Source organism: Glycine max, chromosome 14 (genome assembly GCF_000004515.6).
Source record: "Glycine max cultivar Williams 82 chromosome 14, Glycine_max_v4.0, whole genome shotgun sequence".
NCBI lineage: Eukaryota > Viridiplantae > Streptophyta > Magnoliopsida > Fabales > Fabaceae > Glycine > Glycine max.
In genome coordinates, this window is record NC_038250.2 from 27,762,314 (window position 1) to 27,834,402 (window position 72,089).

The window sequence follows — 72,089 nt, forward strand, 5'->3', positions numbered from 1 at the left end:
TAAAAAATTTGAAGTTTGAAATCGCTGGTGCTGACAGCTTGAACATATGAACTTGTAAAAATTACTGGGAATTGGTCACTGCGAATTTTGAGCTGAAATTTTTACTGAATTTTCTAGACATCTGGAAACAAATTAGGAAAAATCACACAAGTTGGCAGAAAAATCAGTATCCAGGAAAAAAGAGTGAAAGGGAAGTGTGCTTATTGTTTTGGCTCAAAATTTGTTCTATAATTTGTGCCTATTTTATACCAATATTAGTTCTGAAATTTAAATTGAAAATTATTGTGAAAACAACTGTCAAAACTAGAGGTTTGTTGAGTCTTTTTTTTTTTTGTTTTTTTACTCTACTCTAGAGTCATTCTAAGTTTCTCTTTGAGTCCTAGCTTGCTTCTATGTCCTTTTCATTGCTTTAATTGTTGAATAATACTTTAAAATTTGTCTTGTTAAAACTCTATTGGTTTAGCTTTCATTTCAATTTTTTGGTCTTTGGTTATATCTTGTTTCTTTGTTTCCTTGTTTGTGAGTTTCCATATAGGGAATTGGAAATGAGGATTGGTGTCATCCATTGAAGAATTTCAGTCAAGAAGCGAGGGGTCAATCACCTTAAGAGCTATTGGACTAAGAAGCACTGAAAATTGAGTGAAACACCAAAGAGACAATAGCCACCAAAATTGAGGACCTTTTTCTAATTGGAAATTTATTTGTAATTGGACATTTGTACGTTTACCTACATTACTTTCAAATTTTGTAACAAAAAGGCCTTTCATTGGAAGTAAATTGGGAGCCTCCAATAGGTCACCCTACTTCCATTTGTGTGTAATAATTTTAGGCAATTTTCCCTTAGGATAGTCAGTGCTTTGTTGGGAACATTAAATGAGGTCATCCAAACACTCTTAGGATCCTCCTAATTTACATCTCTTGCACTTTAATTTCTTGCTTATTTACATAGCTTGTTTTCTTTACTAGTCGCGCCTAGTTTATCTTGTTAGTGCATAATACTTTCTTCTTGCTTATCACGCTTATCTTGAGTTCTTTTAAACACTAGCTTTTAGCTTTTGAAAACCCTCAACAAGAAAGAATCACAACTTAGGAACCAACATGAGTCATCATTCATCTAGTGTTAATGGTGAGGGTACTAGTCATAAGGACCCTCTATCTAGATTCTTAGATGAGTTGAGTTCCCTCAAGTTATGGAAAGAAAAACTAGAAAGAAAAGAAAAAGGAAAAGAGAGGGTAGAAATAAATCAAGATGAGAGGGAACAAATAAGGGAAGAAGAAAGAAGGAAAATACTAAAAGAGTTAAGAAAAGAAAAACATGCCTCCTATAATAGTCATGACTCTTGCAAGAGCCTAAGTGAAGAACTTCGTGACTATTATGAAGGAAGGCATAGATCACATCTTAGACCTCACTCCCATAGGAGAGAAAAGGAAAGAAAGCCTCCAGAGGCTAACATTAACCTCCCATACTTCCATGGAAAGGACAATGTAGAGGCTTACTTAGATTGGGAAATAAGGGTAGAGCAACAACTTAAAAGGAAGTCTACTTCAAAATCTTATGGCTCTCACTCATATCCAAAGAAAGATCAAGGTCAAGGCATCATAGGGGCTGCACCTTCTAAGCCCAAAGATAATAAGGGGAAGACAATAGAAAAGCAACCCCCTAAGACTAGTATGCAAGAGAAGCTAGCTCTATAAAGTGCTTCAAATGTCTTGGAAGAGGACACATTACTTCTCAATGTCCCACCAAGAAAACCATGATTATGAGGAGCCAAGACATTTATAGTAGCCAAGATGAGGCTACTACTTCACCTTCCTCTAGTGAAAGTGAAGAAACAAAAGGGGGAGAATCTAGTGAAGAAATCTACCCCCAAGAAGAAGGACAATCTTTAATGGTTAAGAAGGAGTGTAAGGAGGTAAGTGTCTCCTCCAAGAGGTTAGCTAAGAAGGAAAGTGATTTTGAAATAAAGACAATAATTAAAGAAACTTTCCCCTTTAGAAAACCTCCACATCTTCTCCTTTGTAAAAAGACCCTTGTTAGCACTGTCACACCTCTTGGGCTTGAGGTTATTCCTCAAGTAAAGAAGTTGTTGGATGAGGGTTTGGTTCATAAGAGCTTAAATCTTTGTGCTTTGTTGGTGCCCAAAATAGGTATTATTAGGCACCAAATCCCTAAAATAAGTGATATGATGAATGTGTTGAGTGTTGCAACCCTCTTTTGTAAAATCACTCATGCACCCAACATCTCCATGATTCATGAACATAGGGACTCATTAGGTAGGTTTGTTCTTATTTTTGGTTTTAATACTATCCTAGGTGCTCATATGGGACACCTTACGTTTGTCGTACTTTTTTGTAGGAATAATCAACATGAAAATACAGAAAAAGGTACATTTTATTGCATTACTTTCTTTAATTTTTAAAATAGTGATCAAGGGGTTCCCACGGACCCTAAGAGAATAAAGGTCATTCCTGATTGCCCCACTCCACCAAGTATAAGGGAAATCTGGGGCTACCATGACTTAACAAACTTTTACAAAAGGTTTGTCCCATATTTTTTTATACCTGTAGCACCACTCATTGAGTTGATGAGGAACCATGTTCCCTTATAGGAAGATGCCCAGGAAAGGGGTTTTCAGACCTTACCCTACCTTAACATACCCAACATCGCTAATATATATGTTTTTATTCTTTTTACAAGTGTCAAGGGAAGGAGTCCAGAGTATCAAGAACCTCAGGATTTGAGGTCAAATCCTTTCCAAGGGGGAGGGGATGATGCAATCATATCCCCCAAGGATATTGGATAGAAGACTCCAAGAGGATTAGGCTAGAGCTGCTAAAGAAGGCCATAGGGTTCTCATGAACCTCAGGGTAGATTTCTGATCCCATGGGCCAAGGTTGGGTCCACTCTTCTTTGTAAATATTAGAATAGGTTTTTCCTTCTTTTGGGCCTTGTATTTTGGCCATTTTAGTAGTATAGGGTTTTATCTGTTGGAAAAATGTGGCCTCAGTTATCTTAAGAAGGGCTGAATTAATTTCCCACTAACAAACTTTTAACCCCCTTTTAAATGAGATAGGCTCAGAATGCAGAAGCAGCAACAATCAATTTAATAATGTTCTTTAAATATGCAAGATAAAATTGATTGCAATAATATAAATGAGATAAGGGAAGAGAGAATGCAAACTCAATTTTATACTGGTTCGGTAAAGTTCGTTGCCTACGTCCAGTCCTCAAGCAACCCACTTGAGATTTTCCTTTCTCTTTGTAAAATACTTTTACAAAGTCTGAACCACACAGGGAAAACCCATCCCTTGTGTTCAGGAATCCTTACAACTTAAGAGACCCTCAATCCCTTAATCAATTTCTTTGTATAAGAAGAAAGAATAGGAATTCTCTCTTAAAGAGAAGGATATTACAATTGAAGTCCATGGATGAACTCTTAATGGATTTGCAAGTGTTTTCCCAAGAGTTTCTTTTGAGAGAGCATTTGGCAATGAAATTCTCTTAAAATATCTCTCTCGTTGCTTTTTGAAGTCAGACACACATATATATAGGTCTTTCGTGCCTTTTCAAAATGGTTTGAAGAGATGTGTCTTTTCAAAAAGCTTTTTCTGAAATTCTTCACTGGTAATCGATTACAGGTTTCTGGTAATCGATTACACAGTTATATTTTGAAGAGTCATGACTTTTGAATTTGAATTTCAGGAGTTTCGTTGTTGGTAATCGATTACAGACATATGGTAATCGATTACATGTTCAAAATTCAAATTCAAAACCCTTTTCAACAGCTATTTCTCAAACTTCCCTTCTAGTAATCGACTACACTTCCTGGTAATCGATTACCAGAGCCTTGCATGACTTTGAAACCCTTTGTTTTAAGGCAAGGCTTGATCTTGAAGAAATCTTGAAGCAAGGATTTGTTTGTTGAAGTAATCTTGTATTAACCTTGAAGCAAATGCTTATCCTTTGAAGCAGCCTTGTTTGATTCTTCTTTGACATCATCAAAATCATGTATACGTACATTCACATTCTTTCCCTTTTTGATGATGACAATGAAGTGATTTCTTTTTGACATCATCAAAACATACATGATTCATATTCTCCCCCTTTTTGATGATGACACTCATTATCAAGCAAATTCTTTTTGACATCATCAAAACCTGCATGATTTACATTAGCCTTATATTTTAGGACATTTTGAGTAGTCTTTGTAGTAGGGACTTTTTTGTATTTTCATGTATTTTGGCATGGGAGTGAGTTTAGCTATTATAGGGGGGGTGTAGCTAAGGCTCTAGCTTCTCATCTCAAGGAGGTAAGCTTAGCTATTAGAGGGGTGTGTGTAGCTAAGCTTTAGGTTCTCTAGGAATCTTCTCAAGGAAGCTACCTAGGCTATAAATAGAAGTATGTGTAACACTTGTTGTAATTTTGATGAATGAGAGTCTTGTGAGACACACTTCAAAGTTCAACTTCTCTCCCTCTTTTCCTCCTTCAATTTCATGCTCCTCTCTCTCTCTCTCTCTTCCTCCATTGAAGCTTCCTCTCTAAGCTTCTTATCCAAGGTACTCTCTTGATGGTGAAGCTCCTTCTTCTATGGTTTATTCCCTAGTGGATGGCTCCTCATCTCATCTTTTCTCCTTTATCTTCTGCTGCATCTCCATGATGGAAAATCACCATTGAAGGATCTCATTGAAGCTCAAAGATCCAGCCTCCATAAAAGCTTCACAAGCAAGCTTCCACACAAGGCTTGATATCATCTCACAGCTACGGGTGTTCTCAAAAAGAACATCTTATACCCCGTCATCAACACAACTACATCCTTCTAAAAATACTAACAGATGAAACCTCTAAGATAGGGGTTGGCTGAAAAACAACGACAAAAAATCATGCATAAAACTTCATCAAAGAAGAAAGGAAGATACATATGAGAAATGAAAACATGCAAAGGTTCATCGAAATGAAACTCGTGCAAAAACAAGGATGATGAACTTTTTAAATGCAACAATGAAACTTTAACAAACCTTTCAACATCCATGTTATAACCAAAGAAAGATGGAAAAACATATTTTGATCAAGGGTAAGGTCTAAGAAAGACATCACCACTTTTGGAAAAACAAAAGGTCAAAGGGACAAGCTTTTGCTTTTAAGAACAACTTTGAAACCAATTTCATAGTTGAGAAAACGAAATCTCAAAACTATAGAAACCAATGCAAGGGAATCAAATATTTCAAAATTGATTTCCACCAATGAGGAAGTAATAGAACTTGACATTGGGGATTAGGAGATCACTAAAACATTTTTCCATCTTTAGAAATAAGTTCTAAAAGATTTTATAGAAAAACACCACATGCATCACAACTAACCTTTTAAATCAACAAGCATTTAAAGGTAATGTAAGGGAACAAAGAAATCATAAGGTAACAATTTCACAAAACAATCTCGGAACACAATTAAAAAAAAAAACATAATCATGCATCAAGAGGCAATTCTGCTTTGCATAAAAGGGATAAGAAAACAAAGTGAAACACATTGCAATTCTTATTAGGGGTGAAAAAGATGTATTTTGAAATTAAAAAGAATTTATAAATTGTACCAATACATAGAATTATATATTATTTAATACAATAAAAAAATATAATTAATTAGATGCATGAATAAAAAAATATAAGCAAATGAATTTTCATTAATAAATGAATCAATAAATTAAGATTAACAGATTATAATATTACGATTTAAATTATTTTAAAGGTTAAATACAGAAAAAAAATAGGGGGGAAACTAGTTACCTTATAAACTTTTTTTTTCAGACAAAATTATGTTAGTCACACGTCACAACAATCGACTTAACAAAGCACCTTACTTTATGCAATGATAAACTAATTGCATATAATATGTTAGAATAATATAAATCAAATTCGGTTAGCATTTTAAACAAGGGTGTAGATTCAGAATACGCGTGGGATATGATGTGAACAAGCCAAATTTTGGTAGATATACGTAAGACGGTATAAAGAGAATTCGTTAGGATCAGATAATGGAATTGACTCTGATCTGAACTGAATTTCACTTCCGGGCAGGTAGGAATATTAAATTAAACACAAAAGAACCCGCATGAGCCACTGAGAAAACATGTGAAAGCAATCTGCACCACCATATCTCTTCCAATTAGTTTCTATACCTAATTAACAATTTAAACATTTCAATTATTAGGCTTTTGTCACATTGGCTATGCTAGTGTTTTACACATGTGCAATATTGTAGTATATTTGTTAGATTTTTCTTTCCTCAGGTGAGTATTGGAACAACGTCATATAGTAATGCATCCAAAATAAGTCCTACCCGAACTCATTTTGTCTAATGGAAGAATCTGATTAACCAAGTTTGTGATAAATAGGAATCTTAATTAAAAGAGTGAAAAACATATCAACGATGCAATGATCGATCAAATAAAATCTTACCTCGTCTCCAAACCCTAAACAGTTAAACCCTAGTGGAAGAATTCAAGGGTGCTGATTTTATATTTTGAATGGATTTAACTAAACTTAGATCATTCTCTTGCTTGTCGGTTAAGTCAAGGCCAAGGGGCCTTGGATGACTTCTCTTAGATTGGTATATTAATTAATTTGTTGAATATCAATGGTGACCTTAATTTATCTCATTATGCATAATTATAGAATTTTTTGTATTTATTATTAATAAATTTATACTTATAAAACAATTTTATTTACTGTATATTTCACTTTAATTATTCTTATATATAATTAAAATAAATTATCATCTTTTGAAATTATTTTTTATTATATTAATATATGGTTTTGTCATAAAAGTATTCTTTTCTTCTTCTTTTTTTCTTCTATATTTTTTTTTTCATTTCTTCAGATCATTGTTGCTTAGACTATATATCTCCAACACTAATTTCTTGGAGAAATAACTTGTATATATAGGAATCCTCAGATCAACCAAGAATCGTTTGGAGAGGGATTCAAGTTCATCGTATGATATGAGAACACTAGATGCTATTATCAGCAACGTTCACTATCATTTTATATAGCTCTTACTGATTTGTTAATAGTTTTTAGCACAAATATCATACAATAAATTATTGGAATAAGAAGTTGTGAGATGCATTGAAGATTTTTTTCTTAAAATAATTAGTGAATGGGTTTAATATATTCTAGGATCTCTGTAAATATATATTAGTATTTAAGTTTATACACTGTACATGTTAAAATCCATAATAAATAGATATATTTAAATATAGAAATTATATTTTAGATTTATAATAAATAATTTAAATTATGATATGCGATTACTTTTAATTATTAAAAATTTCCATAAAAAAACTATTAAAAATTATTTAATTTAGTGATAAAAGTAAAAGATGGTAAATTGAAAATGATAACCAAATAAAATTTTACAAATAAAGATAAAAGAAAGATAATTTAAAATGGTTAAAAGAAAAATTTTCCTAATTATGTAAATAATGTGTAAAGTGCACATTAAAAAGAGAGAGAAGAGAGGATATTAAGAATGTCTGATTGAAAGGATAGTGACCAGAGTTAGGCTAGAAATATATATTATAGGACAATATTGATATTATTAATTGACTTTTACCTACTGCATTTCAAATCATATATAGAGATGATTTATAATCATACATGTATATTATATGAAGAAAAGTTAAAAAGTTATACGGAGACAATTGCTTCCATATAATAATATACATTGAGACAAAGATATTGTTATCTTATTTTATTCTATACCAAAAATGCCTTAGAGTTATACACGTACGTAATTAAAAGTATGTGAGTCAATAGTGACAAGATAAATTAAATGTAGCTATCTTATGGAAAAGAATCTATAATTTTAAAGATAAAAAATAAGCTCAAGATATCATGTGACATTATTCATTCAGGTAAAAAATTTATTTTATATAATAGCGGACTATATGTTTTTATTTTATATTTGACACATATTTGATCTATCTTTGCATGGGATGCATAATAGTGTATGTATGTATATAATTAAATCATTTCAAAAAAAAAAAAAAAATTGGTACTGTGTTTTATACGTCCATTAAGGTGAAAAACTATCAAAAACAGTAAAAATACGTAAAAAATACAAATAATAAGTTCTCTTTGACGTGGATCACGTTTGTTTGATGTGATGAGAATCAAACAGCACTAAGAAATTTTGTTATGCAATTCAAAGGATTGGTTACGAATGAACAAGTGAGCATGGATAATATAGTTGATGTCAGATCGCGATCTTCTAAAACTCAGAAAAAATAACTCTGAAACATCTTACAGCATAAAACAATGGATATATTTGCAGCATTTATAAATTTATTATTAATAAACATAAAATATGAACCACAAAAAATTAAACTAACCGTCCATGTAGTTTTTTTTTTCTTTTTTTCTTTTTCCAAATCTAAGGGTTCTAATCCCATTCATATGTCGTATAAGAAACTTAATTAATGATCATAATTGTTTTTAGGAATGCGTGTGTTTGATCATCTTTAGATTCCTTATATAGTATTCTCAATCAATTACAAATAAGTTTGTGTTGCAATACGATAAAATGATTTTAATGATAGAAGAGTGATCATCAAAGCTTCGAAAAATGAGGTGTTTGCATCGTTTGCATTAACTTGGTCTTCCACTGAATTGCCATCATTGTATGAGGAGAAAAACGATCAACCAAATTAGACATGAAAAGGAACACATCTTTTCAACGAACACAATTTTTTTTTTCAAAGTGGATAACACTATTAGAGAAAAATGAAGTTCGAGTCCTAAGATAAAATTTGATTTAAAAAAAAGGCAAGATACACCTTGGTCTATTGCAAATACCAACCATTTATTACTTAATTAATTAATTCTCTCTTGTTGCCACACAATTTCTTCAAAAAGTAGACTGCAGTCATCACGCAATTTTTTCATAGTGGATTTTCGATTAAGCAATTAATAAACTGATTAATTTAACAAGTAACTGATATCTTTGGGTATAAATACTGAGAAGGGCAACCTCGTTCTTGCATTCAATACCACACAAACATAGTAATCAAGCACAGGCAATCTGACTACTCAAAACAAATAGAAATACTATATTTAGATAGAGAGAGAGAGAGAGAGAGAGAGAGAAAAAGAGATAAGTGCAATAATGGAGTGTTGTAAGAGGGTATATGAGTGGTTATGCAATTCAAAATCATATTTGATAATATTGAGCTTGCAATTTGGCTCAGCCGGCATGTATCTTATCACCATGGATGCTCTCAATAAGGGCATGAGTCATTATGTGTTTGTCGTTTACCGGAACGTCATCGCCACTATAGCTCTTGGCCCATTCGCATTTTTTCTTGAAAGGTTTCATCTCTTATCATCTAAAAATAATTAACATCAATATATGCATCATGCACGCTTGCATATTGCACATACATAGAATAGATAGAATAGGTTATCAAGAGGTTTAACTCAAGGTATTAAATAAGATGTGTAAATTATTATAAATCTTTAATATCTTTAATTTTTATAGAAAAAAATTATTCTTTTATAAAAAAAATGATAGAGTAGGTTCTTCATGATCATGATTCATGAACGTAATATTCCAGCCACCTTTACGTTGTTATGATCAATGGTTGATGCTGGTATGTTAGTTCTAGTTTTTCTGTTTATCTTTTGGTTAGTGTATATAGTTTATATCATTATATATGGATTATATTATTATTATTATACTATGTCTTTACAGGAGCTAAATAGTTTTATAGAACTGAGTTCAACGCATGCATTTTGAAAATTTTTAATTTCAGTATTATACATTTTTTGGAAGATTTTTTTTCAAGAAAATAATCACTTGTTTTTTTAAGAATTTCTTTGAGAAAATTAAAAAATGATTATTTATTCAAAATAAAGTAAACTAAGCACATACTTAAAATATAAATTCATATATTTAGCAATGATATTTCAACACTTTCCTTCTTTAACATTACTCCTACACACACTGTATATATCATTTTATCTTGTAGAAGAGATAAAAAAAAAAAATCAATTAAGTTTTTGTCTTTCACTTTTACCTTTGAAAAATAAAGAGTAAGAACTAAAGTAGTATTAAAATAAATGAACGTGAGAGAAATATTATTCAGAATATTTACCTTGATTATTATAATTGGCAAATGTTAACAAAATTTGTTAAAATGTAAAAATTTAAAATAATAAATTTAGCAATAATTTTAAAATTACTTATACATTAGATATTAGGCTTAAATATGTTAAGTTTTTATAAAATTAGAGAGCTTTGATTTTGTTTCCTTAAAAAAAATTCTATTTTTCATCCCTCTAAATTTTAGTATCATGATTTTTTATTATCTGTAAAATAAGTGAATTTTAATTTTGGTCTCCTTTAAAGAAACAATTTTCATCCCTTTAAAATCTAAAATCATTATTTTCGGTACCCTAGCATTCATTTTAGACAAATAGCTTTTCTTTTCAGGGATTTGAATATTTTATTTTAGAAATATTACATGCTGACATGATACTACAAATAATAATGGATGGTCACTCAAGATGGTCACTAGACCTTTTATTAAATTAAATACATAATTCATTAATGAAAGACATAGGACAATATGAGCCAAAAAATAATGTTTTTCTTTTTTCGGGAGATGAAAATATAAAAAGTTATAATGACCAAAATCAAAATGTGTTCACTTATAGGAATTAAAAAATATATATTTAAACCAAAATATTATAATAATCATTAAAAAATTATACTTTGTTCCTTAAGACACTCTTTAATCCTTATTGTTTGATTATAATAATAAATTAAAAGTAATGCTTCAATTAGGTTATTATTTTGTGTTTCTAATTATCTAAATATTTTATTATTATTATCATTATTTGCAGGAAAGTTAGGCCCAAGATGACAGTTCGGATATTTTCAGAGATTATGGCCGTGGCTTTTGTCGAGTAACGTCAATTCCTCCACTTACATGTTTGACAATTAATAAATGTTTATTTTCTCATTTTAAAGATATACATTTGTATTGCTATTTATAAATGCATTAAATTAATTATCTATAAATATATATATATATATACATATTAAATTAATTATTAAACATTATTTTTATCAAATTAATCACTAAAATAACATTTTGTTGTTTTTTTTAAATAAAAATGATTAAATGGATTAGAAATAAATATAGGACTAATTTAAAATTGTTATTAATGAAAAAAGATCAAAGCGAGTAATATCACAAGAATTTTAAAGAAAAATTATTTCTGAAATTTTTATGACTTCGATATTGATGTGAATTCGGTCCCTAATTTAATTTTAGTGGTGATAAAAGTTAACGTGTTAATTAATTTATGCTGTTATATGCAGGATAATACTTGATCAATGCTTCACGTTCCTTGGTATGAAGTACACATCAGCATCATTTGCGTCTGCCGTGATGAATTCCGTACCCTCCATTACCTTTGTACTAGCAATCATTTTTCGGTACGTAAGATATCATAATCAAGTCACATATATTAATTAATTAATTAATGACTAGTTTGATGCATATAACAGAAAACAAGCTAGCATGTACCCAGTGAATATCCTTCATAGATTCCACTATGTCATTAGCTTAAGACTACCGAGAAAACGGGGCAGTGTCGTAGTGGCTCTTAAGATATTTAATTTTACCCATTTATTTGTAGTGATAGGTCTATGTCATCGCATTCACGAATGTCATGAATTAATGCGTGTCATTTTCTTTCTTCACCCAACTAATTAATTAATTAATCTATTATTTTGTTTTTGCAACAAGAAAAAAGTAATCTGTATTTTTTTCTTAGTTAAAATTGCAAGATAAGCATGTTTGCTGTATATATTTTCTTGTTTTTATCATAACATATTTATAATTATGTGATAAGAAAACATTATTTTCCTTAGAAAGTGCATAAATAACTTATCACAAAAAACTGCTCTACCTTTTCAACATATTTGATGATTAAAACATACAATTTTCATTATCTTTTTTTCATTCTAAAATATGATAGTGTAGGAACATTTAAAAAAATAAGTAAAGATAAATACATAATTATAAATGTATAATAATTAATATTATATTAAACTTGTTTATTAAAAAAATAAATAATCAGATAAGATTAATTAAAGAAATAATTAATTGTAGTTAATTACAGGAATTATTAAGAGTCAATTCCTTATTTCTTCTCATTCTTAGAAGCCTTTATAAGTTATGTCTAAATATAGATAAATTATATCCGTGTTGTTAGGCCTTTTATGTCGAATTTTAGGTATCAATGTCTTAATCAATATTTTCCTTGTCTCCATACAACACAATACTCATATGGAGTTTTGTAGCATGGATAATTTACAACTTATACTAATCAATGGTGTCCATGAATAAAAAATCACTGTATAATAAATTATTAACTTTTTATAATAATTATATTAAAAGTCAAATCAATGATAATATATGATTAAATAACAATTTTATATAGAATTTTACACTTTGGGGCGCAGTATCATTAAACTCTAATTGAAATTTTAATAATCAAACGGTAATATTCTAATACTATGTCATTTATTATATTTGAGCAGATTGGAGCGCATGAACTTTAAGGAGCTAGGATGTATAGCCAAAGTGATTGGCACTGCAGTTAGTCTTGGAGGTGCTTTTCTAATGGCACTGTACAAAGGTCCTGTTGTTAACATTGCAGGCTCATCGGCTAGCCACGTGGGACAGCCTGAGAATGTGAACGACCCTTCTGGCAGTCACTGGCTCATTGGTGCATGTTTTCTCCTCATAGGTTGTGCTGGCTTCTCGGCTTTCTACATATTGCAAGTAAGTTTATCCACACACAGGGAATTAGTTGAATACCAGATAATCAAACAAAGTCCTATATACATACATGTTACAGACAAAAAAAATAATTATTGTCTAAAATGAGTGGTTGGAACCAAAAAAAAATGTTCAATTATGTGTGTCTGTAATTATTTTTAAATATACAATTGTTATTCACTATAATTTTACATAACTTGAGTAAGATTAAGCCAGAGGCGGAACCACGTTCAAGTTCATATGGACTAACTACCCCCTCGATTCACAAAATTTTCTTTACAATATTATATTACTATATTAGCACCTGATTTCAAACTTTAAAGAACTCGAGGCACATAATACATTTTATAATAATAATTCAAGATTTAGATAATAAATTCTATTCGGATAAAAAAAATTAAATTCTATTATTTTCAGAGTAAATATATATTTATAATTTATTAAATATGTTCATTAGTACTAACCCCTTATGACACTTAACTTTTTTTAAAATATTTTATATTCTTTAATCAACACAATATAAAACATCAAGTGATTGATTTGTCTAAAAAGAAACTCTGTTCCGATAAGTTAGTTTGAGTGAAATTGAATTTGATTTTCTTAATTAATATTTTAGGTTTTAATTTTGTGGGTAAAAAAATATTTTTTTTTTCCTTAATTTACTTTTATTTTATTCTATAAAATGTATTTAAAGCAATAATTTTAAACATTAGGTGGGAAAAGTAAGTTATTAATTGCTATAATTACTTTTAATTGTTCATATTAATTTTAGCTATAATTATTTTATTTTATGTTAATTTCTTTCTTGATATTATATCTTAGAGAAGTTTATTCATGTGTTAAATTTTTGCCCCCTAACAAAATTTCCTGATTCCGTCCCTGATTATCCCGTACATGTGGTTTCAGAAAATAAAATTATATAGCATTCATTAAAAAATTCACAATTAAATTTACATGCATGATAAATTATGTTAATAAAAGATTATATTATTATAACCTTTGTTATTGTATATATTGCAAGGGAAGCTTATGCATGATTTGATTATTTTGCAGGCCATAACATTGAGAAAGTACCCAGCAGAGATGTCCCTAGCCACCTGGGTTTGCTTTGTAGGTGCACTTCAAAGCAGTGCAGTTAGTTTTTTCATGGAGCGTAACAGCCCTGATGTCTGGTCTCTAGCATGGGATTCTAGGCTTGTTGCTTATGCATACTCGGTTAGTACCCATTGTTTGGGCTTAATGGCCCGACCCAAGTTACATTTTTAGCCCTTAGTCCTTCATTTTGACATGTTTTGATAATTTGTGATGATGCAGGGAATAGTAACATCAGCAATCCAATTTTACGTGCAAGGCATGGTTATTAAAACGACGGGGCCAGTGTTTGTGACAGCATTTAATCCCCTGCGTATGATCATAGTCACGGCCTTGGCCTGCATAGTCCTCTCAGAGAAACTTCACCTTGGAAGGTACTACCAAGTGAAGTGCTACATAATTGTTTCTCTTTTTTACAAGTATAAACTATCAAATTAAATTTATTTATGATTAATCTTTATTATAAAAAAATATATTAACTATCTTTAACAAGACATCACTTCCTGTTATATCCACAAAATCTTGAGTCTAGTTATTGACACATTTCAATTGTTTTCTGGTATTTCTATTCAATAAAAGATGTTTTTAATATTTATAAATTTTAATATCTTCAAAAAATTTGTTGATTTTAATCTTCATGATTTGTAAAATTTTAAAACATAATCTATATCATCATTACATCAACAACCATTATTAAGTCCCATCATTATTTATATTCCAAACCATAATTTTAAAAGTTATTATAAAGATTAAAACTAGAAAATATATATAAAAGACTAAAACTAAATAGAATCATATTTATAGAGAGTAAACATATATTTCAGTCTTTCTTTTTTTTCCTAGTTTCTCTTCCTGAATTCCAATTTTCTTATGAATATTATTTTCCAACTATCCGATGAATTGTATTATACCAGTATTATTGGAGGAGTGGTGGTGGTAATTGGGCTCTATCTAGTAGTGTGGGGCAAAGCTAAGGAACAGAAACATCTCATGCCACCATCCCCTGAAAAGGTTACCCTGCAACGCCAACAACAGCTACCAGTTACTGTACCCATAAGTGATGATGCCAATGATAATAATAAAGCTCAATTGGTCATAATTGGGGATAGAAAAGACGACGTGGAAGCCAGAACCACCACGGTCAATTTATGTGGGCCTTAATCGGATCACAAAGTAATAGTAGTAGTAAAGATAGTGTGACACTAGTCCATGATCAATGTACTGTGATCTTAACTGTACTTGTTTATTAAATGTTTCCAGAGTTGGGTAGTTTTATGCGAATTCTGAGCTTCACCTCCGCATTTTACGAGACATGAATTATGTACTTTTCAATTTAATTTATAGTGCATTTCGGTAGGATTTATCATCTTGCAAGTTTTAGCAGCTCGCGTTTTGAGTCTTACACTGTCCAAAACAGGTTTTTTTGAGATGTATGCTATATTTTTTTTTTCACCTTATGGTATCTTTAGAGAATTAGAGATTAATCTATGCGATAAAGAGATATATTTAAGAGATTAATACTTTTCAACAATTATTTCTCAATACATATATTTAAAAATCAATTTATTTTAGAGTGACTACATAAAAGATATAGTTATTTGTGGATTATATCATATCATATTGATTCTAATATTACACATTAAGAACATGGTTATAGTTACATCCAACTCACTTTGATCACCTTATATGAAGAGAAAGAATAATAGTATTGAATATGAGATAAGGATAAAACTTGAGAGAATGATACAGCCAGGTGCTAAGTTTCTTGAACACCTACTCCGGATACAACTAGATCAGAATGCATCCTCCAGACGAGGAGAAAACGTCATTCATCACTGAAGATGTCAACTTTTGCTACAAGGTCATGCCATTTGGCCTAAAAAATGCAAGCGCGACATACCAACGACTAATGGATCGAGTCTTCAAACAACAGATCAGACAAAACATTTAGGTATATATGGACGACATGGTTGTCAAGTCTCAAAGCATACCCCCAACATGTAGCGAACCTAGAATAAGTATTTGGGGAACTACCCAAATATGACATGCGCCTCAACCCTGGAAAATATACTTTCGGGGTAGGCGGCAACAAGTTCCCCGGCTTCATGATCACACACTGGGAGATTGAAGCCAATCCCTACAAATGCACTGCCATACTAGAGATGCACAGCCCAACCAACGTCCAAGAAGCACAGAAGCTCAACGGTAGGCTAGCATCCCTATCCAGGTTCCTTCCAAAGCTCGTTGAAAAGGCAAAGTCATTTTACAAACTGCTAAAAAAGATTGAGCCCTTCTCATGGGACGAGACTTATGAACAAGCCTTCCCAGCTTTCAAGAAGACCAGTTCTGAGTCAACCCAGGCCAGAAGCACCTCTACTCCTGTATCTCTCAGTGGCTGACGAAGCCGTAAGCTCAACCCTCGTACAAGAGGAAGGGAGGCATCATGCTCCATGACGCTGAGATGTGCTACCAAAGGATAAAAAAGGTAGCGCTAGCACACATCACTTCGGCATGATGACTTAGGCCCTACTTCCAGCGTCATCAAGTAGTTGTCAAGACGAACTATCCCATCAAATAGGTTTTGAGAAAGCTTGAACTTGCAGGAAAGATGGTAGCCTGGTCCGTCAAACTATCAGGGTTCGACATTCAGTGTGAACCACACGGTCCCATGAAGACACAATTCATGACTGATTTTCTGGTAAAATTCGCTAGAAATGACACAACCACGCCAGACTGATGGACCCTTTACTTTGACAGTGCGTCCAACATAAAAGGAAGCGGGGCAGGGATCCTCAAAGGCCCTAACAATATCACTCTAGAGCAAGCCCTCAAGCTCAACTTCAGAGCCTCAAACAATTAGGCAGAGTATGAGGCACTTATTGTAGGTCTGAAGCTAGCCAAAGAAGTCGAAGCCAAGCGGCTACGATGCTACACAGACTTATAGCTTGCCCAAGGATAGGTTTCCAACACATACCAAACCAAGGAAACAGTGCTGCTCAAATACTATCACATAGCAAAGTCTCTCATTGACAATTTTGACTATTTTGAAATGTACTACATCCCCAGGGAAAGCAATACCCGGGCGGACCTACTCTACAAGTTGGCCAGTACCAAGAAGGTTGGGCACCTCAAGACCATCATCCAGGAGATGCTCCAAACTCTCACTATAGATGCTGAGGAAATTATGACCGAAAAAGAGGAAGAACCAAACTGGATGACCCCCTACAAGAACTTCCTAATTCGGGGGGGGGGGGGGGGGTCTTACCACTAAACGAGGATGAAGCCGAACACCTCAAACGGAAGGCCAACTAATACACCATCCTTGATGACGAGTTAATCAAGTGCCTAAACAGTCAACAGGCAGACTACGTCATGAAAGAACTTCACAAAAGGATCTATGGTCTCCATACTGGAGGACGCTCCCTAGCCACCAAAGCGGTGCGAGCTAGCTATTAATGGCCAACACTCAAGGCAGATGCCCCTGACTTTACCAGGAAATGCGGATGATGTTAAGAGTTTGCAGACGTGCCACACACTCCTCCTAACAAACTTCATAGTCTGAGCCCCCATGACCCTTTGCCATGTGGGGAATGGACATCCTAGGACCACTGCCAAATGCCCCGAGAGCTGTCAAATACTTACTAGTTGTCATCAACTACTTCACCAAGTGGATAGAAGCAAGATCACTTCGGGGCATTATGTCCAGTGAGGTGGAAAAATTCACCTAGAAGCACCTCATCTGCAGGTACGGCCTCCCATACACCGTTGTCATCGACAAGGATACCCAATTCAAAGCTCAAACTTCTTGACAAGGCTAGGCATCAAGCACCCGGTCACCTCTGTCGAACATCCTCAAACTAACAAACAAACATAGGCAGCTAATAGAGTCATCCTTAAGGCCCCGCGAACTAGACTCGACAAGTCTAAGGGCCTATGGAAAAAAGAACTATACAGCATACTCTAAGCATACCATTGTACATCCCAGACAGCAACCAATGAAACTCCTTATCGACTTACAAATGGCACAGACACCATGATCCCCGTGGAAGTCAGGGAACCATCGACATAGAGACTATTGTTCTAGCAATAGCAAAACGAAGAAAATATGAGGGTGGAACTAGAAACCAACGAAGAAGTCTGAGAAATGGTGAAGGTTAAAGAAGAAGCTGCCAAACTTCGAGTAGTCAGAAGATACAATACTATCTATTTAATGCAATGCCAATTTTTATCATTTCTTTCCTATGCTTTATTGTTACTGTATGGCCTGATCATCCATGCATTAGTTTTAGGGGTTATACATTCGGAAATGGTAATTTCTAAAGAACTAGGAAAGGGCATCTAAATAATTCATTGTTAGGGATATAGTGACTTTGTTTTGCCTCTGTATACACCTCCATACATCATGCAATTTACTATTCTATCTTTGCAAATGGATTTGGGGAGAGAGAATAGATAAATTAGGCTCTCTATCGTGAGGGATCAGAGTTGTGTGTCTTAGTAGATGTGAGTGGAAATTGAAAAAGCATTAGATAGAGAAAAATCATCAATATTGCATCAAAGGTAGTTAGGCATGATAGGCCCCAACATATTTTAAATTATGAATTTATCATTAAGCATTATTATCTTTATCTTCTACATTTCTTATCTTTTACTCCAATCTCTTATCTCTTTAAATTTTTATCTTATCTCCTAATCTTCTATTTTAAATTTCTTACCCTTCTTATTTCTTACTTTCTCTAAATTTTACATTTAAATTTCTTATCTCTTGCTTGTAAATTGGGTTTACATCAATCTAACTACAAACAAAGTTCTTGTAGATTTGACACTTGGACTTCCGAGTAATTTATTACTTGAGACAAATTGGTATACCTGCCAACGAGTTAACAAGTTTTTTGCGTCGTTGTCGAGGATTTTGTTCTTCGTACTTGGTTTTTTGCATATTCCAATTTTAAAGCAATCAATTTTTATTTTTAACTTTGTATTTTTATTTTTTTTCAATTTTACTTTGTTCAATCTTATATTTTTTTAACAAAAAAAGTGTCTTTTTCTTGAGAGTCTATGCTTGCAGGGTGGAACCTCAGAAGAACTTAATCCATGGAAGATATTTTAAAGAGGTGGACTGAGCATCTTGAAAGCACACGATTAAGGGTCAGTCACCCACCACCGGTAAATTGTGATTTTTGTGGAGGAGAGCATTTCAATAATAATTGTCATCTCTACTCCATGGAAAATCATTGGTAGGGACACGAGTTACACCCTTACAATCAAAATGAAGAAAAAACATTTTCTGATATGGAGAATGTGTTTATGCAATTCATGGAAAAATCTCAAGCTAGCTTTAAAGCCAATCAAAACTCAATTCAAAATCTAGAGATTCAAGTTGGCAAGAGTTACTCCATGAAAAATTGTCAGTGGGAGCAAGAGTTACAACCTTACAATCAATATGAAGAAGAAAGAATTTCTAATCTTGGTAATTTGTTGATGCAACTCATGGAAACATCTGAAGCTACTCAACATGCAATTAAAAATCTGGAAATTCAATTTGGTAAGCTAGCAAAAGAAGTGGCTAAATTTTTTGTCACAAGGGAATACAACTTTGTAGAGGTTGAAGCTCATGAGGAAAGTCTTGTAGAAGAGCATGATTCAAGAGAAAAAGATGGAAAAAAAAGTGAGGAGAGAACACAACAACAATGGGAGAAGTGTTCACAAGTAGAAATTCCACCAGAAAGTATTCTCCAAGTCAATACCCCTCCTCATCAACTGATTGTCAAGGAAGAAAGGCATGAAGAACATGTAAATCTTTAAGTGCCATTCTCTCCTTAATCACCAGCACTTCTCTTGCAATGACATGGAAGACATTTATGGGATACATGAGTTTCATGGAGTCTCTATCTAATAGGTGAAAATGCAAGGAAGATGTGTTCTATGTGACCTTCATGCCACCTTGAAGGCATTGGACCTATCAAGCTAATGACGTTAAAGAAGTGCTTACTGGGAGGCAACCCAGGATTTCTTACCTAGTCTCTCTTTTAGTTAATTTCATTTGTGTTTTTTTAGGATAGTTGTGTTATTTCTTTTCTTTTGATTTCGTGCAGTTTAATTTCAGTCATTGAATAAAAATTGCATGATAGAGACATAGGAAATCAGTAATTGGCTATGACTTGTTCTAGATGAATGGATGAATGAGATATACTGTGTATTGATGAAATGATTGTGAAATTTTTTATTCTTTTGTGAGCAAGTGTTATTGTGAGTGATGAAGTATGAATCGAAAGCACAAGAGTGAAGAGGTTAGCACGTCTGAATGAAAATCATGGTATGGTAAACCGAGCACTTCATAAATGTCCGGTGAGATATGTGACCTTATAATTGTGAGAGAATGATTGCTCTTAATTTCTTGATTTTGCATGATTCTTGGACTATTGAGTACATACATAAGGTGGAAATGATTAAGTCCTTGTTTTGATTTTCTTAGCCACTAAGCCAAATAGCTAACCTTTTACAAGAATAAATCCCTTGCACCCTGTTGAGCCTAATGTGAATAAATTGTCTTTGAAACCCGAGCCGAATAAAATTAATGAACGCCTTATCTTAGGTTGTACGAGAGCACAAGTTAAGACAAATTTACCCTTAATTTGAGGAGAGGAGGGTTCTTGGGTGAAAATTTTTGTTTCAGGAATAACACACATCCAGAGGAAACTGCATTATATGATCAATTGCTACAGTACTAATGTAATTCAGTTTTTATAGATTCTATTGATAAAAAAAGAAGAAGAAAAAAGTATGATTCAAATAAAAAACTAATAGCAACTATGTACCAAAGAAATTTTGTGTGCTGTTAAGAATGGAAGACATGAAAGTTAGGGCTGTGAAATATAAAGGCATGGGTTATTAGAAAAATATGAGGTAGGTGCTCTCTTAGAACCAAACTTTGAATCCAAAGAAAAACCATGTGTTCCTTGTTAGCCCAGCCATGTTACAAGCCTAAAAAAGCTGTTAGTAATCCAGAGTATGTATGTATGATTGCCTTAACTGAGAAGAAGTGCAAAGTTGGAAACATTAGTTCAGTTGTTGAATTTAAAAAACACTCTTAGCCAAGACACTTGTGTGTTGAAAGAAACACTAGCCTTGTAAGGAATGAAGTGTGGTAATTTTGCCTTGATGAAATTTTTATTTGCTAACCTTTTGCATCTCCATGTGCACTCCTTCATGCTCTCATCATAAGATCAAGACAAATGCATGCTTGAGGGTCATCCATTGAAAGGTGTGAAATGGTTTGCGGTTATCTCATGTGTCGGTATATTCAGAACTTGTCTTTTGCTTGAGAACAAACAAAGATTTTAATTTGAGGGAGTTGATAAGTTTAAAGTTTGAGTTAATTTGATAGTTAATTTTGGCTAAGAATGATTATAATTTCTTCACTTTACTGTTGTTTTTAATGAAATAATGAAGAAATTAATATCTTTGCAATTTTTTATCAGGAGAAGTTAAAAGAAAAAGATTTCAAGTGCTTTGGAGGAAAATTGATGCAAAAACTGGAAGAAAAAGCATTGAAGAAATGTTGAAGAATGGGATAGCTCACTTAGCGCACAAGACAGGCCCAACGCGTCTCCTCACTTAGCGGCCTGCTCATGCTTAGCGCAAAGAAGGCCCATTAAGAAGCTCAAAGGCGCGCTTAGTGTGAAAGCTTGCGCTAAGCGCGAGGTCTCTTGGAAATTAAGCTACCTTAGGCCTATAAAAGGAGTAGGAAGCAAAGGAGAAATACACACCTACACACCAATCCCTACACATCGAGACTCAGAGCTCTCTAATGAATATATTCTAAGCTTGATCATCTCTAATAAGGGAAACCCTCTTTCTATGTCCTTTATCCCTTTCTCCTCCTCTATCCATTTCTCTTCTTCTACCTACATCAGTCCCTAAAGTGTAAAGCTTCTCATGACAATGAGAGGTTAAAATCCCATTGTTGGGAGCCTGGCAACCAAATTTCCTTGTAATGTAATATTTCCTTACTATCTATTTAATGCAATGCCAATTTTTATTATTTCTTTCTTGTGCTTTATTGTTACTGTATGACCTGATCATCCATGCATTAGTTTTAGGGGTTATACAATGGGAAATGATAATTTCTAAAGAACTGGGAAAGGGCATCTAAACAATTCATTGCTAGAGATAAAGTGACTTTGTTTTTGCCTCTGTATACATATTCATACTTCATGCAATTTACTATTCTATGTTTGCAAAGGGATTTGGGAGAGAGAATAAATAAATTAGGCTCTTTATTGTGAGGGATCAGGGTTGAGTATCTTAGTAGATGTGGGTGGAAATTGGGAAAACATTAGATAGAGAAAAATTATCAATATTGCATCAAAGGTAGTTAGGCATGTTAGGCCCCAACATATTTTAAATTCTGAATTTATCATTAAGCATTATTATCTTTATCTTCTACATTTCTTATCTTTTACTCTAATCTCTTATCTCTTTAAATTTTTATCTTATCTCCTAATCTTCTATTTTAAATTTCTTATCCTTCTTATCTCTTACTTTCTTTAAATTTTACATTTAAATTTCTTATCTCTTGCTTGTAAATTGGGTTTGCATCAATCTAAGTACAAACAAAGTTCCTGTGGATTCGACACTCGAACTTCTGAGTACTTTACTACTTGAGACAAATTGATACACTTGCCAAAAAGTTGACATATGGTGAGTCCGAGGTGAAGCCAAAAAAAATCCCCAAGCAGAAAAGCTTGGCCCCAACTGAGAAGGTCCCTTCAAGGTCACAACCAACATTGACAACGGAGCGTACCGACTACAAGAGTTGGATAGCAAAGCAATCCCACGAACATGGAATGCCACCCACTTGAAGTTCTACTTCAGCTGACCTACACTCTAAACCCAATGTTGTACTTTTTTACCTACTCAAGTCTTTTGTCCCTAAAATACAAAATCATGGGTTTTGGTTTGGAAGGTTTTTAACGAGACACATCTGGGGTAAGAAAGGGAATTTTTACTCAATTACATACACTAAATAAAATTCTAGATCCCTTCCTTTTCACATCTCTCTTATCAAGACAAAAGGATCCATAGTTGTACCTCCGAGGCTCTTAAAACCCAAGGTTCGCCCTTGGCGAGCCTTCTTCTAGCATTACGACTCCAGAGTGTGCCACCCACAATGAGTGAAACACATGCAAGAGCATATCACTATGGTGACTCCAGTACATATTACCCACAACAAGTGGCATGTGCGCATGAGCACCCTTGAGAGAGAAAAGAGAGGGAAAATCATTATGATTTTCGCATACCCACTAGAGAGTGTTTTTCAAATTGCAACTGCAAATACGTTTACCATTGGATCGGGTTGATGTTTTTACAGTAAGTTCTACACACATGATACTTCAAATTATCCGGTTGGATTGTCAAAAAGATATCTGGAGAGAGATAAGTGTTTTGCATTCTATATTCTATATTTTGGGGTTTCATCTTCTTGTCTCTATTGTACCAATTGAGGGTCTGTTTTGATTTGGTTGCTTGTAGCATGTTTCAGTGCACTTGTTGGAGACTCTCTTGTATCTTTATTGATTATAGTGGAGTTATTTCTTTGGTCTAGACGACCCATGGTTTTTACCCTTGCATTGAGGGGTTTTCCACGTTAAACAAATTGGGTCTCTGTTTTTTTTTTTTTTAATTTTTATTTTGCGCTCTATATTTTATTGATGCTCCATAGAGGTTTTTGCAAGTTTGGGAGAATTTATTTTCATTGTCTATTACTTTTTTATTGATTTTGTTATTGTGTTGGCCTATTTCCCCCCATCAAACATTGCTCTATTATAGAGTTTGTTATTGTGTTGGCCTATTTCCCCCCATCAGAGTGGTATCAGAGCCGATAGTTTGACTTGGTGACCGGCTTAGATAAGTAAGATGGCGGTGATGGATCCTTAGCCTTGGGAATCCCTTGTATCGAAAGTCTTCCTAGCGGTGGATCCAGGCGACGTGTCCCGTGAGTGGAGCGACGATACAAGTACTGCAAGTACCTAGAACATGTGGGCTCTAATGGCTATACTCGTGGATAATAATGACTTCCGCTTGAGGGGGAGACTACCATGTAGAAGAAAATCACACTTGAGGGGGAGATTGTTGGAGTACAAGTTTGAGGTGAAGTCCCACATTGAGTAAAAGTGGAAAAGTTGAGCACCATATAAGTGAGGAGAAGACCCATAAACCTAAGCCTTAAGGTTTTGGGTTAAAGTGTGGTGTCAAGTTCCCATATGTGGTTACTCATGGCTCATTGGTGTAAATCTAACTGGTGTTTACTCCCCTCGAATTCCCCAACAACTCATCAGAGTTGTATCAGAGCTCTTTGGTTAAGGGGTTGTTTTTCTACTTGCTTGAACGATTGAGGCACATATGAAGGGTGATAGAGACTAGAGCATGAGCAAGTCTAGGTCTCGGTACAAGAATGTTGAGTGCTATTATTATCACAGAACATGGCATATCCAGAGGAATTGTTTTCTATGGAAGAAGGAGAGTAAAGATAAGAAAGGTAAGTGTGTGACTACTGCTACTAGTGATGATCTTGTTATTCTCCATGACCCTAATTCTCTTAATCTTGTATTTGATGAGAGCATGTGAATAATTGATAGTGGTGCTACATTGCATGTTACAGCCAGGAAGGAGTTCTTCACATCTTACACTCCAGGTGATTTTGGAGTCTTGAAGATGGGTAATGATGGTGTGTCCAAGGTGATTAGTGTTGGTGATGTTTGTTTGCAAACCAACATGGGAATGTAGTTGCTACTTAGAGGAGTGAAACATGCTCTGGATGTCCGCTTTAACTTGATCTCTGTGTAGGTACTTGATGATGCTAGTTATGATAACCATTTTGGTTCTGGAAAGTGGAAACTCACCAAGGGTAACCTGGTTGTGGCCAAGGGGGAGAAAATTTCAAAGTTGTATTGGACAAAAGCTTTGGTTGCTAGAGACAGTATGAATGCTATGGATATGGAGGCATCTTTGTGGCACCGAAGGCTTAGTCATATCAGTGAGAAAGGGATGAGTTGTTTAGCCAAGAAGGATATGCTTCCAGGATTGAAGAATGCAGATTTAGAAAAATGTTCTCATTGCATGGTTGGTAAGCAAACCAGAGTATCTTTCAAGAAGCATCCTCCCTATAGAAAAGCTGAGTTGCTTGAATTGGTGCATTCAGATGTTTGTGGCCCTTTGAAGGTGAAATCCTTTAGTGGCACACTTAATTTTGTTACCTTCATTGATGACTGTTCCAGGAAACTTTGGGTCTATGCTTTGAAGACAAAAGACCAAGTTCTTGAGAAGTTCAAGGAGTTTCATGTCCTAGTTGAGAGATAGCCAGGCAAGAAGCTGAAATACATTTGTACTGACAATGATGGTGAGTATTGTGGACCATTTGATGTCTACTGCAAGCAGCATGGTATTGCTCATGAGAAAACTCCTCAATTGAATGGTTTGGCGGAGAGGATGAACAAGACATTGATTAAGAGAGTGAGATGTATGCTCTCTGAAGCAAAGTTACCCAAGCACTTCTGGGGCGAGGCACTGTACACGATGATGCATGTTATCAATCTTAGTCCTGTTGTTGCTTTAAATAGTGAGGTGCCGAACAAAATTTGGTTTGGCAAGAATGTGAAGTATGATCACTTAAGTTGGATGCAAAGTCAGGGAAATGTACCTTCATTGGCTATGGTGAGAATGAATTAGGTTACAGGTTCTATGATCATGTTGAGAAGAAGCTTGTTAGAAGTTGTGATGTGAAATTCATGGAAGACCAAACCATTGAAAACATTGATAAGGTCAAGAAGTCTACACCCAAGGAAGACAACAGTGTGGCTGATTTTCAACTAGTTTAGCCGCCTATTCAGAATTTGAATACTGATGTTCGGAATGATTTTATTGTCCAGCAACCTGGAGATGAGGTAGATGTTCATACTAATGATGATGAAGAAGAGGAGCATGACATGTCACAAGATGAAAATCTTGGTGATGCTACCAAACCACCTCAAGTTGAACTCAAGTGGTCCAATAGGAAGAGATAACCTTCTAAGAGGTATTCTCCTAATGAGTATGTGAATACTGATGTTCAGAATGATGTTGGTGTCCAACAACCTAGAGATAAGGTAGATGTTCCTACTGATGATGAAGAAGAGCATGCCATGTCACAAGATGAAAATCTTAGTGATGCTATCGAACCAACTCAAGTTCAACTTAGGAGGTCCAACATGGAGAGACAACCTTCTAAGAGGTATTCTCCTAATGAGTATGTGATCCTAACAAATGATGGAGAACCTGAGTGCTTTAGAGAGGCCATGAAAAGTGAAGAAAATAGAAAGTGGCTGGATGCAATGAAGTTTGAAGTTTGTTGTGATATCACCGGTTTGGCGGTCACCTCCACATAGTTGTGAGGGGGGAGATTTGTTGGGTTTTTTTGGGCTTCCTTCCTATGTGGAGTAAAAGCCCAAATGAGAAGACCCATTTTGTCTCACTTATTTAAGTGGAGAGGGTTTAGATTATATATATATATATATATATATATATATATATATATATATATAGAGAGAGAGAGAGAGAGAGAGAGAGAGAGAGAGAGAGACTCATTTGAAAGGGAAAAACCGTTACAAATCATTGAGAGAGAAAGAAGAGGGAAAATCACTGTGATTTTCACATACCCATGAGAGAGCGTTTTTCAGACTGCAACTGTGGATTTGTTCACCGCTGGATCGGGCTAAATTTTGGATAAAAGGTTCTACACACATGATACTTCAGTTTGTTCGGTTGGATCGTCTAAAAGATATCTAGAGTGAGATAAGTGTTTCACAGTCTCTGCTCTATATTTTGGAGTTTCAACTTCTTGTTTCTATTGTACCAATTAATGATCTATTTTTATTTTGTTGTTTGTAGCACATTTCATTGCACTTGTTGGAGACTCTCTTGTATCTTTATTGATTATAGTGGAGTTATTTCTTTGTTTTGGACGACCCATGATTTTTACCCTTGAATTGAGGGGTTTTTCACGTTAAACAAATCGTCTCTGTTTTTTTTTAATTTCTATTTTGCGCTCTATATTTTATTTGTGCTCCTCACAGGTTCTTATAAGTTTGGAGGAATTTATTTCCATTACCTATTACTCTATTATAGAGTTTGTTATTGTGTTGGCCTATTTCCCATCAGACATTACTCTATTATAGAGTTTGTTATTGTGTTGGCCTATTTCCCCCATCAAGCAAGATAAACAAAAGAGCTGGAATCCGGGAAAATATTGGTAGGAGAGTTGGAAAAAGTGATCACAAGAAAGTTGACACAAAGAGTGGCATGAAAGATGGGAGGACCGGTGGCCAGAGTTTGTTAGAGACAACACAACGATTTTCCATAGTAAACACACCCGCAAAAAGTGGTGGATATTTTCAGAATGTTGTCTTTATTAAAAATTTGTCCTACTAAACACACTCTGGTTCATGTGTTTCCAAAGGACCTACACTATAGTGCACCATAAATAAATCAGAGTCTTCTTAGTGATAGGCGACTCGTTGTTGAGACGATGCTTCCAAAACTGCATATTAGTTGATGCAAGGAACACTGTTAACAAGTTCGCCCAAGCATGTAAGTTCTTCCAAATATTCACCACTTTTCGCAGTAAAACAGGTCATGCCCTATAGGTTTGTCTTCTTACAAAAAATGCATTTATAATCAGAGATAGGTAAGCAAATATTCCTCTTTAATAAGTTATCCCTTGTGAGCAATTTGTTGCTCAAAACTCTCCACAAAAGATATTAATTCTCGGTGGAACTTTTATTTTACATGTGATAGAAAATTTCCATATGTTGAATTTCCATTAAATTTACACACATTGCAATGTATTTCGATTTGATTGTGTACAGTTCAGACTTTTCGTCCCTCCAAAACCACTCATCACTCACATCCTTTTTAATATTAACATTTTGTAGCAATCCTTCAAGAAAATTCACCATAATTTCCTCCCACTCAAAACCCTCACGATGCCATATCAAATTTCATTTCCAAATCCCACCTATCCACACTCCTATACTTCCAATAGTATTTTTTGTGTGTGTAGAATATAAGAAAATCCCAGGATATGTATTTTCCAGTGGTACTTGACCAAACCAAGTATCATGTCAAAATTTGATATTTTCCCCACCACCAATTTTCCACTCCGCCGTGCCATTAAACCAATTTATTTTGCTTCTTGCCTCCACATACCTTAATTATGTAAATTTCTCCAGCATAGAGATTAATTTTTATTAACCTCCTCTCCAAGTTCTCAACAAACTCCATATTTAGATTTTAACACTTTCCTCCATAGAGCTCCCTTATGATAGAACGAATCTCGTGACTTTGCTAGGAGCACAACATTGAAATGTGAATCTTTTTTATACCCAACTCCCAATGACTTTTAGGCAATTTTATTTTGTCCCAACTAAGATGCCACTTTTTTTTCTCTCTTCTTCACGTTCCCACAAAATTTCTAAGTATTTTGACAATTTTTTTCACCATTAATTTTGAAAAAAGATAGAACATCCCTAAAGAAGACAACACTGAATTTATAAGACACGCCTTTCCCGCCAAAAATAACACCTTATGGTTCCACCCTAACAACTTCTTTTTCAAATTTCTAAAAATAGGATTCCAAGTATCTTCTATCCTAGGATTAACACCTACGGGAATACGAAGATATACAAAAGTAATATGCAAAATTTTACAATTCAACAAGTCAACATACCTTTTGGTGACCTCCCCAAGCTCCTCTAATGATACAAAAACTACTTTTGAAGAAATTTACTTTTATCCCACACACCAATATAAAGAACCTCAAGATACTCTTATAGTCATGATGTTTGAAATGGTAGATTCAATTGGAAGTGATGTTGAAGATCATGAACGATGATTTCTTGAAGTGTATTCTAGCAATGTCCTAAAGGACTTATCCGCGGTATCCCGCGCAAGTCCCCTAGGATACAACAATATCTTCTTAAATAACTTTGAAAACATATTTCAAATTTCTCAAACACAGACTCAGATGATAGAAACAAATTTTGCAAAACAAAATGAGTTTTGAAACAAAATCAAATTCAAACCCTAAGTTAGTATAAACACAAAGAAAGTAAAAGAACTATTAGACATAGAGATTTATACTAGTTTGTCTTAACCACCAAAACTATGCCTAATTCTTAGTAAACTATCAAGTTACACTAACTTTATCAAAGTTACAAGTATTTGTCAATGTCACTTTTGGCTCTACAACTTAAGCATGAAACAACCTAGTATTCATTGTCCTACCAAGCCTTTGCTAGCTCTAAACAAATAAAAATATTTGAGGTTTGTTTGCTCACTGACTAACTCTTAATCATCTTACAAACGAATATAAAATCTAAGCTCTTAGTCTTTTCTCACAAGATATACAAAGTGTTTTTTAGAGTGTTTCCAACATTACATGAATGTACAAAAAGCCTTGTATAGAAAGAATTTGAATGATGGCGCATAAGTTCATATGTTTGTTCTTCAAAGCTTCTGGTATATATAGGCCTTTTTCAACAAGTGTCAATTGTATATAAATGGATAGATTTCTTTACTTGAGCTCACGTCTGAAGATTATTGCCATTGGAGTATTTAATGCTTGCATATTGCAGAAGACCTACCAATATGTTATCTTTCCCCACCTCAAAGCTATGAAATAGACCTTTGCCAATTGCTCTCGTCATACCACATATTTTTGCCATAATATTAAAAAGAAAGGGGACTAATGGATCCCCTTTCCCTCAAGCCTTTAGTCACCATAAATTCACTTGTTGAGTTCCTATTTACTAACATTGACACCCTACTACTCACCAAACAAGCCTTGATCCATTTAATCCATATTTCAGCGACACCCTACTACAATAATCATACATAACTAAATAATTTTGGATCTGCTTAAGGTGGTTGTGAGTTGTTTATTTTTTGTTTCCAAAACAAAACGTGTTTACAAAAATGGAGCTGAAATGGTTTTTAAACCATTTTTGAGACACTTTTACACTCATTTTCAAAAATAAGAAAAAGAGTTTGTGAATTTGGTTTAGTTTTAAAAAAACACATATTTCCCATATTTGATAATGACACTTTTTGTTGTCACTGCCACCACCACCACCACCACCATCACTATCACCAATGCAACTATCACTGCCACCACCACCAATACCACCTTTGTCACCACCACCACCACACCACCATTGCTTGCCGACACTAACACCACTACCACCACTGTCACCATCACTACCATCGCCATTGACATTTGTATTACCACCATCGCCATCGCTATTGCCACCACCACAACCACCGTCACTACCACCACTATCACCATCACCGCCATCGCCATCGATATTTGTATTACCACCATCGCCATCGCTATTGCCGCCACCACAACCACTGTCACTACCACCACTACCTTTGTCACCGCCACCACTGTTACTGTCACCACCATCATCACCGACATTACTACCACCACAACTACTAAAGCCACCACCACCATCACCGTCATTTCTACCACCACCACTCACCACCCTACCATTGCTACCATCACATCCAATACCACCTGTCATCGTTACCACCATTACAGCCACCACTAGCTACCATCACCACCGCCATTGCAATCACCATTGCCATCAAAATCATTGTCATTACTACCACCACCACCATCACCGCAATCATTGCCGCCACCATCGCTACTACCACCACTACAACCAATACCACATTTATCACTGTCACCACCACCGCCACCTGATGCAATCCTACCCTTTAAGGGTATTGGATAGAAGATTCCAAGAGGATTGAGCTAGAGCTGTTAAAGAAGGCCCTAGGGTTCTCATGAACCTCAGGGTAGATTTCTGAGCCCATGGGCCAAGGTTAGGTCCACTCTTCTTTGTAAATATTAGAATAGGTTTTTCCATCTTTTGGGCTTTGTATTTTGGCCATTCTAGTAGTATAGGGTTTTAGCCTTATATTTCAGGACATTTTGAGTAGTCTTTATAGTAGAGACTTTTTTGTATTTTCATGTATTTTGGCATGGGGTGAACTTACATATTATAGGGGGTGTGTGTGTAGCTAAGCTCTAGCTTCTCATCTCAAGGAGGTGAGCTTTGCTATTAGAGGGGTGTGTATAGCTAAGCTCTAGCTTCTCTAGGAATCTTCTCTAGGAAGCTTCTCAAGGAGGTGAACTTAGTTATTAGAGGGGTGTGTGTAGCTAAGTTCTAGCTTCTCAAGGAAGTTTCTCAAGGAAGTTACCTAGGCTATAAATAGAAGCATGTGTAACACTTGTTGTAACTTTGATGAATGAGACTCTTGTGAAACACACTTCAAAGTTCAACTTCTCTCCCTCTTTTCCTCCTTCAATTTCGTGCTCCCCTTCTCTCTTTCTCTCTCTCTCTCTCTTTCTTTTCCTCCATTGAAGTGTCCTCTCTAAGCATCTTATCCAAGGCACTCTCTTGGTGGTGAAGCTCCTTCTTCCATGGCTTATTCCCTAGTGGATGGCGCCTCCTCTCACCTTTATTCCTTTATCTTCCATTGCACCTCCATGGTGGAAAATCACCATTGAAGGACCTCATTGAAGCTCAAAGATCCAGCCTCCATAGAAGCGTCACAAGCAAGCTTCCATCAAGTGGTAATCAGAGCACAAGAGCTTCAAGTAGGTGCTCCTTAAACCTCCATTAATTTTCAGCTTTACCTTCTCCTCCATTGTTGCTTCTTTATTTTCTCCATGTATCTCCTCACATGTCTTGTGCTAAATGTTGTTAACATGATTCTTTAGAATTTCCACTGATTAAACTTGCTATAGAAGCTAGATTTGATTTTCTATGGTTCAAATTTCTTGTTCTTGTTCTTGAACCATGAATTTTGTTGAGTTTTGGTTCCTTTGAGTTTTGTCTTGCTATTTTTTTGTGGCTGAAACCCAAATCATAAAATTCTTACAAAAACATTAAAGTAGAAGAAAACCTCAAAATTCTAGAGTGACTTGTTCACCTATTGTAGTTTTGTCATATAAGTTATGTCTAGTCATGAAACTTGTCACATAAGATTCCTTATGTTGTGCTGAATTTTACTTTTCTTGTTTCTTTGTCTAACTCATTTGTTCATGAGTGTGTGAAATTATTTTAGCCTATTAGTTGATTTGAGTCAAATATTGCATGTTAATTAGTCCTTAACATGTTCATGCAAAATTCTTAGAAAGTCTTTGATTGTGAACCTTTTCCTGAACTTTTAGGTTTTCTTATGATTGTGTCTATTGTGAATTTGAGTTTTGGTAATTGAATTACTGGCTGAAATTCTGATCCTAAGTGAATATTGAACTCCTAAAATTGTGGTAAGCAAGCCTAGTGAGTTCAACATACATAGGAAGGTTGAAAGTAAGCCTAAGACAATCAATATACCATGCTTAAAAATTCAAAATCTAAAATCGCTGGTGCTGACAGCTTGAACATACAAACTTGTAAAAATTACTGGGAATTGGTCACTGCAAATTTTGAGCTAAACTTTTTACTGAATTTTCTAGACATCTGGAAAAAAATAATCAAGTGATTTGGATAAAAAGAAAAAATAATAAAAATCACACAAGTTGGCAGGATGATCAATGTCCAAGGAAAAAAAAGTGAAAGGGAAATGTGCTTGTTGTTTTGACTCAAAATTTGTTCTATAATTGGTGTCTATTCTAGACCAGTCTTAGTTCTGAAATTTTAATTGAAAAGTAGTGTGAAAAAAAATGCCAAAATTTTTAGTTTTTTTTACTCTTCTCTAGAGCCATTCTAGGTTTCTCTTTGACTCCTAGTTTGCTTTTATGTGTTTTTCATTGTTTTAATTGTTGAATAATCCTTGAAAATTTGAGTCCTAGCCATTCTAGGTTTTCTTATGATTGTGTCTATTCTGAATTTAAGTTTTGGTGATTGAATTGCTGGCTGAAATTCTGATGCTAAGTGAATATTGAACTCCTAAAACTATGGTAAACAAGCCTAGTGAGTTCAACATACATAGAAAGGTTGAAAGTAAGCCCAAGGCAATCAATATACCATGCTTAAAAAATTCGAAGTTTGAAATCGCTGGCGCTGGCAGCTTGAACATACGAATTTGTAAAAATTACTGGGAATTGACCATTGCGAATTGTGAGCTGCAAATTTTACTGAATTTTCTAGACATCTAGACCAAAATTATAAAAAAAAAACCAAGTGATTTGGTAAAAGGAAAAAATACGAAAAATCACACACGTTGGCAGGAAAATGAGTGTCTATGAAAAAAAAAGTGAAAGTGAAGTATGGTTGTTGTTTTGGCTCGAAATTTGTTTTATAATTTGTGCTTATTTTATATAAATCATAGTTCTTAAATTTCAATTTAAATTTAGTATGAAAGAAAGTGGCAAAACTAGAGGTTTCTTGAATCTTATTTTTTTAGTTTTTTTTACTTTACTCTAGAGCCATTCTAGGTTTCTCTTTGAGTCCTATCTTGCTTTTATGTGTTTTTCATTGCTTTAATTGTTAAATAATCCTTGAAAATTTGTCTTGTTAAAAATCTATTGGTTTAGCTTTAATTTCATTTTTTTTGTCTTTGGTTATTGTTTGTCTCTTTGTTTCCATGTTTGTGAGTTGCCATATAGGGAATTGGAAAGAAGGATTGGTGCCATCCCTTGAAGAATTTGAGTCAAGAAGCAAGGGGCCAACCACCTTAAGAGCTATTGGACTATGAAGCACTCCAAATTGAGTGAATCACAAAAGAGAGAACAACCACCAAAATTGAGGACCGTTTTTTAATTTTTATAATTGGCAATTTATTTGTAATTGGACACCTGTATATTTACCTTCATTACTATCAAATTTTGTATTAAAAAGGCCTTTCATTGGAAGTAAGTTGGGAGCCTCCAATAGGTCACCCTACTTCCATTTGTTTGTAATAATTTTAGCCAATTTTCCCTTAGGATAGTGAATGCTTTGTTGGGAACCTTAAATGAGGTCATCTAAACACTCTTAGGATCCACCTAGTTTACATCTCTTGTACTTTAATTTTTTGCTTATTTACATAGCTTATTTTCTTTACTAGTCTCGCCTAGTTTATCTTGTTATTGCATAATACTTTATTCTTGCTTATAATGTTTATCTTGAGTTCTTTTAAACCCTAGCTTTTACCTTTTGCAAACCCCTAACAAGAAAGAACTGCAACTTAGGAACCAACATGAGTCATCATTCATCTAGTGTTAATGGTGATGGTATTAGTCATAAGGACCCTTTATCTAGAATCTTAGATGGGTTAAGCTCCCTCAAGTTATGGAAAGAAAAACTAGAAAGAAAAGAAAAAGGAAACGAGAGGGTAGAAATAAATCAAGATGAGAGAGAACAAATAAGGAAAGAAGAAAGAAGGAAAATACTAAAAGAGTTAAGAAAAGAAAAACATGCCTCCTATAGTAATCATGACTCTTGCAAGAGCCTAAGTGAAGAACTTCGTGACTATTATGAAGGAAGGCATAGGTCACTGGTTGTTCGCCCCTAAGAATACTACTTATTTGTGTGGGTGCGAAATCTACCGGCAAGTGCACCAGATGGTCAAGTAAATAATTAAAACGAAATGAACCGAGTATCGAACACAGAGAACTTGTTCATTTAGCAAAGTTTTGTTAAGTAAGCAGGTATTTGCAAACAGAAATTAATGATTGTGAATTAAAGCAAAAGTATGTTCTATCCTAAGTAAAAGCAATAAATGAGAACAAGTAAGTGTGAAAATAGATATCTAAAGGCGTTGGGTCCTCCTATTGAGTAAGTTGATGCAATTAAAGATGTTTTTCTAATAAAAGATGTTCCTGTGTTCTATGCTGAGGACAAAAATACCAAACACCGATTCCTCCAGCATTTGGACTAATTTAAATTAAACTTCATTCACATATCCCTCTTGTTGAACTTAGCCTAATTTAAACAGCATTATACTCACAACATAATAAAGAAAACCAAAACCCTGCACACTATCCCTAGCAATGCAGTTATTCAATGCCTGCTCTATCAAGTGCTAAAGAAACAGTGCATTTCCCAATGCTAAAGTCCCTAACAGCACACACAAATGGGTGATCAAGTCACAAGCATGCATACAATAAGCATAGATAGAAGCAGTGAACACATAAAACAACCTTAATTAGATATGAAAAAGAGTTTACATTAACTACTCAGTAGGAATCCCCAACTGAGGGTCTTAGCCTTTCATAGCAAGGAAGCTTATTTTACACTGAAGAAGAGGAATCAAGAGATTTTGCTTGCTTACAAAGGAGAGGGGATGTCTCCTCCTCCTCTAGGAATCTCACAATCTCTCAAAAACTCACTAATCTCCATAAAAGATGAAAACTTGGCCCCTTGCTCTTCTCTATGCTCTTTGATATTCACACTCTTCAGGCCTCTGATGGCTTTTCAACTCTTCCTCTAATTCTGTGCAAATCAGGCTTAAAAAGGGCTTCCTGATCTCGTCGTTGTGCTTAGCGTGAGTAAGTGAAGTTGAGCTTAGTGCCAATCTCGCGCTAAGCCTGGAAAGCAACAGACGACTCGCTTAGCGAGCTGATAACGCGCTAAGCGCGTGCTTGCATAGCAGATGCCTTTCCAGATTCCCCTTTACTCGCTAAGCGTGCTGGTGCTGGGCTTAGCCGTTGATGCGCACTAAGCGCATTGAGCTCGCTTAGCACGATGACTCATTTGGCACAACTTCAAAATAGCTCCTTTTTGCCTGAATTTAAAGAAAATTTAACATTAATTACATGTAAAGAGGCTTTTACTGAGCAGAGATCAAAACAAAGCAATTTTATTTACAATCCTACCAAAAAGAACCATAAATTGGGAGATTTATATACATTTTGGAAAACTTTTCTATGCAAAAGTTAGTCGTAAACGACGACTAACAGTCACATCTTAGACCTTACTCCCATAGGAGAGAAAAGGAAAGAAAGCCTCAAGAGGTTAACATTAACCTCTCATACTTTCATGGGAAGGACAATATAGAGGCTTACTTAGATTGGAAAATAAGGGTAAAGCAACAACTTAAAAGGAAGTCTACTTCAAAATCTTATGGCTTTCACTCATATCCTAAGAAAGACCAAGGTCAAGGCATCTTAGGGGTGGCACCTTCTAAGCCCAAAGATGATAAGGGGAAGACAATAGAAAAAACAACCCCTTAAGGCTAGTATGCAAGAGAAGACTAGTTTTATAAAGTGCTTTGGAAGAGGTCACATTACTTCTCAATACCCCACCAAGAAAACCATGATTATGAGGGGTCAAGACATTTATAGTAGCCAAGATGAGGCTACTACTTCACCTTCCTTTAGTGAAAGTGAAGAAGCAAAAGGGGAAGAATCTAGTGAAGAAATCTACCCCTAAGAAGAAGGACAACCTTTAATGGTTAAGGAGGAGTGTAAGGAGATAAGTGTCTCCTCCAAGAGGTTAGCTAAGAAGGAAAGTCATTATGTAATAAAGACAAAAATTAAAGAAACTTCCGTTCCTAGACAACCTCCACATCTTCTCCTTTGTAAAAAGACACTTGTTAGCATTGCCACACCTCTTGGGCTTGAGGTTATTCCTCAAGTAAAGAAGTTGTTGGATGAGGATTTCGTTCGCAAGAACTTAAATCCTTGTGCTTTGTTGGTGCCCAAAATAGGTATTATTAGGCACCGAATCCCTAAAATAAGTGATATGATGAATGTGTTGAGTGTTACAACCCTCTTTTGTAAAATCACTCATGCACCCAACATCTTCATGATATTGACTTATTAGGTAGGTTTGTTCTTATTTTTGGGTTTAATACAAACCTAGGTGCTCATATGGGACACCTTAGGTTTGTCGTACTTTTTTGTAGGAATAATCAAGATGAAAATATAGAAAAATGTACGTTTTATTGCATTACTTTCCTTCATTTTTTAAATAGTGATCAAGGCGTTCCTGCGGACCCTAAGAGAATAAAGGTCATTCTTGATTAGCCCACTCCACCAAGTATAAAGGAAATCTGGGGCTGCCATGACTTAACAAACTTTTACAAAAGGTTTGTCCCATATTTTTTTATACTTGTAGCACCACTTATTGAGTTGGTGAAGAACCATGTTCCTTTATGGGAAGATGCCCAGGAAAGGAGTTTTTAGATCTTACCCTACTCTAACATACCCAACACCACTAATATATATGTTTTTATTCTTTTTACAGGTGTCGAGGGAAGGAGCCCAGAGTATCTAGAACCTTGGGATTTGAGGTCAAATCCTTTCCAAGGGGGAGGGGATGATGCAATCCTACCCCTTAGGGTATTGGATAGAATACTCTAAGAGGATTGAGCTAGAGCTACTAAAGAAGGCCCTAGGATTCTCATGAACCTCAGGGTAGATTTTTGAGCCCATGGGTCAAAGTTGGGTCCACTCTTTGTAGATATTAGAATAGGTTTTTCCATCTTTTGGGCCTTGTATTTCAGGGCATTTTGAGTAGTCTTTATAGTATGAACTTTTTTGTATTTTCATGTATTTTGGCATGGGGTGAGCTTAGCTATTATAGGGGATGTGTGTAGCTAAGCTCTAGCTTTTCATCTCAAGGAGGTGAGGTTAGCTATTAGAGGGGTGTGTGTAGCTAAGCTCTAGCTTCTCTAGGAATCTTCTCAAGGAAACTTCTCAGAGAAGCTTCTCAAGGAGGTGAGCTTAGTTATTAGAGGGGTGTGTGTAGCTAAGTTCTTGCTTCTCAAGGAAGTTTCTCCAGGAAGTTTCTCAAGGAAGCTACCTAGGCTATAAATAGAAGCATGTGTAACACTTGTTGTAACTTTGATGAATGAAAGTCTTGTGAGACACACTTCAAAGTTCAACTTCTCTCCCTCTTTTCCTCCTTCAATTTCGTGCTCTCCCCTCTCTCTTTATTTTCCCCCATTGAAGCGTCCTCTCTAACCTTCTTATCCAAGGCACCCTCTTGGTGGTGAAGTTCTTTCTTCCATGGCTTATTCCCTAGTGGGTGGCACCTCCTCTCACCTCTTCTCCTTTATCTTTCGCTGCATCTCTATGGTTGAAAATCACCATTGAAAGACCTCATTGAAGCTCAAAGATCCAGCCTCCATAGAAGCATTACAAGCTAGCTTCCATCAAGCCTGCCACCACCAACACCATTACCACCACCACCAATACCACCTCTATCATTGCCACCACCACTACAATTGTAACACCTCATTTTTTGTAAAATAAATTAAAAAGTATTTTATTTAAAAATAAATAGTGTTTTAGAAAAATAATGAGATTTTTGTAATTAAATAAATAAGGAGAAATAGTTTTATTAATTAAAATAAATATGTGTTTTTATAAAATAAAAATGATGTTATACTTATTCATTTGATAGAGAGAAAATAGAGTTCATTTTAATAAAACAATAAAATAAAGAAAAAAAAAGAATAAATAATAGGCTCAGAGTATCCTAATTATAAATAAATACATATTAGGTTAGGTCTCACATTAAGATATGTTTCTATGCTCTCTCTTCCTCTCAAATTTGTTCTCTCTTCTTCCTTTCCTAAAACCCTTTCTTTTTCCTACATACACTCAAACATGTCCCAGTAACATTACTATACCAGACTTTTTTACCGTTGGATTGTCCTGAATTCAGGCACCAGGTTTGGAACGCATTTGCACACATTCCCACCGTTGGGATTTGTGATACAATGTATGTAGAGAGAGAAACTCCCCTTTTACAAAGACAGTGAAATTGAGGCTCCAATCTCTTGTCCTTTTCTCTAATGCTTGGAAACCTTAACCAAGCAACCAGAGGAAAAACTTGAGGAATCTTAGGGAACTTCTAGAGACACCGCTATCACTTCCAAACTACGCACGTGAGTCCGCTTAAAGGTAAGGGATGAGTTATTCACAGTTAGGGAGTAGTGAGAACATATGTAGGGATCCTTAGAGAATCAATTGAGATGGGTTTTGGGGTGTTTCTGAAATTTTGATTCTATCTTTACAACTATAACTGTGAATTTTATATGTTTGATGGTCCAATTGATATCCTGATGCGAAATTGTTGTGAAATTGATGTGTTCTTGTTGAGTGTGAACCCTAGAAATTAAGTTTTTTTTTTCTTCTAATTAGCGTAAATTGATGAAATTAAGTAAGGAGAGATTTACCATAAGAGGGATAGAGATATTGATTTTTTTATTTTTCCCCTTTTCGTGCTTTTTAGGTTTTTTATATATAGTTTGTAATTAATATTATAAGTTGGAATTAGAATAAGCTAACAGAATGACATTCTCGATTATTGTTTTAGTTTTGATATTTAATATGAGTTTATATATTGTTTCATATTGTTATTCTTTAAAATTGATCAAAGTCTATTTAACTATAAGGTTCTTCGAAGGTTTTAGTGAATCCTTGGTGCAGTTTTGTTTGATTATATATTCTCTTTGTAAATTCATGATTAGAATATTTGTGTGTTTGGCTATTTATATACTGTGTGTTTATATATGTAATACTATTTGTATATTATGAATTGCGATTGAGATTGAGTATAAGTGGCAAGTTGAGCTTGTGTTAATTTGTGTGATACACGTGAACATGTGATGGTGGATTGTGACATTGGGAGGTGTTAAATTATGGACATTGGATATGGTTGTGAATAAGTATGTGGTTAATACTTGATGTGATATTACTTGTGTTTTGAGTTGTAAATTATACAATAACACGATTGTTGTTTACCTTGAGAAAGTGTTTATGCACGAGGTGTTAAAAGGAAAGTGTAGAGTTCCAAGTTAGGAACCTGCGGTGTTAAATTATAGTTCAATGCGCAGGGTGTTAAAAGGAAAGTGTAGGATTCCAAGTTAGGAACCTGCGGTGTTAAATTATAGTGCAATGCGCAGGGTGTTAAAAAGAAAGTGTAGGGTTCCAAGTTAGGAACCTGAGGTGTTAAATTGTAGTACAATGCATGAAGTATTAAAAGGAAAGTGTAGGGTTCCAAGTTAAGAACCTGAGGTGTTAAATTGTAGCGTATTGTGCTAAATGTGTTTCGAAAATAAGTGTGAGGTCGTGGTTATTGTATAATTCATGAACAGTGTTTGCATGCAAAAGTTGTTTTAGGGATTGGACCTAAATCAGAAAGGTGAAACCCTAACTGATTCTTTGAAGTTTAGGCTTTGGGGGTAAATACACACAGTTTGAGTGTTCTTTTAAGTCTATGTTGATCCCATATGGTTGGAGCATTCTCGCAAAACAAAGTGAACCTGATTGGTCACCTTATGATTTCACTTAGTGAGAGTGACCTGACATACCCATTGTGTGGTTTGTCTTGTTTTGTACTCCTAGGCGCCTTGGTGTTTTTTTTTCCGCTGACATGGTAGCACATTGCATATAGGATTGAGTCTTAGTGTATTTTTTGCATAACGCCTGTGTAATGATGATTGTGACTTGTTACGTGATGGTGGGTCATGAATTGTGTGAGTGTGAGATGTTGTGTTGTACTAGAGATGTGTTGTTCTGAACATGTGATTAATGTGAAAGTGTGGAATGTAATTTGTGATTAAATCCTCGGGGACACGTGACGTTATACAATGAGTGGTAAAATAATATGAATTGTGCTAAGTTGAGTTTGTTATACTTATATTATATGTATATATGTGCTTTCATTTATCTCTACCTGTTTAGGAATGTGATAACTCACTTACTTTGTGTTGTTTGTGTTTGGATCCTGTGATGATTTTGAACCTTATGTTCATGGGAGCAGATAGCTAGATGAATTGCTTTAAGGAACCTTGTGTTGGAGGACGTCAAAACATAATGCTCTGATAGGATGTGACATTGGGACATGAGTTTCTATTTCAATTGCATGATATTCTGAACATGTTATTTTACTTTATTTTATTTTACTGCTTAACTTGATTTTTTTTGTAAACTTGAATGACCTTGTTTTGAGTAAAAAATGTTTATAAGTTTTATTTGGAAATAGTGAAGTCAATGTGAACCTTTTACCCACATGAACTTTTTTATGCTTAGAAAACAAAATCTCATTTTATGTAATTCTATATTTTCATGTATTTTATTATATAAACATGTATATCAGAATAGAGAGTGTCACAACCACCATTGCCTGCCAACACTAGCACCACTACCACCATCATCACCATTGTCACCAACATCATCAACATCGTTACCACCGCCATCACCACTTCTGTCGTTACCTCTACTATCATTGTCACTACAACCATCACTAGTATCTCTACCACCATCTCTGTTGATAGCACCATCATCACCATGGTTGTCAACCCACACAAAATCACTCTTAAACTAGTATTATTATAATATAAAACTTTCAAAATGAATTTATTTTGAAACTAACCATATTTTAAAAATTGGTTTTAAAAATTTTTGAAACTAAAACTAAAAATTGGTTGTTAGTTTTAAAAATTTAAAAACTCAAACTTAAAAATCAGCCCAAAGAGTCATCATAAAATTTCCTAGAAAAACACAATATTTTGTATCTAAATATTAATTTTATATAATTTCGATTTTTTATTCCACCCATTTTTGTAACAAATTACTCTTGATGCTTAATATGCTTCTTGCGTATAGGAGAACTCAAATTTATAATAAATAAAGTACGCCCACGATAGGTCACTAAAGCAAACAAGATATGTTCTAAGTTCTGAGGCATTATAATATGCCTCTCAGGATTATTTATCTATGTAGGAGAACATAAAGTAAGAGAGAAGACAGACGTATACGTAGAGTCTTTGTTTACCTTTAAAAGTAAACAAGAAAAATAATAATATTGAAAGAACATTAGTGACGTGGTCCATGATTTTGTATAATTTTAAGAAAATATGACTATATGAGCTCATAAATATAAACAGGAAAATCAATTATTTTATATGATGCGTCAGAGTACATATGCTCCAGTTGATATGTTTTAAAATTCTTTACGTACTTCATCACTAACTCGTATTTAATTACCGAAAATAGATTATTTTGGCGTGAGATCGAGTTTTATGTCTAGTAATTTTATTCGACTTTACTTAGGTTAATTAAACACCGGTACGTAATTTTGGACAAAATTAAAAAATTACATAATAAATGCTTGTTTTTGTTTTTGTTTTACCACCTTCGTGATGACTTTCTTTTCCTTCTTTTGTTAATTATTTTAACATGTGTACAAAACTTAATTAGATATATAACCACAATTTGATTTATTATTTATGATTTTACTTTTATCCCGCTTCCCTTTAGGATGCCTCTTCTCCCTTCGTACGACTTCATCATCGATTGGTGAAAGAACCCACCCTCTCCTCTCGCAATGGCTGCCACTGTCTCCCACCGTCGCGAGATAATCCTCTATGGCAGCATCACCTTTTCTTCTTAACGAAGCCCACCCTTTTCATAATCTGTCACGCAATGAACTTGTTCTCACCGTCAATAAAACTTAGTCATGGGGGTTCAAGTCAGTGGAAAATGCAACCATCCCCTTAGGCCAGACCGTGGTGCAGAAACTCGTCCCCTTTATTCTAGATCCATCACAACCATCGCTTTAGCCTCAATCTTCTTGCATCCATCGCAAAGCCCTGATCTTCTCGCATTCAAAGGTGCTTCTCCCTTCGACATTGTTTTTGTCTTAACCAAAAGCCTCTATTTTGGTCTTGGTTTGCTTTATCGTAGCTTGATTGTTGGTTTATTTCTATGATTGGGGATTGATGTAGGATAAGGTGCTGATGAGATTGAAAAAAAAAAAATCAAACTTGAATTGACTTTCAGACTGATTTGTTGATGATTTTGAAAAAAAATAAAACTTGAATTGATTTTGGAACAATATTAGTGGCATTCACTACTAAAAAAAATTAAGTTTTAACATCGTATTATTAACATAAGTTATCTTAAAAATCGAGGTCGTCTAAGTACTTATAACATCGATGGTAAAATAACTGATGTTAACATAAACTTTTTTTTAATTATTTATATATTTTTTTAAAAATCATATATTGAGTTATTAATTATATTTTAATTTAAAAAAATATAATAATTAATAAACAATAACAAATTCAAAAGATAAGCATTTAAAAATTAAACTAAATTTTTAAAATAAATTATATAATTTTAATTTTATTATTATCATTTAAATATAACGCACACTTATATTAATTATTGCATATTAGTTCATTTGAAAATAAATAAAAACTATTTTTAATAGTAGAGTTTAACTTTTATAAAATTTTTATAGAATATTGGTAAAAACAATTATATCGTCAAACAATTAAAATTTATTATTAATATATTTTATTTAATTATTATAAAAATAAAAAATTTATCATACAAAAACATTTATACAGACAATGTATATATTATTTATTATCAAAATATCCAATAAATATTTAAAAAGAATATTTTATGAGATATTTGTCACCATTTAATAAATAAATATTAAATCATCATTATATTTTAAAATCTCTGCAAACTTATACCTACGACTACTTTTACTTATGGATGTAATTAACTGTAGATTAAATATATATAATTTATTATTTTAAAAAATTATATTTTTTATTGATGTAAATATGTTTTGATTTTAATTTTAATATGCATAAATAATTATTAAGATTATTTACTAAATTTTTTATTTTATAGAAAAATATAAAATTTGTAACTCAGTTATAATATTTTATTTATTTAAATAATTTATTTCAATGAAAAAAATTTCCATAAATGAAAAAAAAGGATAAGTTATAATTTGGTAAATCCCTAATGAGGAAAAATCATTCTAACCATGTCGTGGCGTTGTTCAGATTTCGGATTAATTAGAAAAATAAATAATATTTTTAAAAAATGATCATAAACGGTATTTTTTTAAATTACAAAATAGATAAGTTATACTATGATATACAATTTCATAATAAAGAAATCATATATCTAAATACGATTTTTCTTTTTATTTGCTTAAAACATTTTTCTTCTTCTGAAAATTGAAATAGTATGTTAAATTATGATTTTAGTTTTTTTTTCTTTTTTCTAATGAAATATATATTAAAATATGATTTTTAAATAACTATAAAAACATTAAAAATATATTTTAACATTAGATTTTAACTTTTAGTATTAAAAAAAATTAAAAAACAGAGATGGATTGTATATACATATATAACTTTAGTGTCAAAAAGATAAATTGCTTCAGGGGGCTTAAAATTTAATTGCAGGATAAATTTTTTGTTGTTAATATCTTAAGATTAAATTATCACATGTTTAAGAACCTAAACAATCAAATATCCAACATATAGGCCTATGAGTATGTGATTAATTTAATGATAAAAAAACAAAAAGGATACGGGGCAACCTAGCCCAGCCCCAACCCACACCACGCTGTTGAATTGCGCAACCCTGCACCTGCACCCGTACCGCAGTGACAACATCGGCGTGCATAAACTCTAAACCCTACTATGTCCGAAGACAAGTACGACGTGCTCCTCTATTACAAGTACGTTGAAATTCCCAACCTCAACGACCTCCTCACCTTCTACCACTCCAACTGCTCCTCCCTCAGCCTCCTCGGTCGTGTTCGCCTTTCTTCTCACGACGTCAATGTCACCGTAAGTGTTCCTTTCATTTCCTCCTTTATCCTTTTCATTCCCAACTCATTGCTCTTCACACAGGTTGGCGGCAACTTATCCTCTCTCAAGAATCACATCGAAGCCCTCAAAGCCTACAGAACCTTGTTTCACCACACTGATTTCAAGCTCGACACTTGTCATCATCCATTAAACAACAAAGTAGCCTAGGAATGTGGATTCACTTCCCTCTCTATTCGAATCATCGACGAACTTGTTACTCTCAGTTCCCATCCACTGTTAAAGTCACCGGATATCTCAAATGTCGGAAAGCATCTCTCTGCCCTCGACTTCCATTCTTCCCTCCACAATACCAGTAAGTTGTTGTAACGTTATTATCCATTCATGTATATATCTTGTTATTTTTTATTTTTTATTTATTTTTTTTATCTTAGTTCAGTGTTACTCTGTTAACATGTTTATTCCTCACTTTTATTTTCACTTTCTAGAACATTCGGTTATGTTTTGGTGGTTAGTATTGAAACCTGATTATTCTATTCATCGGTCAAGCCAACCACTCAAAAACCCACATGCTATATCTTACTAACCTGGTTAATGTTATTGGAATTTGGAAACAATGTGAACTTATCTCTCCAAATTGTGATTTTGAAGTATTTGATTGATGATTTTGACTAAGCTTATTCTATTATTGCTGAGTGCTTATTGGGATGATACTAACACTAGGTTCACAAAATAATATTTACTCTATGGCCAGAAGCTTGCTATATGATTCATATGCTTTACTATTATAGGCAACTTGTATATTATACTTTGCAACTTAGCAAAATTTTTATTCTAGTGTGACTTGTTTTGTTGTGGTTTATGAACAACTTATTTGGAAGATAGGCATTGGCAATAAAGCTTGGTAGGAAGAGGATAGTTATGAAAATTTCTCTTCATTTTACCCCTATAAGAATGAATCAGACAGACTTTTGATGTTGTTTTTGTTCTTTCTATACATAGTTCTTAACTATCCTAATTCCTAAGATTTGGTCTTTTTGGGGTTTTTTGTTCATGATAAGTACACTTATGGATGCCTTTTGGATATCCTACTCTAAATAGTTGGTCTGGGTGGAAGTCTAGATGAGAATGGAGAAACTATAATTGATGCTCTGATAATGGATGGGGTAACTACCAATCACCATGCTCTGCATCTACTGATTATTTTGTGCCTTGCTTTATACTTTTTCATGCATTGACATGATTTTTGGTCCTATCTTCTGCTAAGTGGATGCATAGATGACAATGGAAGTAGGAGCTGTTGCAGCCATGAGATATGTAAAGGATGGAATTAAAGTTGCCAGGTTAGTGATGCAACATACTAAACACACTTTGCTGGTAGGAGAGAAAGCATCAGAATTTGCTATTTCAATGCGTCTTCCAGGTCCCATGAACTTGAGTTCACCAGAATCTATGGAGAAGTGGGCCAAATGGAAAGATAGTCGTTGTCAACCAAATTTCAAGAAAAATGTATCACCTGCAAATAGTTGTGGTCCTTATCGTCCAACAAATTATCTGGGGCATCCTGATGAAACATGCTCCAGTACTGTTTAGATGCTAACTAGTAATTCCAATTTACTTCTTGTTAGTCTTCATAGCCATGATACTATATCAATGGCTGTTATTGGTAGAGTAAGATATAACAAAAAATTGATTTGTATTGGAACCTGGTTAGTATTGAAACCTGATTATTCTATTCATCGGTCGAAGGCTGCAAGGAATAGACAACAATGATTTTTTATGCTTGATCAATGATTCATTTTGGAGCAAGTTATGACATTGATCAATGATTTTTTAACTCTTATTTTTTATGCTTGATCTATCTTCCCGTTATAGATTAATCAGACTAATCTGAAATGAAGTTATTGTTGATCATGTTAATAATTCAAATATTTTTTGTTTTGGGTATTGGGGGAGAGATTAAGGAACTGGTTAAGGATTATTGTAGCAGAAAAGTTTTCTTATTATAGCATTTCTTGAGGGATTTGTTTTGTTAATCTATAAGCAGACATTTCTTGAGGAATCAATTTTTTTTTTCTTTTTGAGCTAAATTAAGGATCAAACTCATATTCAATATTGAATTCACTTTGCAGCCAAAGAATCTTCTTCTGGACTCAAATGCTATTCTGAAAGTTACAAATTTTGGATTGAGTACGTATGCACAACAAGTAAGATTATATATGCACACACACACGCATATCTGCCATACAATTAGCTTATGCATGTGCATGTTATGAATTTCTTCTGATTTGTCCATGAGAAACTATAAGTATTGAAACTTGAAAGCATCCCCTATTAGCTTCCGTGACCTCCCCTCCTTGAATACGTGGTCGTTCTGCAAGGGCGACGGCGCCGCGCGAGCTCGAAGGACTAGAGGAGCTCTTGGAGGCGCCGCACGACATCCCCTATTAGGTACATTTTTTTTCTCCCTAAAAAAAGTACACATTTTCTTTTGTTGAATACATTCAAGTACATATAAACACACATGACACAACCCCACCCTCAGTATATAACAATCAAAATCTGGTATGGCATAACAATAGGACCAGAAAAATATGTGAACGCAAGTGGCTCAAATGATTAGGAGCAAAAATTATTTGCTCTAAATTTTAAGACATATATATAGTATACCATGGTCTTAAAATGTGACAAGTCCCCCATCTCTTTAAACTTTTTATATTGTACAAAGAAAATGAAAGAGTATTTATTAGTGAGTTTTGCATATTTAGTATATGTTAATTGTTAGAACGACTTTCTGATATTACTTGTTTTTTGATTGGTTCCTTATTCAATGTTCTTATGTGATACATGAGATACTAGTAGCATAATTTAAATAAAATCATGTTGCTAGTATAATTTGTTTTAAATTATGTGATAATAATAATAATAATAATAATAATAAATGTATGTTGAAAAAGTATGTCAAATAATATATTACTATTTCCTTTCAAAAACATTAGTAAATTACACCAAATTCCAGGTCTTAGACATATGAGTAAAGACTATGAAGATATATAGTTATAATAATGGGATCCTTAGGTAATTCTTTGTGACTTTAATGCTATTCTTTATGATTATGAAAAGAAAGGTGGATCTAAAAATGTAACTCATAGGGAAACTCAAGCTTTTCGTGGGCAGTAAAAAATAAGTAACTTGATCTTGTACAAATCTTCATTGTTTTGAGCTTGATAATGTTAGGTAAGTAGGCTATTCTCAATATTACTCTCTTTGATGTTAAATCTACCATACCTCAAACATGATCCCCACACTGGTTCCAAGTTTCTTCAGACATCAGTTCAAAATGTAGATGTTCTTGAGAAGTATTCAGAGGCAAAAGATAAACTTGAATTCATGGAACAAACTTAAGATGGAGGCATGTGGCACCCACATTGGTTCTATGTTTTTGGCTAGAATTTCAATGCTATCTTTCTTACTGCTTTTCTCCCTTCTATTATATAATGATGTAATTTTTAAAAGTTCAATTAAAAGAAAGCACATCCAAAAACTGTGCTTTTTATTCTTTTGTTTGAGTATGTTATACATAAAGGGTTCTCTTTGGAGAAAATCATGCAAGGTTATGGCTGGTTCATTGTAAAAACAAATAAATTGTTTTTTTTTTTTTGCAAAAAAACAACATCGGTTGGTCTAAAAACGATGTAGAAAGTGCCTTAAAAACAACATCGGTTAGTCTAAAACTAATATAGAAAATATGATTTAAAGACACTTTCTACATCAGTTTTGGCCTAAAATTGATGTTATAAAATCACTTTCTACATCGGTTCTCAAAAAACCGATGTTGTTATGTTCCTTACAACATCAGTTTTAACCATAACCAATGTTGTTTTTGTAGTTTTTGCTTTTTTTTGTGTATTTCTTATTATACGACATCGATTTTTGTAAATAACCGATGTCGTGTTGTGTATGTTAACATCAATTTTCAAAAAATCGATGTTAACGTTGATAATGTTAACGTCGGTGGTTTCAACATCGATTAAAAATCGATGTTAAAAGTAAAAAATAACCGATGTTGAAAGTCTATTTTCTAGTAGTGATTGTTGAGGGATAATATGAAAGTGGGTCAAATGGTTTGACAATAACTTATGATCTAACTTAAGTTGTGTCTAAATCAGTTAAGTCTTTCAAAAAATAGATGAGGGCAAGACTTTTAGTAAAAACTATCTACTTAAATATGTCTTGCTCTAGGCCTATCAAAAAACTTTTAAGCTTAACAGATCATTTATTTAAATTTTTTGAAATAAATATTTATTATTATTATTATTATTGTATTAAATTGTTATAATACATTAAATTTTACATTTATTTATCTTTTTAAATGTTAATCATATTGATCTACGTAAAGAGTCAAACTAAAACTTATAATTAAGTGTATTGAAAAATAAGTTTATATCTTTTTAAATATCAAAATACTACTTTCAATCCTCTCTCTCTCTCCCTCCCCCCCCCCCCCCCTCTCTCTCTCTCTCTCTATATATATATATATATATAATATAACATATTTTTGTCCTAATTTTGAGAAACATAAGATTATTTTATTGTTAATTTTTTTTATTCCTAATTAATTATGAGATCTATTAATGATATATATCATTTTCCCATAAAAAGTAATAGTATTTATTGAACTATCAATAAAACAAGGTATACTGATTGGTTCAATTTGAAAAATAATCACCTCTTAAACCATTTAATGTAATGATAGTCTTGAAATAAAAATAAAATTTATGATAAATTAATCAATCTAACCACTTTTATTGATATTGATGAATTAAGTCATTATTCTTAAATATAGAAACCTAAGATAGTAAATTTTTTAAATAAATTATCATGAATGTTATAATAAATCTTTAAAATATACTTATATCATATAAATAAGTTAGATTTGATTATTATAAAATCTCACATACATATGTTTTTTTCTCTATATCTTAGTGTTAAATTGTCATAAATTAGATCTTAAATAAGTTTGTAGGTAAGGTCAAATTTTTATATTGGTCAAACCTCGATCCTTGAAAAAACCTTTAAGGGATAAGCATGTCAAGCTCAAATCATATATTTTTAATTTAGGTTAGATTCATATCTAACAAAGTCTAATTTAACTTGGTTTATTTCCACTCTTAATGGGGAGGAAGAATTGGGGAATGGTGTGGTGGAACGTGCAATGTGGGTTGCCTGCTGGTGAATGGGGGCAGAAGGACAAAGTGGGTAAGAGAAGAAAATAAAAACGAACAAATCTCGGTCATTCATTTTTTTACGAGTATCTAATGTTTATAATTTGTTTCCCGCCGTAAAAACAGATGTTTCACTTTTCCATCATAAAACCCGTATAAAAAAAGCCTTTAAAATAAGTTAGCCAAACTTAAACCTTAAATATCTCAATGAATTAAGTCAATTTAAACAAAGTCTTATTGAACTCGGCACATTTCCACCCTTTACTCTTAAGTATATTATTATCAGGTAAACATTACATGTAAAATGTACAAACCACAAAGTCACCATTCACTTATAATGGCTGGACATTATCAAGGAGACGTACGAGTGGAACATATATATCAATCTGAAGGAATATTAGAATAATGCCAATTTCTCTGGTCCCTTGATATATATTGTATACATTCATACAAGAATTATCCCTACTAATCTCTCGACACCGATTTGATTTGAGGCAGATTGAAACATGCCAGCATTTTTATTCCTTTTATTGGGTGGACAGAATATGAATAAATCCCCAGGAATAAGTAATAAGATATGTAAAAAAGTGTGATGCATATCATTTAGTTGAAGCTAATTATAATATATGAGAGGGTGTGTATCGATTTTGATGTTAAAGTTGACTGCCATGCACAAGTCTCTAACCACTTGGTAGAGAGCAAATTAAGGTCTCTCTACCGTGTATCCAATTGGATACACGTGTTTGGATAATCCAATAATGAGGAATCATGTCTGTTGTTTGTAATCTGTACTAATTTTCGCCACATTTGTTTTGGGTGAGATAATTGCATAATCAAATCTGAGTCACATATATATTATAGGCATCTGGTCTTAGGATATATGTATAGTAATGTTACTATTTACCAATAGAGAATGTGGTTTGTTTACTTTATGCCTAACCCCACCTATTAGTATTTGTTTCACATCTGCTCATAGTGCTGCCCAATATTACATATGGTGGATTCCACCAACCTGAACCTAATTGCTTGTTGGAATCCAAACACGAACCCACCAACTTTAATTCCTTGGCGCGCCTGTACCCATTTTTATGCTCCATCCGTAATTATTACTTAAATAAGTATAGTTAACACCTTTTCAGCTTGTAATCTATATCCACGTGAAACAAACAGTTGTGGAAAATCCAGAGAGAGAAAGAATAAAACCATGACTATTATCACTATATATATATATATATATATATATGGATAGAACTATTATCACTATATTAATTTACTATAGTTACCATTATATAATTATTAATTATAACTATTAGATCCACTTGACAAAATGAAAACCCCCCATATATTTCGATAATCAACTAACCTTTTGAAAATACTATTTAATTTTAGATATTTGTGTTTCAGTGTTTTGAATGCAAAAATATATTGATTGACATTTAATATATCAAATACATAATTTTATTAGATCGAATACAAAGGTATGACATCCTCAAGTTGTGTTCTTTTTATATATAATATATAGATAATATTCGTGTGGTAAGATTTTAATTATAAAAGATAATCTTTAATAAAAAAGTAACATGTAAATGGAATAAATTCACAATATAATTACAACAAAAAGAAAACACTAGTTGCTGAACCTACCTCACATATATAAGAGATAGAGAGAGACAGCGACAGAGAGAGAGAGGCATTCCATATATTGCACTTAATTTCGTAGGTTTATCTTATTTTTGTCGAGAGAAAAAGAGAGACTTCTTTATGATCGGGTTGAGCTTTTTTTCAGAGGTATGTTGTGGTACATAGGTTGATAAATACGTATATACCTAAGACATAAAGAAATCACTAAGAGTTAGGGTAAAGTTTTTGAATTAATCTAACATGATAAGAACATAATAGGTTACTATAGGTTTCACTGTGAAAAAGACAACGTAAAAAAACCCCACGTCGTCAAATGATACAAACATGATAAGAAAATTTAGATGTATTTAGAAACTTGTTCTCCATCCTCTGAAACCATACAGATCAGATTACCAAATTTACTCTTCTGTCTAAGTTTCCGAGTAACTATTTTCAGACAAATTTTGAACACTGCCAATTGATTGAGAATGGAACGAAAATTGTTTGTAGCTAGTATCCATTATCCGTTTTCCTTTAGAGCATATAATGAAACACAAGGTAGCAATTGATATCCATTAATGGCAAGAAGCTGCACGCGTTTAAATTTATGAGGTTACTTGTTATTTAGGGTACTCAACATAACTTTAAAGGAAAATTGAAGTGACTAAGACGAAATGATAGGAAGGGAAATATAAATTCAAATCTTTTTAATAGAACCTTTTGTTGGGATTTAATTCCAAATATATGGATTCAATCAATCAATCTAATTTCTTTCTAATAGACAATCATCAATCCTAATCACATGCTTTCTATTCATGTAGAGAGGAAAAAAAATTACTGCACAGAGATGAATAGAATCCCTTTGTGTTTCCATACTCAAAATGATGATGAAAACTGTATACGGAAGCGTACCTGGATTAGTCGTAATGAAATATGTAGCATGTAGAACCAAAGCAGTTTTCATTGTATCAATCACAACCAAACCCATCAATGATCACTAATGTTGACAGAATCAAATGACATAGACTCATCATGAAATGTGTAACATGAAAATTACGTGAAAGTAGTCTGTACACGTCTATTTTCAATTGGTCATACTTTACCTCAATGAGATCATTTAATAACCTTAATGTACAAAGTGTAATAACTGAATAATAAATCATATTTATATATATAACCAAATATATCCAAAAGTCAATGTATGCATACATAAAATCTAACATAGAACATAAAATACATAAAAGTGACTAACTCCCACTAAACCAAAGATTCCTCGAATTGTAAAACACCCATGTGAGCAACATGCTCATGAAAGACCTTGGGTGGAAGTCCCTTAGTAAGAGGATCCGCTATCATGGAGTTTGTCCCTAAGTGTTCTATGGAAATCTGTCCACTCTGTACCATTTCTTTAACAACTAGAAACTTGATGTCAATATGCTTTGACTTGGTCGAACTCCTATTGTTGTTAGAATACAATACAACTGATTTGTTGTCACAATATAACATAAGTGGTCTTTCAATTCCTTCCACAATTTGTAGCCCCGTGACAAAATTTTTCAGCCATATTCCATGATTTGATGCCTCATAGCATGCTACAAATTCTACCACCATGGTGAATGAAGTAGTAAGGGTTTGCTTGGCACTGCGCCAAGAAACCGCACCACCGACTAACATGAAAATGTAACCTGAAGTGGATCTCAAACTATCTAGGCATCCTGCAAAATCCGAGTCAGAATATCCAGTGATCTCCAACTGATCTGACATCTTGTATGTGAGCATATAGTACTTTGTTCTCTTCAAATACCTCATAACCCTTTTGGTTGCTTTCCAATGATCCATTCCTGGATTGCTCAAATATCTGCCTAACACCCCAACTATGTATGCTATATCCGGACGCGTACATACTTGGGCATACATCAAACTCCCTACAACTGATGCATAGGGAATCTTCTGCATTTCCTGAATTTCCAAATTTCCTTTTGGGCACTGTTTGAGACTAAACTTGTCTCCCTTAACAACTGGAGTATCCCCGAATTTACATTCTTGCATGCCAAACCTTTTAAGTACCTTTTCGATATAGCTCATTTGAGATAACCCTAGAATGCCCCGAGATCGATCTCAGTGTATCTGAATTCCTAATACAAAGGAGGCGTCACCAAGATCTTTCATTTCGAAGTTTCTTGATAGAAATCTCTTGGTTTCGTGCAACATGCTTATATCATTAGTGGCAAGCAGTATGTTATCAACATATAAGACCAGGAAAATGTATTTGCTCCTACTGAATTTGTGATACACACAATCATCAACAAGATTCATCTCGAAATCAAATGAGAGAATTACTTGATGAAATTTGTGGTACCATTGACGAGATGCCTGTTTTAGCCCATAAATGGATTTTGTCAGTTTGCAAACCATATTCTTTGGGTCTCCTGATACAAAGTTTTCTGGTTGCACTATATAAATTGTCTCATCAATGTTGCCATTGAGAAACACCGTCTTGGCATCCATTTGATGAAGTTCCAAATCATAATGTGCAACAAGAGCCATGATTGTCCTAAAAGAGTCTTTCGATGAAACTGGAGAGAAAGTCTCTTTATAGTCAATCCCTTCATTTTGGGTATAGCCCTTCGCCACAAGACGAGCCTTATACCTCTCCACATTACCATTGGAATCCCGCTTGGTCTTAAATATCCATTTGCAACCAATGGGTTTCAGACCTTCTGGTAATGGGACAAGTTCCCAAACTTTGTTGTCTTGCATGGACTTATACTCCTCATTCATTGCTTCAATCCATTTTGCTGCGTTGGAATCTTGCATGGCTTGATGGAAGTTGACTGGGTCATCTTCCATCATACCATTATTTTCCTCATGTTCCTGGAGAAATACCACATAATCATCTGGAATAACACTTCTCCTTTCTCTTGTGGATCTCCACAAAGGTATTGGCTCATGAAGCATAGGTTCTTGAGGATCTTGAGTTTGTTCTTCATGAACGACCAAATTATCTTGAGTGGGGGATTCAATAACAATGTCTTGTAGAGGTTCCGAATTTGCTTTATCAAAAGCAACTGTATGAATCAGTTCTGGAATTGTTACTGATTCTTCCTCTAAGAGAAAGTCTCTAACCTTATTCTTCCCCCCCAAACTCAATATCCTCAAAGAATGTGGCGGTTCTCGTCTCAAAAAATTGTCTTTAATTTGGGATCATAAAATTTATAGCCCCTGGATCTTTCAGAATAACCAATAAAGTAGTTGCTCACTTCGAGAGTCCAATTTCCTTTCATTTGGCTTATAAGGCCTTGCCTTAGTTGGACATCCATATACATGAAAATGTTTTAGACTAGGCTTTCATCCAACCCAAAGCTCATAAGGTGTTTTGGCAGTTGCCTTGGTTAGCACTCTATTTAGAATATAAGCTGCAATCTTTAATGCCTCTCCCCAAAGTGACTCTGGTAAGTTAAAATGACAAATCATACTTCTTACCATATCCTTAAGAGTTTTGTTTCGTCTTTCAGTCACACCATTCATGCTAGGTTACCCTAGCATGGTGTACTATGGGACGATTCCACATTCCTCTAGGTACTTGGCAAAAGGCCCCGGACGTTGTTCACCTGAACCGTCATATCTGCCATAGTACTCACCACCACGGTCAGATCTGACACAATTTATTCTTTTGTTAAGTTGATTTTCAACTTCAACTTTAAATGTTTTGAACACATCCAGAGATTGTGACTTTTCATGTATAAGAAACAAGTATGCATATCTAGAGTAATCGTCTATGAATGATATAAAATACTGTTGACCATTCCATGAAGGTGTATGAAATGACCCACAAATGTCTGTATGTATCAATTCCAAGATGTCATAGCTCTATATGCACCTAATTTCTTGCTTTTGGTCTGTTTACCTTTAATGCATTCAACACAAACATCAAAGCTTGTGAAATCAATGGAATCCAAGATTCCATTTGACACAAGTCGTTCAATTCTATTCTTAGAAATATGACCTAAGCGTTTGTGCCATAATGCTCCTGAGTTTGTATTATCAATTCTACGCTTAGTACCACACAATTCTGCATTAAAGGATTTACCATAGGAAGCTACAGTATCAAGTAAATATAGATTATCATTAACCACGAGTGAACCAGTTCCAACAATATATGAATTAAAAGACATCTTGAACACGTTGTTTCCAAATGAACACAAATAACCCAATTTGTCCAAATAAGAAACTGAAACCAAATTTCATCTAAATGACGGTACAACAAAAGTGTCTTTCAAATCCAAATAAAAATCAGTACATAATAATAATCTAAAGTGCCATATAGCTTCCACTTCTACCAATTTACCATCTCCAACATAGATTCATCTTTCAAAATTAATTGGCTTCCGGTAGCTTAGGCAACCCTGCATTGAAACACTGATGTTAGTAGTGACACCAAAATCAAACCACCAAGTGTTTCTAGGTACTGAAGCTAAATTGACCTCAGAACAGATCAAAGTAAGAAACATACCCTTCTTTTCACGCCAAGCATAATATTTGGTACATTCCTTCTTTACATGTCCAGACTTATTGCAAAAGAAATAGTTGTCACCCTGGTTTTGTTTCTTTTGTCTTGGACCCTTAGCAACTTCATTCTTGGGCTCCTCAGTTCTTTTTCTTTTGCCCTTATCCTTAGAGGTACTCACAACATGAGCACTTTCATTCCTTTCTTGCTTCAACCTTTCCTCTTCTTGCACACAGTATGAAATGAGATCATTAAGATACCATTTCTCCTTCTGACAGTCATAAGAGATCTTAAACTGACTAAATTGTGAAGGTAGAGAAATTAACACTAAATGAATAAGCAAATCTTCTGATAGCTCAAGCTTTAGTGACCATAATTTTGAAGCAATATTTGACATTCCCATAATGTATTTCCTAACATTTTCTTTGTGATTTGAGTGATCCCACTTCTCCTAAAGTTTCCTCTATTCAGAGGTACTAGAATCTGTAGGAGAAAAGGGTTTCTCAATCCTTGATGCAAGGTCTAGATCCATGCAGCCAAGAACAATTTGCATGTTCTCTTTCCAGTCCTTAAAATTTGCACCATTAAGAACTGGAACCGAATTCAGATTATCATATGTAGAAGCAACAACTGAAAAAGATCAAAACAAAAATACAATAAACTCACATAGCATTCATCAATGCATTTAAATAATGATATATCTCATCACAAGATTTTCAGTGCACCATTAATATCAAGTCTTTGGACAGTGATATTAACTACTAGTGAAATCCTTGTTGTAATGTTCAAACATTGATAATAAAAGCATGTCAAATAACAAATCCATCTTTTGATATGACTTATCACTCACATGCACAACCTCATAAGTATTACATGTTTAACCTCACAAGTGCGTATGTAACTTAATTAAATGATAATTTTCCTTTGGGCCAATCATCATTCATATAAATCATCGCACATGTCAACATTTAACATTTCTCATGAACAATCTACACAAAAGAGATCACTTTGGTGATATCTTGATTCAATTAGCCCATTTAAATGCTAAATAATTAAAATGATATACCATAACTGAATTCTGAACATTGATGCACCAAATCCAAAATTAAAATGTTTCTTGAGTAAATTATTTTAACTTTATTTATTTATTTTAAATTTAGAAGCCCATGATTATTACTTTAATATACCGCAGTGGCCTCTAAAAGTAACAACAAACACATAAATAATGCATTTAAATTTATACCTACTATCCCACATGAAATATGTGCATGATACTCATAAAATGCATAACCCAATTAACACATCAAATTGTTATGTATGCATCATAGTGTTACTCTACAAGTGTTTCAATTATCATATTAATTTGATGTTACCAATCACCCTTTATAATAATCTTATTTTGTTTCCTCAAACATTATCCAAACATCATACATGAATCAATCAAGTATGGGTTGCTCTGATACCAAATGTTGGGATTTAATTCTAAATATATAGATTCAATCAATCAACCTAATTTCTTTCTAATAGACAATTATCAATCCTAACCACATGCTTTCTATTCATGTAGAGAGAAAGAGAGAGAAATTACTGTACACAGATGAATAGAATCCCTTTGTGTTCTCATACTCAAAATCATGATAAAAACTGTATACGAAAGCGTACCTGGATTAGCTATAATGGAATGATGATGAAGGATTGATCAGAAAATTGGGTTTTATAATCTTCCAATTGTAGAGAGCCCTTCTTTCCTTATGATTATTATTTTAATATAACGTAGTGGCCTCTAAAAGTAACAACAAACACATAAATAATGCATTTAAATTTATACCTACTATCCCACATGAAATATGTGCATGATACTCATAAAATGCATAACCCAATTAACACATCAAATTGTTATGTATGCATCATAGTGTTACTCTACAAGTGTTTCAATTATCATATTAATTTGATGTTACCAATCACCCTTTATAATAATCTTATTTTGTTTCCTCAAACATTATCCAAACATCATACATGAATCAATCAAGTATGGGTTGCTCTGATACCAAATGTTGGGATTTAATTCTAAATATATAGATTCAATCAATCAACCTAATTTCTTTCTAATAGACAATTATCAATCCTAACCACATGCTTTCTATTCATGTAGAGAGAAAGAGAGAGAAATTACTGTACACAGATGAATAGAATCCCTTTGTGTTCTCATACTCAAAATCATGATAAAAACTGTATACGAAAGCGTACCTGGATTAGCTATAATGGAATGATGATGAAGGATTGATCAGAAAATTGGGTTTATAATCTTCCAATTGTAGAGAGCCCTTCTTTCCTTATGATTATTATTTTAATATAACGTAGTGGCCTCTAAAAGTAACAACAAACACATAAATAATGCATTTAAATTTATACCTACTATCCCACATGAAATATGTGCATGATACTCACAAAATGCATAACCCAGTTAACACATCAAATTGTTATGCGTGCACCGTAGTGTTACTCTACATGTGTTTCAATTGTCATATTAATTTGATGTTACCAATCACCCTTTATATTATTGTTCATTCCGCAATAGTGTGATAATCTTATTTTGTTTCCTCAAAACATTATCCAAACATCGTACATGAATCAAGTATGGGTTGCTCTGATTTAATTCCAAATATATGGATTCAATCAATCAACATAATTTCTTTCTAACAGACAATCATCAATTCTAACCACATGCTTTCTATTCATGTAGAGAGAAAGAGAAATTACTGTACAGAGATGAACAAAATCCCTTTGTGTTCCCATGCTCAAAATCATGATGAAAATTGTATACGGAAACGTACCTGGATTAGACATAATGAAATGATGATGATGATGAAGGGTTTTATAATTTTCCAATTATAGAGAGCCCTTCTTACCTTTTTCCTGTATTTTATTTTTTCTCTTTCCGACGAGGATAAAGAGAAACCGCTGTGGGTGCTCTCTACAAATGGGGACTGTAACCCTTTATATTAGTAGTTTCCATCAGTTACCTCACATTTGATCATTATAACTTGGCCCTTCATCAAATTATAATATCACCGGTATCTACCCAATTATCCTTTCATGACATATACGTTATTAGTCATATTTTTATATTAATTAGACTACTTTAATATTTTGACTAATTATATAATGATCCTAGCTCATATATATATATATATATATATATATATATATATATATATGATCCAAAATTACTAACACGTTCCCCTTGAAGCTTTAATAGGTAGAAAAAGAAGTTTAAATAATTCTCTATAGGGTTGTTCTTTTTTACTAATGAAATCTAATTGGATAAATAGGGTGTGTGAATTATCCTAAACTTTCTAATGCCTATTTTTTATTCTTATGGATCAAAAAATATTTTTTTCCCTTTTTATTGTTATAAGTTTTTGTTTTGTTTTAGTCTCTAGTTAAATTTTTTTTTTCTACCCGTCCTTATAAATTATAAAATTTAATATAAAGTTTTACACTAAAAGATTTTCATTTTAGTCCATATTATTTAAGAAATATATATTGGAGTTGTTTTTAATGTAAGTTAGTCATGTGATCAAAATGAAAAAAAAAAAACGGTAGGAATTAAAATAGAAAAAACAATTAACAGGATCAATCGAAACGACAAGAATTTTATATTATAGTGATTGAAAAGCTATTTAAGCAAAAAAAAAACTAAAAGTAATTTTGTATAAAACATTATTGCTACTGGTTTGGAAGGAAAATCAATACGAATTAGTTTAAAAAATGGATTTTTTTTCCTTCCTTCAGGTGTGCTACTGCGAAAAAAATGGATATTTTATTTTGTAGAAATTTGTTAATTATGTTTTGTTTTTTAGATGTTGAGATAAAGATAGACATATTATTCTTTTCATTTACTTAAATATAGTTTTTAAGATTAGGGTATTGTTAGTTTTTAATTTTCTGTACAAGATCTATATATAGAACCCATAAACTAGAAGTAAAAATTTAAATACTTTTCTACATATATAATATATATTTCCTCTTCTTCTAGAATTATTTTCTGAAAATAAAAACAATAAAAAAACCCTTCAATGAATTATGTTATTTGTGGTCAGAAAACATTCATGATATTTTGCACACATAAATAAACAATAATTGGTTGCGAAGCTTTTATATCAACTTGTGTTATTGTCTTAGTATCTAGCATTTCTGCTTTGACATAATCCCAAACATGTCAATTGAGAGAGAAAGAAAAAAGAAGACACAAGTTGAGGTGAAGAGGTATTCCATACGCCAATGGCATTATACTTGGGACATGAGTGGATAAATTTTCCTTTGGTGGGAGCCATTGCATAATCATCAACGTAATTTGTTGTAATTGAAATCCAAGAAGGCCAGCAATTAGTTAGATCTAATCCTCTCAATTGATACTATTATGCTTTCTTTCATTCACACTAACTTTTCAGCATACATAACAAATATGGATTTTTCCTATTAGGTTTCATAGTTGGTCATGACTCGTTATATCAACCTTCTCACAGGGACACAATAATTGTGAAATAATGTCAAAACTCTAAACCACAGAATCGCCGAATTAAATTAGATGCTGAAATATCCAACCGATAGTATTGGTAATCCGTGAGAGGGATGTATATATGTTCAATTCAAATAAGATATGTCATATTAATGATTAAGAATTATGACATGTACATATATCTATGGATCAAGATGAGTAACTTATTCAAAAACAATAAAAAATCTGGTCAGCATAATTTATTTTTACTTTGGAAAAATATATATCATAATTAATATTATGTATTTTTTTATTAATGAAAATTAAAAATAATATATAAAAACTTATAATAATTTACACATCTTATTCAATTTAAATTCCTTTACATATTATATATTATATGTACTTTGTAATCATACAGGTGATTTTTTACTTCTTGTTTCTAATTGTTGTGCACATATATAACATCCATTCTTACGTAGCACCCCGTAGGAACATAAATCATTGATTTGCATGCGTCATGACTAAGCACTCCTTTTCATTTGTTGCCATAGAAATCAAATATCCCCACTCCCGTAAACAAACACAAAAGAATATAGATATATATAGATCATAGTAAGAGACAACATGAATTATTCGTTTTCTAGATATACAAACAACATAATTCCCTTAACTTTTTTTTCTTTTGGTTCTATTATACATATATATAATATTATTCTAGTAACTATGCTCGGAATATGTTTCTTTAATTTTTTTCTTAATGGATAAGGAAATCTGTGGGAATGAAAATTGTAGTGAGAGAATTAGTGCCATGTGGTACTGTGAAAACCGGGGCCTCTTTAAATTTTTTTTCTTTTGGGGCCTATAAGAAGGCCGCTCCGATTTTGAAGTATGTCATCCACTAACACACACAAGTCAGAACCAAATAGCTCATCAGTGAGTTTGTGAGTTCCTGAGTGTGTGCAAGTGTGCTTTCTGTGTGTCTCAAGCTTACTAGATGGAGGATCAAAATGCATCATCTAGTGGATTGGGCAAGGTGTTCCGCAAGGTTAAGCCCTACCTTGCTATGATGTCCCTTCAGTTTGGCTACTCTGGAATGTACATCATCACCATGGTTTCTTTCAAGCATGGCATGAGCCATTGGGTACTCTCCGTGTACCGTCATGTAGTTGCCACTCTCATCATGGCCCCTTTTGCATTTGTCCTTGAAAGGTGTCTCTCTCCTTCTCAAGTATTTGCATGACTCTATAACATGTTTGGAAACATCTTCAAAATAACGGAATCATATGTTTGAGATATAAAAATTATAGCTATTAACTTCTGAAAATCATATTTTAATGATGAAAATCACCTCTCTAAAACGTGAAACCAAACACAATATCTAGTTGTATTTGAATTCATGTTGTAACAAGTTGGAACGTAAATTCATAGTGAGACAAGGATTTTCGTTCAACATGCTTAGAAAGTGAGATTGACCTAAAACAAACATACATTTTATCTTGTAAACATTGTCTATTTTCTCATTTAATAAATATTATGCACAAAATTTTCACATTTATCCCCCTTCTAGCACACAACTTACATGTACACAGTAAAACTTTTCTTGTTTTATGCCTTTTGTAGCTATTTTATTAACTTTCCATTCATTAAATTGAGACGATAAGTGTGCGTTTTGATGCTTCTTTTTTACAGAAAAATACGGCCAAAGATGACTCTCCCGGTGTTCCTGAGGCTAGCGGTTCTCGGTTTCCTTGAGTAAGGCTCTTTATCTCTTTCCGCACGTATCAAAATATTCGAAGTGCTGAATCGTACATTTGTTTTTTTTTTTCTTCTAAGCGAAAAATATTTCAAGTACACACATGCATGCATGCATGTTTTTCCACTAACACTAGCTATATTCTTCCAAGTTGGAAAAATCCTACCTTTGAGAGAAGAAATGATGAGACTGCCGCATGTGTGTGATTTCAACCAATTTCCATAGAACAACATGCTTTTTCAGTTAATAAGAAATAACTAATATTGTAACATTTAATTATGTGTTTTATAGATATTAATAAAGACCAATTAGATCATATTAATATAATAACTTCTCCACACATAAGATGCTTGTATTTATCTTTAATTTAGCTTCTGGCTTCCTAATTGGTTCTGTTGTGTCATGTGGGTTTTACTGAAAACGAAACCGTTAATTAAAGAAATTAATTAAGGAATATTAATTGCATAATCCAAATATCAGACATTAGAAATGCGACAACTCGACAATGGTGCTTCATCATATGGGGTCACCATTTGTAGTGCACACATCATACCTAAGGAAGCAATCCACCACAAAATGATAAATATAGTATAAAATTCTTTACGAAACTCATTTAACGACAATTTAACATATTTTGTTTATGACATTATATTAAGTTTTCCATGACCAAATGATTTTAAGTTTGATTATTTTTTTTCTTCATTTCTTTCTAAGAAGAGTTGAATTTTAACTAGATGTCTGTCTCTAAAGTTTAAGCAATTAAAATAGTTTAATCATGATTGTTTCCTTTTTTTGTTTTAATTAATTATGCAATGGAAAGCATAGCAAGTCGGTGGTGACACTACAGGGCCGAACTTAATGCCTCGATTGTTACCCTATCAAGAATATCATTTACCTGTTCAACCACAGATGAGCAAAAAAAAAAATCATTTATATAATATTTATCTTTATTTATCTTAAAAATATAGCCTTTTTTTTTCATTGACTTAAAAATATAACCTTAAGCAGATAGAAATTTTGCGAATAAATTTGGCTTAACAAAAAAGTTAAGAAAAAAAAAACTGAAAGAATACGGCAGATAGAGACATCTCTTTTTGGACAAAGAATCTACCATCTAGTCTAAGTACTAAATAGGAGCATCTTTTGTACTTTGAGATATGGCTTTTATTCATGAGTTTGGTTATATATGATTTGAATTAAATTCTAATCTTACAATATACGGTAAGAAGTTACGGATTACAAATTACTTAGTTTTTCTTTCTTTTTTTCTTTTCTTTTCTTTTTATTTTTAAGAATATGTGATCTGATAATTTTGTTTGTGATGAAAACAGGCCAGTGCTTGATCAAAACTTGTACAACATGGGAATGAAGAACACCTCAACAACTTTTGCATCGGCCACCGTTAATGTCATGCCAGCCATTACTTTTATAATGGCACTCATTTGCAGGTAACTTTGATAGATGCTTCAATCTTTTCACAATAATATTAACGATAGTTTGTGCGCTTACGCACAAGAAAAAGGCTAGCTAGTTGCATCCCTATAGCTAGAATCCAAGTACAATATCTGAGGATTTTCTCATTTTAGTACTCTTTGCATGCAGTACTTATTCTTGATAGCTATCACCCTTGATTTAACAACGTCTTGTCCTCTTTCTAATCTCTTTATTAAAACAGAAAAATAACATTATTTTAAGAGAGAAAATGTTGCTTTTTTAGGATTAAGTATGTTTTTTCTTCCTCAAAATATTACAAATTTTATTTTATTTTATACTAAAAAATTAGTTTGTTTTTTAACAATTTAACAAAAAGCACATGTTTTTAATCTCTAACGAGCAGTAAGAAACTAAAATCATGTCAATTATAATAAACAAAAAATAATGGACTAAAAGTAAATAAAATCTGTATTGAGACTAATATAACTAAAATTCATAATACTTTGAGAGAGAGAAATATATGGTTATTATTTTATTTTTTTATTAGCGTGTCAATTTTAATTAGTGGCCCAGCAAAGACTACAAACATCAATTACAAGTGATTTCTTTCACTACGCATATTGCACTGATAGACAAGACAATGCATGGTATGGTAATGGGACCACCCGTTGACAATAAGTGCCACTACAAATTGGCGTCATATTCACATACTTTTAAAGAATATTCATAACATATATTATATATTAATCAAGACTTTGGTTTAATGCAATCTGACGCTAATGTGTGTGGAAGTTGCATTAAGCAACAAAAGCAGAATTTCAATGCATGAATCATGCAGTCTAATCATATATTATATATTCTTGCAATGTGGCAACCAGGTTAGAGACAGTGAACTTGAGAAAAATACACAGCGTGGCCAAGGTGGTTGGAACCGCAGTAACAGTCTCAGGAGCAATGGTTATGACTTTGTACAAAGGCCCGGCCCTTCAGTTCATAAAGGGACAAGCAGCAACCCACCATGAAAGTGGCAGCAGCACACAACCCTCTGAACAAAACTGGGTGCTTGGCACAGTAGAGCTCATTGCAAGTTGTGGTGGTTGGGCTAGCTTCTTTATCTTGCAAGTATAACACACTGTCCCTTTCACTTTTACACATGCCCATTCTTTTATTTTCATTGAATTATTTTCAAAAAAATAATCAATACAGGGTTAAAACAATTTTGTATTATCATCTAATTATAAATTTTTATTTATTAATTTTTACAATAATTAATTTAAAAGTCATATAATTATTTCTGATTGATTCACAATGTAAAATTATTTTATACTTTCATAACATAACTATCAAGCTCATTATATTATTAGTAAATAATTTATGCATTTTTAGTATAAAAAGTTTTTACCCCATTTTTTAGTTCCAGTAACTTCCCCGAAAATCATACTTATAATAGACTCAAGCCTTTTTTTTTTTTTTTACATTGAGTGTATAAAAATTAAATTCTTATTTTATTTTAATTATGTCCAAGATAAAAAAAAACAAAAAAAAATGTTCATGTACTAATAATGTTGCTGTACTTTGTGGATTTTAGTCTTTCACTTTGAAGATGTACCCGGCAGAGCTCTCGGTCACAGCTTGGATTTGCTTTTTGGGCATTTTTGAGGGTGCAATTGCGACCCTTATATTTGAACGTGACATGAGCGTGTGGTCAATAGGCATGGACTCAAGGCTCCTAGCTTGTGTTTATTCTGTGAGCACCTTTCCATACTAATCTACCAACCCATCTGTTGTTTTTGCCTTATATTTAATAACTTATATCCTCTCAATCCTAGAGATAAATTAATTAAACTAATATGGTGAATTAGTAGTTAAATGGTTCAACTAATTCTTAGCACTCATTTAACAAGAAATGCATGAGTTATTATAAATATCTTGATAATTATCTTTTATTCTTACGAATAAAAAAATTCATTTTTTTTATAACTAGGGGGTGGTATGCTCTGGAATGGCATACTATGTACAAGGAGTTGTGACCAGGGAACGTGGACCTGTGTTTGTGACTTCTTTCAGCCCTCTATGTATGATTATCACTGCTGCATTGGGATCCATTGTTTTGGCTGAGCAAGTTTATTTGGGAAGGTATGCAATGTTCAACTAGCATAGTCTAGTCCCTCTCTTAATCAATATAGCCAAATTAAATTAAATGTGCCAATTTGCTATGTTTTAAATTTACAGTGTGATTGGAGCTATTATCATTGTGAGTGGACTTTACACCGTGGTATGGGGAAAAAGCAAAGACAAATTGAACAAAACCAAAGAAGGAAACAGTGAGGGCCATGAATTGCCAATTAAGGACGGTACAAAATCAGGATCAGACATTTTTGACAGTATTGAGATCAATGTTGCTTCTGGGGCAGGAAAAAATGTGCTTCCATCAGCAAGAACGTAGGTCCCTCAGGACTAGCCGTAACAGATTTTCCTACTGATTAAAATGATATCAAGAGAGATTTTGTGCAATCTTTCCCAATGCCTGCCTTAGTGGCTGCATTTTGTTATCCTTTGACCCTTTGTGGTTTGTTTTTTGTTACTAAGGAGGCCTAGGCCCAAAAACCCTTTATATGTTGCTGAATCTTGAGTATGAGGAAAATAACACATTAATGCTTTTGTCTGTATTTCTTGTCCTTTTGTTTCTCGTATTCCAAAATGTTTCCTTTTATTGTCAATGATAGCAAGCTTACTTAAAAGAAAAAAAATGCTACAAAGAATTTAATCATGGTTAGTATCTCCATGGGGTAATGTGAAAATTCAAGGGAGCATGACACAAAGATATGAAAAAATGAAATGAGTTGATAATTAAGCGTGTTGGAGGAGAAAACGAAGCATCAAATGGAAAAAGAATGGATAATGTGAAAATCATTGAATATAGAATGTAAATTGAAAAATCAATTAAGAGGTAAAAGAAAATTGAATGAATGAAATAAGGTGAGAAAGAGAAAAGACACTAACATTAAATAAGTTGAATGGTTATGGGTATTCATTTAGATAAGTGTGTTGACATTAATGAGCATCAATAACAAAGAGTTTTTTGTAGGTTGTAGAAATGTGCCTCAACACATATGAATCATCCAAGCTCTACAAAGAAAGAACCAAGAGGTACTATGACAAAAAGATCCTCCATAGAGAATTCAGGCTTGGACAACAAGTATTTCTTTACAACTCAAGATTAAAGTTGTTTCCAAAAAATTAAAATGAAGATGCAACGGTCCCTTTATTGTCAAAGACGTTAAGCCATATGGAGCTATAGAGATATAGGATCAATCCAAAGACTGCAGTTGGTCGGCTAATGGCCAAAGATTAAAAATTTACCTTGGTGGAGAAGTCCCACAACACATCATAGTCATCAAGCTCGAAGATCCTTAGAGTGACACCAAATGTGAAGCTAGTGATGTTAAAGAAGCGCTTACTGAGATACAACCTAGCTTTCTAACTCTTACTTTTTACATTACATTCATTTAGGATAGGTTTTAACTTTAAGTTTGGAGTTCAAAAAATTATCACCCAATAGCATAACACTAACTTGCATTTTTTAGTTTTGTTCATCATGTTCAGCCTTATTAATGACCAGCTTGTTTGGCAGACCACGCACTCGCTATCCATGGAGGTAGCAAGGCTACAATGGATTAGAGGAGATGTTGAGGGCTTTTCTTCCCTAAGTGAAGCCTTCTCTACCCCTCTCTTTTACTTTTTGTTAATTTCACTTTATTAGTTTAGTTGTTTAGTATATTTGTGGTAGTTTAGGAATATGTTTATAAGGAAACACAAGTGATTAAGAAGCATCACCATTTTCTTGCAAAACCACCATAAAATAAAACAAAATTTTGTGCTTAAATCATTCTTTGTGTGCTTGAACTCAAATGCTAAAATTGAAAACCATTGATTTTGCTTGATTGACATGTGTAATGAGTTTGGCGTGAAAAATTGAAAGCAAATAAAGCAACTTGTAGACCTAGCCTAATGAGTGAGTGATCCTTATAATGATACAAATATATATTGAGAGACATTCTTATTTCACTCATAGTAGACTTTGATTGAATCTCTTGTAAATTGATTGCAATTGTATGCATTGAAATGATCAAGGCCATGTTTGCATGTTTAGCCAAGAGCCAAAAAGCCTACCCTACATTGTTTATCCCTTGCACCTTTCTTTGAACTTAATTGATGTATTCTTTTCTAATTCCCTAATCTTGAAATTTATATTTTTATATATCCGTTATTACCCTTAACTTAAAGGATAAGAGAGCATAAGTCTAAGAATTGGGAAAAGTTTTAAGTTTGGAGTGGCAATGCACCAATCAAAGGGTACCAACAAGCTATCATGTGAACAAAGGTTGATAGTATTATCCCATTCTCTCTTGTAAAGTATTGAAAAAGGAAAAATTTGAAGAAAAAAAATAAAGAAAAACAAGCGAGAAGAAAAGTAAAGAAAAAATAAAAAAAAATGAGGACAAAGGAAAGTATATATGAAGTTAAAAATCTGGGTACCAAGGATTGGTAGGAAGTAAATGAAATGAAATGAATAGACTAATGTTTTCCTTCTTCTAACTTACTTTGAAATATTTAGAAAAGGCAATACTCCTTATTAGCCAAGTCCCATTACAAGCCAATAAAATACATTAGTGATTTAAGGTCTATCACCTAACGGATTAGGGATAAAATACATTAGTGAATTGGGGATGAACGATATAACGATGTAAAAGTGTGAGGAATTGCAGCAAATAGGGGGATTCCGAGTACAATCTTAGCATATCAACGTTATTGTTTCCGTCTACAATTATTATCTCATCAAAAAGTAACTTCTTACATTTTCTTTTATTAAATTTTCAACAGATTAATCTCTCTAGAAAAATATAAATTTTATTTTCTGTTTTGATTAGTTTTATTTTTAGGTAGTCTAAAATATGAAAACACAAAAATATCTTTATTTGAAAAGTTTTAATTTGAATGTTCATCCTTGCACTATTCCCTTGGGAGACAACCTGAGCTTCGGTTTAGTAATACAATTGGGATTTAGTTACACTTGGCCAACGTAAATCCTAACGTGATTAAAACGTTAACAACATTCCTCTACAATGTTCTAATAATTACAGGATAGATTGTCTATGGCTTATTGAAGAAGTTCCTCACTCTGCAGAAGAAAAGGGTTTTGTTGAGTTTGAGACCGACCTTTTTGAGTTCTTGAATATCAAAGAAGTGTTCAACATGTATTAAGGGCTCATTATGAGTATTTATGGTGGTTATCTCTATGACTGAAATGATTTTGGCAGCAGTTGAGTTTGAAGCGGCCATTACAGAGAGTTGGAGTAGGTTTAGAAATAGGGTTTTGGTCTTAGTGAGGAAGATGAAGTGTTTTCAGAGCTAGAATGAGAGTGATACCAAGAGCAGACTCAAGAAAAAAAGTTACATTTTTTTAATATGGAAACATTGTGTTTTACATGATAAATATAAATGCATGAGTGAGCATCCATATGTTGAATGTTGTAGGTGTGTGCTTATACTCATTAGATGATAGGTCCTTTTATGCAACAATGGATGACGTATAAAAATTAATTCATTCATTAATAGACACCATTCCAAGGTGGTTTCTTAGCAAAATCAACCACTCATCAATTAAGGGTGTTGTGAAAATGTCAGCAAGCTGATCATCAGTGGGTACAAATTGTAAATCCATTGTCCCAGTCCGAACATGATCTCTAATGAAATAATGCTTAATTTCTACATGCCTAGCTTTAGAATACAATGTTGGATTTTGAGAAAGACTGATACCAGCTGTATTATCATAGTAGATGGGAATTTTACTCTCATAGATGTTATAGTCCTCAAGCTGGTTCTTTATCCAAAGAAGTTGAGCATAAGAGCTTGTTGCAGACATATATTCAGCTTCAGCAGTGGACAATGTAGTTAAGACTTGCTTCTTGCATGTCCATGTAATGAAGTTACCACCAATAAAGTGATAGCTTCCACTTGTGCTATTCCTTTCAACTTTGTCATCAACATAGTCAACATCACAGAAACTTAGGAGTCTGAAATTTTCTCTTCTTTTGAATAGGAGACCAAGATTAGGGTTCCAATTAGATATCTAAAAATACATTTAACTATATTTAGGTGGACTTTCCTTGGTTTTTGTTGAAATCTCACACAGGAAAACATTGAACATGATATCAGGTTTGGACACTGTGAGATAAAGTAGTGACTCAATCATTGCTCTGTATTGGGTCCCATCCACCTTTGTTGATTCTTTGTCTAGTCCAAGGTATGTTGTAGGATGGATGGGTGTCTTCATTTCTTTTGCATTGTTCATGTTTAATTTCTCTAATAGTTCTTTCACATTCTTGGTTTGGTGGATGTAGATACCATTGGGTGTTTGCTTTATTTGTGGTCTGAGAAAGAATTTCAGCTCTCCCATCATGCTCATTTCAAATCATGTTTTCATTATCTTAGAAAAATCTTCATAGATAATTTCATTAGTAGCACCGAAAATAATGTCATCCACATATGCTTGTACTAATAAAATCCTAGAATCATAATTTTTGTGAAAGAGAATTGTGTCAACTTTTCCTTGCTCAAAGCCATTTTTCAAGAGAAACAAGTTTAGTTTGTCATACCAAGCTCTAGGATATTACTTAAGTCCATATATGGCTTTGTTGAGTTTAAAAACATAATAAGGAAGAGTTTCACTCTCAAATCTTGGAGGTTGTTCAACATAAACTTCCTCTTGGATTAAACTATCGAGAAATGCATTTTTTACATCCACTTGATTTAGCTTCATATTGCTATAAACTGCAAATGAAAGTAAAATGCATATTGCCTCTAGATGAGCTACTAGTGCATATGTTTCTTTGTTTTGAATATCCTTTAGTGACTAACCTTGCCTTATTTCTCATAAATTTACCATTTTAATCCATTTTGTTGTGGAAGACCCGTTTCGCTCCAACAACTTTTTTCCCTTTTGGTAGTTCTACTAACTTCTAAACATTATTCTTTTGAAACCGATCAAGTTCCTCTTGCACGAATTTGATCCAAATATCGTGTTGCATTGCATCATCAATATGTTTGGGTTCTACTTCAAAGATCAATGCAATATGCCCTTGTGATCTAAGTTACGATCTTGTCTGAACACTATTTGTCAAGTCTTCAATAATTTGACTTTTTGGATAATTTCTTCTCATGATGTGTCCAGTGGGCTCCTTTACCTCTTCATGGGATTCTTGTTGGGTGGATGCTTTTGTTTCTAGGTTTTGACTGGATGAACTTGTTTCTATTAAGCCATCATCTAGTTTGAGATCTGTAAAAGACTCATCCAACTCTGATAAATCTTTATCATGCTTATTTTTGTTAAACTTCACATGAATAGATTCTTCAATCGTTAAGGTTCTTGAGTTGTAAACTATGAATGCGTTAGATGTTTCAGAGTATCCAAGAAATCTTCCATTATCACTTCTCAAGTCAAACTTTCACAAGTTATCCTTTGTGATGAGAATGAAACATTTACATCCAAATGGATGGAAGTATGATATGTTGGGTTTTTTTCCCTTCCATAGTTCATAAGGAGTCTTTTTAAGAATAGATCTTACATAAATTTTGTTTTAAAAATAACATGCAGTATTCACTGCTTTAGCCTAGAAGGGCTTAGGGGTTGAATTATCATTGAGCATGGTCCTGGCCATCTCTTGTAGAGATATGTTCTTTCTTTCAACTACTCCATTTTTTGAGGTGTTCTAGGTGTTGAAAATTTCTGAAGAATACCATCTTTTTCATAGAATAGTTAAAACTTATCATTTTCAAATTTTCCCCCTTGCTCACTTCTGATTGAAATAATGCATACTCCTTTTTTGTTTTGAACATTTTTACATAATTTAAAGAAGATATCAAAAGACTCATCCTTGTGGTTTAGAAACATGACCCATGTCCATCTAGAGTAGTCGTCCATTATGACAAGTGCATACCTCTTTCCACTAGTGGATGCAGTTCTGGTTGGACAAGGTGTAATAACTACAAAGGTCTTGAGGTGGAAGCAATGTTTTTACTGGAAAAAGAGTTTTTAATTTGTTTCCCCTTTTGAAATTCCTCACAAAATAAATCATTTTGTATGACATACTTGGTAGATCTCTTACAAGGTTGTTTTTCAGCAGTTTAGAAATTAACCTCCAACTTGCATGACCAAGTTTTTTATGCCATAACCAATTATTTTCTTTAACAAATAGTAAGCACGATACCTTTTGATTTGAGTGTTCTTTTGGTTTGACCTTGTAAAGGTTTCCTTTTCTCTTGGCAGAGAATTGGGATGACCCATCTTTACATTTTATGACACACTCATCATTGTTTCTTCTTATCTTGAGCCTTCTCCAGTTATGGGCACTCAGATTTGAAGTGTCTAGGCTTCTTGCATTCATAGCATATTATATGTTAGACAAGTGGCCTCAGATATCTTAAGAAGGGGGGGTTGAATTAAGATATTACAAACTATTTCCCCAATTAAAAT

The 72,089-nt window shown here is 33.4% G+C and overlaps 3 protein-coding genes and 1 non-coding gene across 4 annotated transcripts; 3 read left to right on the forward strand and 1 right to left on the reverse strand.

The window, feature by feature from the left end:
• The first annotated feature begins 9,033 nt into the window (after positions 1 to 9,033).
• LOC100813852 (WAT1-related protein At4g08290) lies at positions 9,034 to 15,306 on the forward strand. The gene is made up of 7 exons (XM_003544631.4): positions 9,034 to 9,363; positions 10,900 to 10,962; positions 11,381 to 11,497; positions 12,608 to 12,851; positions 13,902 to 14,063; positions 14,163 to 14,314; positions 14,855 to 15,306. The coding sequence occupies exons 1-7, from the start codon at positions 9,161 to 9,163 to the stop codon at positions 15,099 to 15,101; spliced, it is 1,188 nt and encodes a 395-aa protein (XP_003544679.1). The 5' UTR covers positions 9,034 to 9,160; the 3' UTR covers positions 15,102 to 15,306.
• Positions 15,307 to 28,632: 13,326 nt separating this feature from the next.
• On the reverse strand, positions 28,633 to 30,559 carry LOC102667112 (loricrin-like). Its single transcript, XM_014766795.2, has 2 exons — positions 30,081 to 30,559; positions 28,633 to 28,639 (listed from the first exon to the last, which is right to left on the reverse strand). The coding sequence occupies exons 1-2, from the start codon at positions 30,557 to 30,559 to the stop codon at positions 28,633 to 28,635; spliced, it is 486 nt and encodes a 161-aa protein (XP_014622281.2).
• Positions 30,560 to 44,248: 13,689 nt separating this feature from the next.
• On the forward strand, positions 44,249 to 46,295 carry LOC100814387 (uncharacterized). Its single transcript, NR_163408.1, has 4 exons — positions 44,249 to 44,531; positions 44,595 to 44,865; positions 45,778 to 45,853; positions 45,934 to 46,295. It is a non-coding gene; the product is annotated as an uncharacterized protein (transcript).
• Positions 46,296 to 61,252: 14,957 nt separating this feature from the next.
• LOC100814921 (WAT1-related protein At1g44800) lies at positions 61,253 to 66,222 on the forward strand. The gene is made up of 7 exons (XM_003544633.5): positions 61,253 to 61,575; positions 62,056 to 62,118; positions 63,451 to 63,567; positions 64,432 to 64,675; positions 65,142 to 65,300; positions 65,538 to 65,689; positions 65,786 to 66,222. Exons 1-7 carry the CDS (start codon positions 61,361 to 61,363, stop codon positions 65,997 to 65,999), a joined length of 1,164 nt encoding a protein of 387 aa, XP_003544681.1. The 5' UTR covers positions 61,253 to 61,360; the 3' UTR covers positions 66,000 to 66,222.
• The last annotated feature ends 5,867 nt before the right edge of the window (positions 66,223 to 72,089 follow it).

Coding starts and splice junctions, on each gene's coding strand:
- LOC100813852 (XM_003544631.4), top strand. CDS start 9,161: ATGGAGTGTTGTAAGAGGGTATATGAGTGGTTATGCAATTCAAAATCA. Junction 12,852..13,901: donor CGGCTTTCTACATATTGCAA/GTAAGTTTATCC, acceptor ATTATTTTGCAG/GCCATAACATTGAGAAAGTA. Junction 14,315..14,854: donor GAGAAACTTCACCTTGGAAG/GTACTACCAAGT, acceptor GTATTATACCAG/TATTATTGGAGGAGTGGTGG.
- LOC102667112 (XM_014766795.2), bottom strand. CDS start 30,559: ATGACAGGTGGTATTGGATGTGATGGTAGCAATGGTAGGGTGGTGAGT.
- LOC100814921 (XM_003544633.5), top strand. CDS start 61,361: ATGGAGGATCAAAATGCATCATCTAGTGGATTGGGCAAGGTGTTCCGC. Junction 62,119..63,450: donor GCGGTTCTCGGTTTCCTTGA/GTAAGGCTCTTT, acceptor TGATGAAAACAG/GCCAGTGCTTGATCAAAACT. Junction 64,676..65,141: donor CTAGCTTCTTTATCTTGCAA/GTATAACACACT, acceptor TGTGGATTTTAG/TCTTTCACTTTGAAGATGTA.